At 38.2% G+C, this 72,089-nt stretch overlaps 3 protein-coding genes across 3 annotated transcripts; all 3 read left to right on the top strand.

Annotated features, from left to right (window-relative positions):
* The first annotated feature begins 11,215 nt into the window (after positions 1-11,215).
* On the top strand, positions 11,216-38,928 carry CRISP1 (cysteine rich secretory protein 1). Its single transcript, XM_052649567.1, is given in 9 exon segments — positions 11,216-11,248; positions 11,250-11,385; positions 22,527-22,594; positions 27,837-27,965; positions 34,061-34,151; positions 35,439-35,587; positions 37,271-37,362; positions 37,549-37,637; positions 38,801-38,928. Coding segments are annotated over 9 exon segments (915 nt in total).
* Positions 38,929-55,346: 16,418 nt separating this feature from the next.
* On the top strand, positions 55,347-55,761 carry LOC128056116 (histone H3.3A-like). Its single transcript, XM_052648800.1, has one exon. It carries the CDS (start codon positions 55,350-55,352, stop codon positions 55,758-55,760), a length of 411 nt encoding a protein of 136 aa, XP_052504760.1. The 5' UTR covers positions 55,347-55,349; the 3' UTR covers position 55,761.
* Positions 55,762-66,232: 10,471 nt separating this feature from the next.
* Positions 66,233-67,486, top strand: PGK2 (phosphoglycerate kinase 2). Its single transcript, XM_052649594.1, has one exon. It carries the CDS (start codon positions 66,233-66,235, stop codon positions 67,484-67,486), a length of 1,254 nt encoding a protein of 417 aa, XP_052505554.1.
* The last annotated feature ends 4,603 nt before the right edge of the window (positions 67,487-72,089 follow it).

Genomic DNA, 72,089 nt, shown 5'->3' on the forward strand with positions numbered 1-72,089 from the left:
CTAGGGGTATCTACTCTGTATGGAGGGCTTCCAAGTGGCTCAGTGGTAAAGAATCTGCTTGCCACTGCAAGAGACACAGAAAATGCTGGTTTGATCCTCAGTTGGGAAGATCCCCTAGAGGCGGAAATGGAAACCCCTCCAGTATTCTTGTCTCAAAAATCCCATGGACAGAGGAGCCTTGCTGCCTATAGTCCATGGGATCACAAAGAGTCGGACACTACTGAGTGACTGAGAATGCACACGTTCTGTATGGAGCACAGCTAAGTTTTGTGGGAACTCAAAATAAGTCACATTTGTTGCCAGTCATCTGCTATTTTTATCTACACAGCATCCTATCTTTGGGGAATTTTCTATCCCTTAGGGCACCTGAACCTGGTATATCAACTTTCAACATGTAGGAGCTCTATCAGTATTTGGGCTTCCAAGGTGGCACTACTGGTGAAGAACCCTCCTGCCAACACAGGACACCCAAGAAATGCAGGTTCAATCCTTGGGTCGGGATATCCCATGGAGGAGAGCATGGCAACCCAATCCAGTATTCTTGCCTGGAGAATCCCATGGACAGAGGAGCCTGGTAGGCTACAATCCATAGGGTTACAAAGAGTCAGACATGACTAAGAGACTTAGCATGCTATCAATATTTATTAAATTAAATAATTGAAATACATTCTTATAATATTCAAATGCAATGACAAATATGAAAGAACAAAGAATTTAAGAAAAAGAATACAAATTTAAACAAATGAGAAACCCATGAAAATGATTACATTATAGGTGATAGTTTTAAAACTAATTTTCTCATTTACAGAGAAAACAAGAAACTCCACATGTGTAAAGCAATGTCTTTCCAAGAGTGACTTTAACAGATTGTGCCATGGCGATTTTCTGTGTCAATATTTCTCCTGGTTGTTCCTAATTTTATCCTTTCCATTGTTTGCCTATTTTCTAATGAAACATGATTTTATAAAGGAGATTTGTGTTGAGACTTTCAACCATGATCTTTCTTAGAGGTCTGTTCTTTTCTTTAAAATATCAGGGCTTGCATATCCAAAATCAGTTAACTTCCTTGCTTTCATTATCTCAAATTTTCACATATCAGAAAGCTAGTTCTCATTCTAAGTTGAAGGAGGACGTTGGGATGGTAAGAAATAAGAGATCATTGAGGTGACAATAGTTTCTTGTTGACCACTATGTTGAGATGTTTCAAAGGAGAAAGAGGAGAATTTGAGAGTCACACTGAATTTATTTTCAGTACATTATAAGATTGCATCTTTTAATCATTATTTATCTTGTTTAAAGAACACTCTATCATGCATTGGAAAAGGAAATGGCAACCCACTCCAGTGTTCTTGCCTGGAGAATCCCAGGGACGGGGGAGCCTGGTGGGCTGTCGTCTATGGGGTTGCACAGAGTCAGACATGACCTAAGTGACTTAGCAGCAGCAGTAGCAGCATAATAAATATTAATGCTTTCTATTTCCTATCTCTTCTCTTTCATTATCTTACCATTTCTTCCCCTTCTAGTTGCCATGCTGAGGGGAAAGTTCAAATTACATGCAAATGTGTCACTTGTAGTAACCCAATTTCAAACATTCTACTAGAAAATAATGTTACTTGAGAAATACACTGATTTTGAAAAAAACCCAAATCAAAGAATAACAAGAGGCTTTTGTAAAATAAGATCCATGAAATATGAAAAGTTGATGCTTACATACTCAACCAACATCACTACTTGAAGATTAAATATTTAAGTATTAAAGTAGGACTTCTCTGGTGGCTCAGATGGTAAAGAATCCACCTGCAGTGTAGGTGATCTGGGTTTCATTCCTAGGTCAGGAAGATCCCCTGGGCAAGGGAATGGCTACCCTCTCCAGTATTCTTGCCTGAAGAATTCCGTGGACAGAGAGCCTGGCAGGCTACATTCCATGGGGTCACAAAGAGTTGGACACAACTGAGTGATTAACACATACACATACACACAAATATTAAGGTACTGCTTTACAGTAAAAGAATAAATCTCATTTGGTGGAAGAAATTCACCATGATTGAAATGAATAGAATTAACCATGTGTGCTTAGTAGCTCAGTCATGTCTGACTTTTTGTCACCCCATGGACTGTAGCCCTCCAGTCTTTTCTGTCCGTGGAATTTTCCAGGCAAGAATAACGGAGCAAGTTGCCGTTCCCTCCTCCTAGGAATCCTCCCAATCCAGGGATGGAACTCGAGTCTCTTACGTCTCCTGCATTGGCAGGCCGATTCTTTACCACTGCACCCCTGAGAAATCTCCAATATTATATATTTTGATTTATATGTCAATCTCTAATTTATTAATTGAAAGCATAGCCCTTTGACTTCCACCAAAGAGCTGGTGTCTAGACTGAAGATCCCCTGGTGAAGAAAATGGCAACCCAATGCAATATTCTTGCCTGTGAGATCCCATGGAAAGAGGGGCCTGGTGGTCTACAGTCCAGAGTCACAAAGTGTTGGATATGACCTAGAGACTAAACAACGACAAAAACAATCATAAAAATTACTCTAAAAGCGTATGCCTTTTCTCTACCCCTTCAATCAAAATTCAAGAACTGAGATAGTTGCTCACAAAATATTTTGCAAAGCTGTTACATATTCAAAAGAGAAGAGTAAAAAATTTTTATTGCAGGTATACCCACAAAAACAGGTGCCTGCGTGCATGCTCAGTTGTTTCAAGAGCACCTGAGTGAGTTGCCTTGCCCTTCCTCATATAGAATTTTCCTGACCCAGATATCAGACCTGCATCTCCTGCATGGCAGGCGGATTCTTCACCAACTGAGCCACCCTTTAATACTAAAGGTAAAATAATGAGTCTCCATCTTGCCATCTGGGCTTCCTTGGTGGCTCAGACAGTAAAGAATCTGCCTGCAATGTGGGAAACCTGGGTTCAATCCCTGGGTCAGGAAGATCCCCTGGAGGAGGGCATGGCAACCCATTATAGTATTCTTGCCTAGGGAACTCCATGGACAGAGGAGCCTGGTGGGCTATATACAGGCAGTCACAAAGAGCCAGGCACAACTGAGCGAGTAAGCGCAGCACAGCACATCTTGCCATCTAGGTCCATGTTTGGTAAATATATTCTTTGAGTGACCTGTAATAAAGAGTGAAAAGCAGGCTACCAAGTTGGTAACTAAGAAAATCCCTCTGGACAGATTTAAGCTTAATTGATTACAACAACAAAAGTAGTATTTTCTTATAGCTTTCTTAAAAATATATTGGCATTGTCAAATTGAAACTGTCTACTCATTAAATATAAACTTTTTAGTTTCAATCCTTTTACTTCATTAAAATCAATAAATCAATATCTACAGTGTGAAGAGAAAATTAATGAGTATTTTTAAATGATGAATTCATTTTGCAAACCTAGAAAAATATCATATTTTAGTAAAGGTGTTTTGGAATTAGTTCCCCTAATATAAGTGAACTTCTTAGAACCATGCTAGTATATCTATAAGCGTAAAATACGTAGAAACAAGTTCAAGGTTAACTGGCCATGATAATAGCACAAATCCTCCAGTACAATGGGATTTGATAAAATGACAAGTTTCATATCCTTCTGTCTAGAAAAAACTTCACTCATCAAGTCAGCTGGCTCCTCTTTGTTAAGTAAATCCTCCGAAGATGCAGTTTATACATAACACAGGTGTTAATTATAGTTCATTCCTTTGGTTATTTACCTTTAAGATTAGATATATTTGTTGGCTTAAGAAGAGAACAGAAGCCTTGACTGCTTATGTGTTAGTAAGAGGAAATTTTAGGGGCATATTCTATCCTAAGTCAAAGTTAACATGTCTTGGCTTTCATTACTCAAAGGAATGCCAAGTCTAGTTGGGAATATGACCTTGCCACTGTGTCATCACCTCACATCTGCTAAATGCTGACAATAACCCATTTTGGAGCTAATATCTTGACAAACAACAATCTCCCGTGAGTTAGTTTTGGCATATTTGCAAGTATTCATGAACACTGACAGAAAAAAAGCTTTTCCTAAAGGAATTCTTAGAATAAAAAAAAACTCATTTCCTTAGTTATGGTTTTTATGTACTGAGAAAAAGTAACGAAGTAGGTAGATTCTTGGCAAAATGAGCTCTTAATCATGTTGAGTACATATTTGCAAAACATTAACCATGGTTTCATAATATGCTCTTGAAATCATAAGCAAAGAAAAGCTCAGAATCACAACATAAGAGGCAAAGGAAAAAATCCCCATGCGTGACGATGTGTTACATAGAATGGTTAAAATTAAAATCCAAAGTGACAATTTTGCTATTCTTTACTTAGACCCTCTATTTTAAAAAATGGGGTCCGGTGGCTTTTTGCTAATTATGAGACATGAGACGCCTATAAAACCTAGTTCTTAAAGTGAAAAAGAGGCAGAAATTTCCGGCCTCTAATTTGGCCAGTTCAACTGTTCAGATTTTAAAACCAGAAATATAAAATCTCACTATGTTGTGTGAAAAGCCAAGTAGTTTATAGTTCACTGTAAAAATAAAAACACACGTATATATCAGAATTGCTTCTTCTGAAAAAATAATGACCTATAATTTGAGGACCATTTAGAAAGTAAGAATTCTTATAAAAAATGAAGATATTATAAAGGATGGAATTATATAACAAAGCATCTGGAAATTAGATTGACCTTTCCTCCTCAACTTAAATACCCCTATAATTATATTTAGATTTGAGGTAAAATTAAGATTTATATCATAACAATCCTTTCTTGAAATCAAAACATAATTTCGTTGACTTTCTTTGAATGACAATGGTGTTCATCAAATAATCCATCACTACTCAGCCCCCCGGAAGTTAGTGAGACCAGTTAGTATCTCCAGTGAGCAAACGTGGTAACAGTTACTTCTTGGTCAAAGAATATAAACAAACTAGTAAGTATAAACAAACTAGTAATTGATATTTACTAGCTTGTTCATATTTCTCCCAAAACCACAGCAGTGCAGGAGTTTACATGTTGTGTGTGCATATTTAATCGTTCAGTCTTGCCTGATGCTTATGATCCCATGGACCTTAGCCCACCAGCCTCCTCTGTCCATGGGATTCTCCAGGCAAGAATACTGAAGTGGGTTTCCATGCCCTTCTGCAGGGGATCTTCCCCTCCCAGGGACTGAACCCAAGTATCCTGCTGTCTCCTGCGCTGCAAGTGGATTCTTTACCACTGAGCCACAGGAAAGCCCAGTTTACATGTTACGGAGCCTACATTATTGCCTTGTCACTTTGTGTTTATTTCATTTAATACTCACAGATATCCTATGGGTGGTGGTGGTTTAGTCTCAAAGTCGTGTCCGACTCTTGGCAACCCCATGGGCTATATAGCCTGCCAGGCTCCTCTGTCCATGGAATTCTCCAGGCAAGAATACTGGAGTGGGTTGCCATTTCCTTCTCCAGGGGATCTTCCCAACCCAGAAATCGAATTCAGATCTCCGGCATTGCAGGTAGAGATTCATTACCGACTGAGCTAGTAGTGTTATATCCATTGGATAAATCAGGAAATGGAGGATAAAGTTGGTCATTACTGACATAATGGTCATAATAAGTAAAAAGGTTGAGAATTTAGTGACATTTGCTAAGGTGTTAATATGTTGTAGACCCTCAACAGTGGAGACCTATTTTCTTATATTTTCACAAATTCAAAGACTTTTGACATATTTTAATCTTTAACTTTTTCCTAAGAGTTAGAATAAGACATAGTGAAAAATCAATTTTAAGATGGGACATTTTCATATTACAGAGACTTGGGTCAATAAAGTGTGCTAGCATGGCACAAACTTATAAATTCCTTATATGAAAAACATTTTTTCTTTGATCCCTTCTTTTATAATGTGACAATACACTTTACTACACTTGTTCAAAAAGTAATATTGCAGAATTATAAATTCTGAGTCCCATAGTAAATTCTTTAGAAAATGTTTTTTAACCCTTTGTCAATTTTAAGGACACATTTTGAGGTAGTAAGATGGGGCTGTAAGAGAAATTCCATTCTCAAGAGTTGTTAAAATTCCAGGGAATCTTTGAATAATATTTATACCTAAGGATACAAGGGTGATAAAGATGATATTTCTAAAATGATTACCTGAAGCTGTCAATTGCCCGATTAACTCTCTTCATTTTTTTCCTCTCAAGAATAAAGTTCAGATTTTGTAGCATTCTAGAAGATTGATCTGCTTTCTGTTGATTTTTCACCACCATCTTTTTCTGGTAAGCATTAAGTCAAGCTATATTCAATATCTCAAGTGATTCCTATTCATTTATCCCACCAGTCACTCACTTGCAAACCTATGATAACATTTCCCTGCAGACCTGGGGCTTATTGCTCTCTAGGATGGAAACATTAGCTAGTTCAGAACAGAGTCATTTTTAAGAGTGAGTAAAGAAATTCTTTGGAAGGTAAACCTTCCTGAAGAGACAAGCAGACCTGAGAAACTGAGAAATTCAAGGAGAAAGAACATTTGAGCAACTGGATCTGGCCGTACTTAAAGTCAAAACTATACCATCTGACTTCTCACATACAAATGACAAATAATTTCTTTCACTTGTACCTATACTTTTATATACTTACTTATATATTCATTTTTCTAATTATCCCCTATATTTTAAGATAGGGATTCTAAATTTAGTGTGCGTAAGAATCCCTGGATAAGTTAGTGACAGATTTATGGCTTTTCTTTTAGAATTCCTGTTTTAGCCATTTGGGGAAAGAACCCAGGAATTTGCATTTCTTAGCCAATATTTCATGTGTTTCTTATATATTTGAGATTTTCATACTTTAAGGAAAATTGGTTTTAAGGATTAAGAAATTATGTGTTTTGATAGTACTTGAAAACTCAGCCACAAATATCAATAACGTTGTCTGGTACAAATATTAAGTGTTCTTCTTATCTCTCCAAGTATATATGCAATGAATAGCACTTGCTTTACTCAATCAGATAACTGAAAATAAGAATCAATGACTGTATCCTTAGAGAGGCATCCTTCTGATCAATAGCCATTGGCTGTTTTTACCTAACACTCAACACCAGGCACACTAACAAATAACCATTGGAATTAATGACTTTATATTGTGCTAGGTTCAGGACAGCTGTTCCAGAATCTTCTAATATGAACTGATACTTTTCACTGCTGATGGCAACCATGGCCCATGCTATCATGCCATCTGCTCAGCTCTCACTCACCAGCAGCTGCTGCTCTTGCTTTGGCACCGTCTGCCTGGCTATCTCTGCCTCCCATCTGTACTACTCCTTGGCAATGCTAAAATTACAACACATTTCACCCCCACTCCTAAAGAGAGGAATTCCTTAGTCATTTCTCCTTTTAGATATAGGAAAGCCCTTTGTGAAACCTCTACAGGGCTCACTCTTCTTTCCTCTCAGACATAACAATTTCATAGTATCAATGATTTCTTAAATTGTGGGAGAAACAGTCTTGTTTGTTACAGCAGAAATGCAGATACAAGTATAATAACATTTTGTGTTTAGATGATGTTTGTGCTTAAAAAATACTAAAAAGTACTAAAATAATTTTTAAGAACTAAAATATTTTACTAGTTATAAAGAAGCAAATGAACTCTTAGAGATTTTTGCAATGTATATATATTTTTGCAACACAAATGTGTTGACCATAAGCTTATCATATATTTGATTAACAAACAAATATGAGAACAGTAGTGTACTACTATCAGTGAGAAATATGAAATTTTAGAAACATTAACCCTGCTTGGTAAATATATAGAAATGATTGTAAATAAGATATAGAAAGATCAATTAAGTCTTTGGAAGAGGAATTTATCTGGTAGTCCAGTGGATACAGCTTCACCTTCCAATGCAGAGGATGTGGGTTCAATCCCTGGTCGAGGAGCAGAGATCCCACATATCTCACAACCAAAAACCCAAACCATAAAACAGAAGCAATACCATAATATATTCAATAAAGACTTAGAGAGGAAAAAAGTATTTAGAAGAGTTAATCTCTGAAACACTTCTCCAGTACCCTCCTTTATCTCTAAAGGCAGATGACTCCTTTCCAACAGAAAATAGAAGATTTTATCAATTAAAGAAATTAAATAAGAAGAGCTTTGGATTCAGGGGTATGAAATGAAGCACAAGGCAAAGATGAAATATATGGAAAAATTAAAAGAAGATATCTCATAATGATATCTATATACAGAATCAGAATTCTAAGTTCTAATCTTCCTACAAACAGATAATTCAATAGCCTTCCATAAACTTTAAATTAAAAGGTTATTTTCTCCTTTGGTGGTGGCAAAGGAAAACCTCCATATTTTTGTATTTGAGGTGTTTAAAGAAATCTTTAAGAGAGAAAATCATGATAGCCTTATTATGTCAAACAGAAAACAAATCCAGAATTAGTAAGGACAGACTTTTGACTGAAAAACTATTGCAAGGGAGAGGGAAAGGCTATTGCCTGGAGAAGAGACCAGAACTAAGTATAAGGGCTGTAGGATTTCTCAGGGCTGGGTGAGCTAGACAAAAAGTGTTGGAGAAGATTGGGAGGCAGCCAAATGCTACCTGTGTTTGTGAACTGGTTTTATCCAAAGGAGAAATAAACTTCTCCTATCTTTGGAACAGGACGTAGTTTTATAGCTCAGAGCAAGGCATCCCATCACAATCAGAGTCCCACCTTCTGTAGAAACAGAGAGAGAGTAATGCCATTTTTTTAAGAATTATTAATAATTAAAAATAATGCTGATAACACTAGGAATTTTATCTAGGCACATTCTGTAGAAGGTAAAGAGTAATCTTTTCTACTATAGAGGAAGATGTTCATCCTTTAAACAAAGATGCAAGCTGGGACTCAGCAAAGTTGAAAAACAGTGATTTCACTGTCTAGAATAAACTGATACCTGAAGATAAAATTATTCTATTTCTCCTTGGGAAAAAATAACATACAGATGTATTTCTCTGTCACTGTTGTTCCTTGTATAGACTTTACTAGCAATAATAGTTGAAAATTTTTCTTTCATTTTTTCAGATTTATTAATTTTTATATATTTAACAAAATACAGATGTTACTATGTTCTGGGACATTGATCTAAATGCTTAACAGATATTAATTCATTCAATCATAACAACCTCCCAAAATAGGTTTTATTAGTACCTCCATTTATAAACAAGGGAATGAAGACACAGAAAGGTTTAGTTGTTCAGGATACATTGATGATTGGCAGGGCACAGACTATGCTATTTTGATGAACCAACTAAAAACTATTTAAGTCACACAACATGGAGCAACAGAACTGAAAACGGAACCCAGATTTCTATGTTTTGTTTCCTATTTGAATAAGTTTTGCCTTTAAAACTTCCTTTTGTTGGATGAAAATCTGACCAACAAACTCAGAAAAAAAAATGCCTACCTTTTAGAAATCATAGCACCAGATTAAGACAGAAAGTTAATTATGAAAGGAAGAATAAATGTGGAAAAACCAGAGTAGCTTTCTTCAAGTAGATTCATTCTTGTCTCTTCTTAGGTGCAGCCCATCCCCCTCCAGCAAAAAGAAAACAAACAAAAAGCAACCTTTAAAGGGATTGTGTCTATGGCTTGATTCACTTAGAAATTTTATTTTCTTATAGCTTAAGTGCAATAAAATGTGTTTTTTAGAAACAAAACAAAACAGAAAGTTGAGCGATACAGACAAAAGATAAAACCATAAAATCTAAAGGTTTCTCAGGTGGTTCAGTGGTAAAGAATCCACCTGCCAGTGCAGAAGATATGGGTTCGATTCCTGATCCAGGAAGATCCCACATGCCACGGAGCAACTAAGGCCATGTGCTACAACTATTGAGCCTGTGCTCTAGAGCCTGGGAATCACAACTACTGAGATTTGGGTACTGCAACTGCTGGACCCGTGTGCCCCGAGCTCATGCTCTGCAACAAGAGAAGGCACCCCAGTGAGAAGCCCAGACACTGCAACTAGAGAGTAGCTCCTGCTCATGTCAACTAGAGAAAAATCCTAGCACAGCCAAAATTAATAAATACATAAATTTTTAAATAAAAATTAAAAAGTAGGATTTCTTCAATCCATAAGGAAGATCTACATCTGTAACTAACTAATAAGAAACACTGTTTATAAATTGTTTATTTTTTGTGTGTAGAACATTTGTTTATTTTTGTTCGTTTTTATTGGAGAATAGTAAAAATGTTACTTTACAATTTTGTGTTAGTTTCTGCTGTCCAGCAAAGACAGAATCAACTATACATATACATATATCCCATATTTTCGTTGGATTTCCTCCCCAATTAGATCACTACAGAGCATTGAGTAGAGTTCTCTGTGCTGTAATTGTAACTCTTAATCAAAATTACCTAAATCCTTTGTAAAGAGAAAAACATGAAAGGTGGAAAAATAAAAATTGACAGTCAAACACAAACGTTTGAAGAAATTAACTGAAAGGCAATGTGGAACTGTATCTGAATTCTATGTTCCTGGACAGTAGCAACTATCAAGAAATCCCCAAGCATGTGTTGATTCCAAGAAAAGACTAGCCACAAAGGACTATCCTACTCTTACATATTCAGAAATACGGCACTTTCCCTCCTTCCTCCTGACTCTCATAGACTTGTGTATGACTCCTTTATAAAACTCCTTTTATAAAACTCCTCTATAAAACTCCAGACTCCTTTTCTTTCAGGCAATCTCCACCTGTTTCCCTATCACAAGAGGCTGAATACAGTTATCTCCTTAATTGTCCTATGCGTTTGTCTTCCACATAGTGCAACTTTCTACAGCTGTGTACATCCCTTTTACAATAATTAACTAGTAATTTTTGGATGTAGGAAAACATTTCATACTGACACAAGGAAAGTCAGATTTTTCTTAACTGTAGACACACTAGCTCCCAGGCAGACAAACGCATGAGAGCTTGTAGCTTCAGTTCTACAACCTCAGCCACAAATCACAAGTAAACAGATACAAAAGACTTGCACATTCCTTCCCAGCAGGCATAAACTTATTTACTTCTTGGAGCTGGCAACCAGAAATATCATTGAAAATGACTAATAAACTGGATTCTCCATCATCTCTCATCTAGTGGAGAACAGATTAATACCATTGATCAACCAAGAACACCAAATGGTCAGATGATAAAACTGAATTATCAATTATTGCTTTCACCCACCAATGGGGAATCACTTAGTGGCTGTGATGAATGAGAAAGAAAAATGAAAACACAGAATCAGAAGAGAGGAGGGGAAAAAGAGTAAACGAGGGTCATATGCTTTAAAACTTCATTGTCTTTTGGAATTCACTTTAGAAGCAAAGAAAACCATGCCTGTGGTTAAAAATCCCAGTAAGGACTCTTCCGCATCAGTGCACTTTACCAAACTAACAGGTAAATCCATGAGTATCTTGGGGTCGTCTCTAAAAGGGAAGCTACATTGATGTTTGATTCCTCTATGGTCAAGTTTACCAGTTGCTAATTCTACCCTCACAGATTGAGCTTCCTAGTGAGCGTCTGTAGTGTTGTTTCACTCTTAAATATAAGCTGACAGTCATAGATCAGCAAATATTTTGAGCATAAGAATAAAAGATATCAAAGCCAACAAACAAGGAAAGTCATTATAAAGTAAAAAGAGCCAATTCAGTTTACAGGTTTTTAAAAAGGGAGAAAAAAAATGATTTTGCATATTATACAAATATGTTCATTGTGCTATCTTATCCACCCCTACCAGAAGCAGCTATCAAATGATTTACTCAACAAACAAATGCAGAGATTTCCAAATGAAGACTAAATGTTTAAGAAAGCAAGTGAGAACAAAGAAGTAGGTAGGATCACCTTTTGAGGGAAGTGATTTCTTAACTAATAATATGAAATATATCCCCAAAGCTATATAAAATTGTTGAGGAATTCTGGATTTGCTAGTGTATTCAGTACTTTCACAAATATTCGACATTATTGAAATATAGCACATTAGAGATTTACTTCAGGCTTTTCTACTGTTCATCCTAACAGAGAATCTAAATACTTAAAATAAGTCACAAATTATTTGCTTCTAGACGTTAGAGGCCATATTTTCATTCATATTCTAAATTTAAGATCTAGAAGTACTGAATACTAATGCTATATAACCCATGTAGGATAGTTCTCCATTTCCCAGGGTTAAAGGAGACTGATGAAAGAGAGGCAACTGGGGAAGTAAATAGGAGTTATGTGTTATGCTACCTCCAGTCTGGTGAGTTATTTTCTCTGGCTACACATCCAGAGAGAAAGATTAATCTTCCTACCAACTATTGAGAAGCTGGGGAGCCCACCTCTGCATTCAAATATTTTGTGCACCAATAATATACAAAACTTAGGGATTTACTTACTGGAGGCTTAAGGAGTTTGTTTCTTTTTTGCATTTTTGAATTTAACATTTTATAATTTCTCTACCTCTCTCTTTCTTTTTTCCTGATTCTCTAAGTGACTTGTATCTTTCTTCTGCTGTCTTAAGTATTTCCTACCCAATATTCCTTGAAAATAATTGTATCCTCTTGTTCTTTTTCCTGTTTACTCTGCCAGTGCAAGCCTCCTCTTAATGCTGAATATAAAAGAAATCTTTCTCTCCCTAGACTGTTGTCAGGTCTGAAGTTGGGAGGGATAAATTCTGCTCCTGTAGGAAAGTGAAAGTGTTAGGTGCTCAGTCGTGTTCAACTTTTTTTTAATATAAAATTTATTTATTTTAATTGGAGGTTAATTACTTTACAATATTGTATTGGTTTTGCCATACATCAATATGAATCCGCCATGGGTATACACGTGTTCCCCATCCTGAACCCCCCTCCCACCTCAACTCTTAACTCTTTGGGATTGCATGGGCTGTAGCTTGCCAAGCTCCTCTGCCCATGGAATTCTCCAGGTAAGAATACTGGAGTGGGTAGCCATTCCCTTCTCCAGGGGATCTTCCTGACTCAGGGATTGAATCCAGGTCTCCTACATTGAAGGCAGATTCTTTATTGTCTGAATCACCAGGAAAGCTCCAGGGAAGCACCAGGAAAGCTGTCATAGGAAGATAATGACATTTTCAATGTTAATCTAACCTCATGCATTTTTGACTTCACCTTAACTCAATTCTCTGATGTCTCCTTAAAATGAAGACTTCACAAACTCTCACCTGGAGTATAAAACAATGAAGAAGAACTGATGTAGAATAATAAGAGATGTAGTGGAAAAGAAAAATTTCACCTAACATTTGCTAAAATATATCAAGGAAAACTGTATTCAAGACTATTGCAGTAAGGGTCGAAACTATATTGCAAGAGAAAAGAAGGACTGAACTCGATTCTGTTAAAACAAAAGACAGAGGATTTTAAATGCTGACATGAACTAATGGAAAAGTACTGGAGGACATGAGGGGGTAGGTCAGTCAATGTGATTACTAATTTACAACAATGTGTTTACTAATTGTTGCTTATTGAAATTGGGCATCTATCCTCCCACAGGGACCCACAGGCAGTGGCTCTATTTTCCTTGATGGTTACATTTCAAAGGATGGTTCCAAGGTATTTGAGAAAGAGATTCCTGTGTTCTAAAGGTTTCACAGTCAAGAGGAGAAAAAGAATTTACAATTGCAAGTTTTATAAAGTAAATGCTCTAATAAAAGGGAACATGTCTTGCTTTGTGTGAGAGCAGATATAAGCACAGTTATAAGAATATAAAAAAGGAATGGCAGCCCATTCCAGTACTCTTGCCTGGAGAATTCCACAGACAGAGGAGCTGAATAGGCTACAGTCCACGGGATCACAAAGAGTTGGACACGACTGTGCAACTAACTTCCCAAAAGGAATGATCAAAGAAAAGGAAATGTTATCTACTCAAGAACTGGAACAGAAAGGGAGGCTTCTTGAGCAGAGAACATCAATCATTAACCTAATCCAAACATGGGACACCAAGTCTAATTTTTTTGTTATGTTCTTCTAATCATGAAATATATAGTTTTGTAGTTCATTTATTATATATTTCATGAATGTGGGCACATCTAACAAACTGAGCAGTACTAAACTGAGTTACCAACACTCTAGATTTTTCAGTCCAGTGTTTCATCACAGATTTATTCCTCTGTGCAAAAGGCCTTTCTAGTCTGTTCAAGTTATTATTGAATCCATTGTATGGTATTGATGACCCGTTTATGAATTAGCTAGAACTATCACTCTCACTAAAAATATGTCAGGAAGAAATGGCATTTTTATTTTTGTTTCATTATATTTATGTTTTAAAATTATTGTGTTTTCTGAAATTTTGGTAGCCAATCATTACGTAAATAATTGATGTTTAAAAATTTTTTAAGATGCATATGTTTTAATAAACATGATGCACTTGCTTATAAACATATTAGTCTTCATCTATCTCCCAAAGATTTTCTGTGATAAATCCAATTCTATTCTGTTCTATCATTTTTTTATATCATATGTTAGACCAATGTGTCTCGATTTTCTGTTTTAGGAAAAAAAAGTCATGGCAGATTATTTCATACTATGTTAAGAAGCTTAAACAGAAAAAGGACAATGTATGAAAATAAGAAAGATGTGAATGAAGCAGCCAACTGGCATCCATACATGGGACTCATATGCAAATCAAGTTATTCTGTGCTTTCCAACACGTCCCAAATTCTTTTAAAACCATATTTTAAGCTGGATAGCAACTCTTTATGAAGACATCAGTGACAAAAATACAGACAGCATTGTGTTGGGTAGAGCAATGCCAGGAGTTGACAGGACCAACAGATAAAACCAAAGCAATTAAGTTTCCATAAACACTTGACTTGGTGTTGAATCAACACTCTTCCTTCTAAACAGCAGTGTAGCAAGACATAAATGACAAATCATACATTTCCAATCTATAAACCGTGCTGGTTTGATGAAGTAACAGAATTCTTTTTCCAGCTTTTCTTTTTACCATGTGAAAGAAAAAAAAATTGCTCAATAATTTGTGAGTTTTACTTCAGACGTGTGATTTCTCTGTCTACAAAATATTAGAAGAATTATAGATAAGCTTTGGCATATTTCCAGCTTACTACCATCCATCTCCAGAAACAACAACAAATTCTTATGGCTAGAGGTGAGCAAGTTTTGAGTGACATTTAGTCATCCTTTCTCACAAACTGTTTTCCAGGCATTCATTATCAACTCTTTGGCAAAGTCAGAGAATGCTGTCTCAAGAGCCTTCCATATCCCTGCTCTTGTTTATTTCATTTCCCTACCTCAACACATAACACAAAATAATTCAAGACTAAACACTATCTACCTTATCTCCCTTACTTTGTTCCCTTGTAGATATTCACCTGAACTTGTTCAGGAAAGAGCTAAAGAATCTATTTTTATTAAACAATAATGTTTTTTTTCTTCCAAAGAAGAAAGTGATAATAAACTTCCAATATAAATGGAAGGGTATAATATATAGACAGACTTCCATTTATATTATACTACATAGAGACTTCAATATAAATGGCAAGATGCTCAAGCAAACGAACATTTTCCAAGTTTTCAGAACAATAAAACAAAAGCATCTGATTATACCTGGTTTCAGAGTGATTTTCTACACTCACATATAATTTCTGTCTGTGTAGCAATGTCCTTCTTTGCTTTAAAAGTCTTATGTATTTGTCCTTATTTAGCTCATATGGAGTATTTAGTACTTTAGTATTTAATATTTCCAGACATTTCAAGGCAGTTAATCCATGCCATGTCTGACAAATGGCATGGACATTTTTTATTAGACAAAATTTTATTAGAACGCTCTCATATTGTAGGTAGCTTTCCTGTTGTACAGGATGTTCCTTAGGAAAATTGATTGCTTCTCTTTTCATTCCCAGAACTTCAAATTGTCTGGCATTTATAGTGCAGTTACCATGAATGCATTGTATGTACTTTATACCAGGTGATAGATTGCAAACTTCAGGAGATTGAGAGCAGTTTATGTATTTGATTATTCTAGGTTTCTTTATGTCTAGAGGAAGGCATGGCACATATTAACATCTTAGTAAATACTTAAATATTTATTTACTAAGATGCAAGCATGCAAGCAAGCCGATAAGTTGCTTCTCTTTTCTGGGCCATGGGATCATTTTGCGTGTCCTGCTATCTATAGTGGCCCCACTAAATCATGCAGCTAATCTCTGCAGTTTGTTCCAAATGTGGCAGTTTAAGACTGGTGAGGTTCATAGGTGACGTTATCTGGATTATAAACAAGAAACACGTCCACAATTGTGACTTGTAGTATTCACAGGCTCTAGATTAGTTCTGAGTATTATCTGTTCATGCTGCTTGTCTACTGTAAATTTCTGACTGTCTTGTAAACATTTTCACTGAGCTGACTTTCTCATAGAGCAAATCTCTCATGTGGAGTACTGTGTAAAGGCAAGAATATACTGTACAGCTAAATATCTGGTTCTCATCATAACACTGACAAATTGTGTGAACTGGGGTAAGTTCTGTATGTCTTTAAGTGTCGGTTTAATTATCTGACATGTGAGATTAATGATACATGACTACTTAATAGCATCCTCATAATGTTAAATAAGAGATTATGTGCAGCCTTAACACCATTCATCGTAATATAAATGTTAGTTGGAGAACAGACTTGTGATTGGTAAAGAGGAAGGGGAGTGGGGGAGCTATAGAGACGAAGTTTGGTGTTAAAAGATGCAAACTAGTACCTGTAGAATGAATAAACAACAAGAGCCTATTGTTAGCACAGGGAACTATATTCAATATCCTGTGATAAACTATAATGGAAAAGAATATAAAAAGAATGTACATATATATAAAACTGAATCACTTTGCTGTATAAACAGAAATCAACACATTATAAATTAGCTATACTTCAATTAAAAAGTTTTAAAAAATATAGTATAACCACTTTGGGGAAAAGAAAATTAAATATTAGTTATTTCCATGCTTTTAATAAACTTAGACATACTATACAAGTGTAATATTACTTATTTAGATCATTCTCCAGAACTTCTTGTAGCAAGACTAAGAAGAAATTAATTTTCATGTAGGGCCAAATACCATGTGGTTATACACATCTTAAAGTGCCAAGGCAGGCATCTTTTCTTTCAGGAACTGTGTGACACTGCTTCCAAAGCAACCAGCCCATCATAAGGCAGTGGCCCTCTGGCTCTTTTATAACTGAAGGCAAGCTAGTTTCAGATTTTACATTAGGAGTAAACAGGCATGGATTTAAAACAGTTAAACCATAAAACACATTAACAGTTTATGCAATCCTGTTTATATATCCTATTGTATTACACTGGTCCACTTATCTAGAGTGGCGCCACTAGTGGGATTCCCAGTTGTCTCAGTGGTAAAGAATCCACCTGCCGATGCAGAAGACAAAAGAGATGCAGGTTCAATCCCTGGGTTGGGAAGATCCACTGGAGAAGGAAATGGCAACTCATTTCCCAGACTAAGAGAAAAGATTTACAGTACACATATTTGACAAATATTTTATATCAAGAATATGTAGAGAATTCTTACAAAGCAATAAGAAAAATGCAGTCAACCTAATTATAACAGAGTGAAAAATTTGACAGACACTTCACAAAAGATAATATGGAAGTGGCTGACAATTGTATAAAAATGTGTTCCATATCATTAGTAAGTAGACAAATACAAATTAAAAACCATGATGAAACATACACATAATGAGTATTTTTTTTAAAAAAGAATACCAAGTATGGGTGAGGATATGAAGCTGGTAGAAGCATAAAAGTACATATTTCTACAACTCCTTTGGAAAAATATTTTATAGTACTTGATGAAGGAAAACATATGTATATTGTATAACCCAATAATTCCACTTCTATGTCCCAAAAAAGTAAATAATATGTACCAAAAGGCATACAGAGAAGTGTCCATAGAAATTTTATTTGTAATAACTCTAAACTGAAAACAAATCAAGTGTTCATTAATAATAAATAAATTCTAATTCCTGCATACTACCCAGCTATTAGCAAAAATAAACTTCTTTACATGCAACATGGATGAATGTCATAGGCATAATATTAAGTGAAAATGTTTATATGCTAACAATATATATTCTGTCTATGTAGTTATAAAGTTAATTAAATTATGGAAATTGGAATGATTCTTACTCTTGGGAATTACTCAAAAGAATTAGGCACTTTCTTGAGTGCTGAAACTATTATACGTATATTACTTTTGGTGGTGGTTATTATTTTTAAATTCAAAAATTCACTGAGGTAAAGAAGATAAAAAGGGCTGGTGACCTAATTTGGTAGAGTTCATTCTTATGAACTCTTTGATTAAAGGAAGGAAGAGACTGTTCTTGTAAGTACTTTCTGAGCAGGACATGGTCTAACAATTTAATCCATATATGAGAATGAATTCCCAAGGGCATGCCAGAGGGCAGGACTCAGTTATCCTTAGTGTTTTTCTTCATTTTTGATCTTTCCTCCTACCAAATTAAGTTACAAATAGCCAAGTTCTGTTTATTTGTTAATAAGACCTACAATCTGAAACAGAAATGTACGGAAAATTAACTTTTTAAAGTGTATCAAGTTTCTAATATTATCAGAAGAGAGTTTAAGAGTTTGGGCTTAAAATTGTCTATTGCTTATGAAATAACTGTGTTAAGTAGGGACTGAAGCTAAAGTTAGTGAGGTGATATGTCAGCTGCTTCTGTAATACTTCTGTTCAGAAAAGCTGCCTTAACCTAAGTACAGGAAATGGAATTTCATAGTTAAAATGGCCTAGTTTATATGAAGATTTTCAGACCTCCAGTCAATAGAGAATCATTTAGATCATCCTGGAGGTTTGGCCCTGGTCCTGAAACTTTTCCTGCATTAATTCTCCAGTGGATAAGTCTCAGTGGGTCCCCAGAGTCTCTTACTCTGGGTCCACTTATTTTTTCCACCCTACAGCCTCTACTCAACCTCTGAGTCATGCTCTCCAGTTCTATTTATTTCTGCACATTTATCATTTTGCCAGAATCACTGCTTGCCAAAATCCCCACCTGATGCCTGTTGCTTTCTAGTCCCTTAACCCAAGCATCTGACTCTTATCTCTAAGGGCTACTCCAGAGCCCCAAATCAGTACATTCATAAAAAATTTCAGGCCAACAAGGCTACATGTATAATTACCTGAATCCAATCTTCATTCTAAAATGCTTACTATACCACTGATTCCCAAGTGTTAACCTTTATCTTTCTGTTTTGACTGTTTCTCCAAATTTGAACCTTAAGTAAAGGTAGCCTCCTATTTTCCTGGTACCCTTGATCTCTGAAGAGCTTTAAGTTGAATGCACACATTCTACTTATTCATAGACCCAAGCCAAAACTTAGGCTCAAAAATTTGCATGTCCCTTTAGCTTAGTTGCCCTTAACATCAACCAAAGTTCTTTAGAGGAGCCCAACATGTTAAGGTAACAATAATCCCAGATGACACTGACTATCCCCTAAACAGTCTCAATAGGTCATGATAAGCTTCTTTATAAGTTGTTTTCAGTTCTTGTACAGGATATAATAGCTAGCATTAAATCATCAATTGTATCAAATTTCTTATGTCATTATAAAACAATGATTTTTCACTTATTTATGACAGAAGATAATATATCTGTATATAAAATATCCAGGTTCTATTTATCTATTTTCAATAATATGGAGGATACTGTATGTCTTCAAAAGCTATCTGTCAGAATTATAACCCTGTTGTATAATATGGCATGGCTTTCAAGTTTGGATTATAAAGCCCACTGAGCAAATTGCAGCTCAAGAGTTGGTTGTCTCTTGTTCTTCTATGAATTTGAAAGCCATCTCCAACATGCTGGATTTCATTCTAAGCAAAAACAAACTGATTTTCAGAGAATTTGTGGATTTATTGGTGTCAGAGCTAATAAGAAAACTAAGGGCAAATCATTAGTATTTTAACACCAGGATCAGTATGAATTTTATTATATCACATTTAATTAACAGATTTGGGGGGGGCTCTGAAATAGGCAATTATTTCAACTACACAAAATGTAATTTATTTAATAAATATTTATTGAGCACTTATTATGTATCAGGTTTGTTTAGATTAATATTAGTTTTATATCATTTCAAAAGAAAAAAGTGCAAGATTTCAATCAATTTCAAATTCTGAAGCTCAAATCCTATGATAATTTATGAAAAATATCCTAAAAATGGCAGGGTATTTTAAAATATTTATAATAACATAACAGTACTTGTAGAGAAAAATATTAAAGCTTAAAATCAGACTTAGTCAAAATCTAAAGCTAATTACAGCTATTTCACATTATCATTTCACATGATCATAAGGAATATATAATAATAGAAATTCTGGGGGAAACAGGATACAATTTTTGTATGTATTATGGATATTATGGATGAATCTGAATATTGAATTTATGCATAAGAAAAAAGACTTTAAAGACAAAAATCTGAATTATCAATTCCAGTTGTTTGATTGGTGTGAAATAATTTTTTTGGTATTTCTTAAACTTTTTATGACAGTTTTTTGAGGTACACGCTAGTGTATATCTGCAAAATTATCATAACAATTAAGATAATGAGCATTCGCATCACCCCCCCAAAATTTTCCCTTAGAAAAAGATGTAGAGATATAGTATAAGGGGTATAAATGCTAACTTGTGTGTATATATCAACCTACTATAGTTGAGAAGATTTTTATTCTATTTTTTTCTTGGAAAAAAAATTGCTGTATTGGATTGTTGAGAATTAAGTAACAGAATAAGTTGTATATTTCATCTGTGTTATTGTGTATTTTAGGGTTTGAGGGTTTGTAGCATTTTGGAGGTAGAAATGGAGGAAGGGGGAAAAAAAAGATACAAAAAAATGCAGTAAAGGACAGATTGCTTATGTGTGTATGTTCCCTGAAAGAATTGATTTACAAATTCCTCTCATACAAATATGGTTGTAGGGGAAGTTTAGCAGCAATGGCAAACTGTATTGTTTGTATTATTCTACGCAAATGGTCTAACCTGCTCTTGGAAAATCTTCTTTAAAATGAGAACCAAACAGTTAGCCCCTTCTGCTTCCCACTCAGCAGGATTGATTCAGAACTAAACTTGGCAGACTGTAAAAAGAAGGCATCAACCAAATTTAATAACCTATATTTATTAATATGCTAGCATCAGCAACCTGTATCAGACAGAAATAAAATTCACTCGATTTGCTCCACTCACAATGACAACCACTCTTGACAGAGTGAACAGACTTTACAGAATATCTCTAAATCATGTATGTAAATCATTTGCACCAACATCACACCCCCTTGCTATCAGTTCATTTCAGTTCAGTCGCTTAGTCGTATCTGACTCTTTGCGACCCCATGAACCACAGCACGCCAGGCCTCCCTGTCCCATCACCAACTCCCCCAGTCCACCCAAACCCATGTCCATTGAGTCGGTGATGCCATCCAACCATCTCATTCTCTGTTGTCCCCTTCTCCTCCTGCTTTCAATCTTCCCCAGCACCAGGGTCTGTTCCAATGAGTCAGCTCTTCGCATCAGGTGGCCAAAGTATGCTATGCTGCTGCTGCTGCTGCTACTAAGTCACTTCAGTTGTGTCCAACTCTGTGCAACCCCATAGACGGCAGCTCACCAGGCTCCCCTGTCCCTGGGATTCTCCAGCAATAGAAAATTCAAATCTAATCTTGCTGTATTTGTATTAGTTTCCATGTGGCTACTGAAACAAATTCCTATAAGCTCAGAATCTTAAAACAGTACACATTTACTATTTATACAGTCTGGAGCTCAGGAGTCCAAATGGGTCTCATTGAGCTAAAATCCAGGGGAGAATTCATCTCCTTGCCTTTGCCTACTTTCAACAGCTTGCCCATATTCTTTGGCTCATAGTCCTTCCTTCTGTCTTCAAAGTCAGTCGTGGCTAACTCAGCCTTCCTCATCATCCATCACTGATGCTGCCTCTGTCTTTCACATATGCTTCCCAGGTGGCACTAGTGGTAAAGAACCCACCTGCGAATGCAGGAGGACATAAGAGACATGGGTTCAATCCCTGAGTCGGGAAGACCCCTGGAGGAGAGCATGGCAACTCACTCCCATATTGTTGTCTAGAGAATCCCATGGACAGAGGAGCCTGCTGCCAGTGGTCCATAGGGTCACAGAGTTGGGCACAACTGAAGCGAATTAGCATTATCATGATTACATTGAATTCACATGGATAAGCCAGGACACTATCCCAACTCTAAAGTCAACTGATAAGCAATTTGAACTTTATCTGCTACCTTAATTCTCTTTTGTCACACAGTGTAACATATTCAGAGACTCCAGGGATTAACACTAACTTCTGTTATTCTCCCAATAATCGTTCTCTCTTCCTCTCTTGGTACCAATGACTAGCATATTAAAACCTTGTTCTGATCTTGCACGTCTCTTTTTGCAAAAAAATAAAAAATGCAGATGCATGTAAAAGTGTTTCCCAAAAAGACTTATGACAGAACATTATCCCCACAAGTCGGCAATAGTCTAAAGTTATGTTACTTTTCTTACAGGGATGACAATGAAATGCTTCTTGTTTCTGGCCGTTGCTGCTGGCTGCCTGCCTGTTTTGATTATAAAAGTATGTGAGGATTGTATATTTTGTGATTACTTTTGAGAGAAGGATAAGAGCTAACTCTGTGCTACAACTTATTTTGTTGCAGGCACTATTGTGAGGATGCTATGCCCAGTAGGCCAGCTAAAGTCCACAGGGTCACAAAGAGTTGGACACGACTAAAGCAGCTGAGCACACACAGGCACATGCCCAGTACTCACCTAGTTCTCACCATAGCTCTATTAGGCAAGTACTATTCTTAATCTCATAATGCAGAGAAAGAAACCAAACATAAGAGGTTAAGTCGTGTGTCCAGGGTCAAATAACGTGGAAGTGGCAGAGTCTGAAGGTAAATCAAAGCAGTTTGACTTCACAAGCCCATGCCTACATCATTAAACTTCTCTGAATAATTCAAAAAGCTAAAAATGTAGGGTAGGAATTACTTCTTTACAACTGATCCATGCCTTTTCCATGAAAATATGGGGGAAATATTGTTTTTTAGTTTTTCTCCAGATAAGGTAAGTATTTCATCAATATCCCAACTGAGCTTTCTGATTTATGACTATGACAAGAATTTAACACATCCAAATTAAATATAAAATGAAAAGTGCCAGGACTTCCCTCAAAGTCCAGTGGTTTGGAGTCCACATTTCCACTGCACGGGGCTTTGATTCTGCTCCTGGTCTGGAATTAAGATCCCACAAGCCTCACTTCACAACCAAAAATAAAAAATGAAATATGCCAACAGCAGGGAGAGAAATGTGAGGAGCTGTTAGCAATGGAGTCAAGATATGATGCTTGAATCTCACTACTTATTAAAAACAAGAGTTTCAACATTCACAGAACAGAAATGGAACATTTAATGGTATATAAGAAGAAATAAATCCTGAGTATTTTACAAGTCATCCAATAATATGTACCTGTAAAAAAATCTCAGTGATATAAGGAAAATATTACATTGCAATGTACTGAAAATATTTTTTATGATGAACTGGTTAATAGTTTTGGTATAGAACATGAGTGGCTTTTATATTTTCACATGCTAGATAGAAGTCAAAAGTGGAAAAAAGTGAAAGCCGCTAAATTCAATAAATGAAAGAAAATCTACATACATTAGATTACTGGGGTGCTTGTTTGGATCTTATCCCTCATACTTCTTTCCCCATGAGAAACTAGATGGAGCTCTTGCCTGATACACAACAATCCTCTGGTAAGTTAAAAGTATTGCATTTTGAAGTGATCATCAGATATTGGCTGCAACCTTTATGGTAGAAAACTGAAAAGCCTCAGAAGAGAAGTTTAAGAGATTAAAGTTCAAGGGCCCAGGATATGAGATGGTTGAGTCATCCATGTGAATGCTGATGTCACTCCTGTTGACTGCAGAATTTGGGGTAGACAAGATGAATTATTTCAGGAGACCCAATTTCTATCAATGAGAGGAATTCACAGGAAAATCACTACACGAAAGTAAATGTTTGGAGGTGGATAGCTTGAGCTAAATGACATGAAATTCACTGAAGCAGCATATTTTAAGAGGAGCAGGGAGAGTTATCATATGGAACTTAAGGAAATTCTTGTGGGTTCCCAGTTCAGTTCAGTTCAGTCACTCAGTCGTGTCCAACTCTTTGTGACCCCATGCACTGCAGCCTGCCCAGCTTCTCTGTCCATCACCAACTCCAGGAACTTACTCAAACACAAGTCAATGATGCCATCCGAGCATCTCATCCTCTGTCATCCCCTTCTCCTTCTGCCGTCAATCTTTCCCAGCATCAGGGTCTTTTTGAATGAGTCAGTTCTTCTCATCAGGTGCCCAAAATATTGGAGCTTCAGCTTCAGTCCTTCCAATTGAAAGGTTGTTGCTGAGCCGTGAAAGACACAGGGAGTCTTGGCCTCCGGAGGAGAGCAATTCAATCCAGAGCCAGTGACGAGGCTTGATCACTCAGAGCTTTTGTGTAACCAAGTTTAATTAAAGTAAAAAAGAGACAGAGAAAGTTTCTAACATAGACATCAGAAGGGGGCAGAAAGAGTGCCCCCCTACTAGTCTTTAGCAGGATGTTATATAGCTACTAGCAGGCTGCTAATTAGAGAAAGGAAATGTCTCAAAACTCAGAGTGGCACCAGGCTCCTCACCCACAACTTGCATTTTGAGATAATATTGGCACGAGGTGAGTCACCCCAGGGCTATAAGACGATGGACATGATTCTTGAAGAAAGGCAAGTTTCCAAGCAAATATTTGATTTCATTAACATAGATTAGGAGAACAATTGTATGAGTAAAACATACTGGTTTGTCAAGTCGGTTCTGAGTCTTAGGTGGAACCAATTTGAAGACAGAGTCTAGGTAAATACGTAGTTCATTAACATAGCTTAAGAAAAACATTTCCATAAGAAAAATGCATTGGTTAGCTCAAGGTTTGAGAAAAGTTACCTTTATGTGGAACCAGGTGTCGTCATGGGATCAGAGAATTTTAAGAGAAACCTCCTTTTACTTTTGTATAGAGAAGGGGAAAAAAAATCTGACACTTGTAGTTTGTTTCCTCCTGCCCTTAAAGAGAGGTAGAAAAAACATCTGACACTTGCAGCCTATTTCCTCCGCTTGGAGACCCCTAGCCTTGGAGATCCAACCAGTCTATCCTAAATGAAATCAGTCCTGTGACATCCAGTCCCATCACTTTATGGCAAATAGATGAGGAAGCAATGGAAACAGTGACAGACTTTATTTTGGGGGGCTCCAAAATCACTTCAGATGGTGACTGCAGCCATGAAATAAAAAGATGTTTGCTCCTTGGAAGAAAAGCTATGACCAACTTAAACAGCATATTAAAAAGCAGAGACATTACTTTGCCAACAAAGGTCCATCTAGTCAAAGCTATCCTTTTCCCAATAGTCATGTATGGATGTGAGAGTTGGACCATAAAGAAAGCTGAGGGCCAAAGAATTGATGCTTTTGAACTGTGCTGTTGAAGAAGACTCTTGAGAATCCCTTGGACAGCAAAGAGATCTAACCAGTCCATCCTAAAGGAGATCAATCCTGAGTATTCATTGGAAGGATTGATACTGAAGCTGAAACTCCAACATGTTGGCCAACTGATGCGAAGAACTGACTCACTAGAAAAGACCCTGATGCTGGGAAAGATTGAAGGCAAGAGGAGAAGGAGACGACAGAGGATGAGATGTTTGGATGGCATCACCAACTCAATGGACGTGAGTTTTAGTAAGCTCCAGGAGTTGGTAATGGACAGGGAAGCCTGGTGGGCTACAGTCCATGGGGTCACAAAGAGTCAGACACGACTGAGCAACTGAACTGAACTGAACTGAACCTTCCTGCCTGTTACTCTCTCACAATGAATATTCAAGATTGATTTCCTTTAGGACTGACTAGTTTGATCTCCTTGCTGTCCAACAGACTCTCAAGAGTTTTCTCCAACAGCACAGTTCAAAACATCAGTTTTTCAGCCCTCAGCTTTCTTTATGGTCCAACTCTCACATTCATACATAACTATTGGAAAAACCATAGCTTTGACTAGGTGGACCTTTGTTGGCAAAGTAATGTCTCTGCTTTTTAATACGCTGTCTATCTTGGTCATGATTTTTCCTTCAAGGAGCCAACGTCTTTTAATTTCATAGCTGCAGTCATCATCTGCAGTGATTTTGGAGTCCAAGAAATAAAGCCTGTCACTGTTTCTATTGTTTCTTAATCTGTTTGCCATGAAGTGATGGGGTCAGATCCCATGATCTTAGTTTTTTGAATGTTGAGTTTTAAGGCAGCTTTTTCACTTTCCTCTTTCACCTTCATCACAAGACTCTTTAGTTCCTCCTTGCTTTCTGCCATAAGAGTGGTGTCATCTACATATCTGAGGTTACTGATATTTTCCCCAGCAATCTTGATTCCAGCTTGTGCTTTATCCAGCCTGACATTTTGCATGATGTACTCTGCATATAAGTTAAATAAGCAGGGTGACAATATACAGCCTTGACGTCCTCCTTTCCCAATTTGGAACTAGTTTTTTGTTCCATGTCTGGTTCTAATATTGTTTCTTGACCTGCATACAGGTTTCTCAGAAGGCAGGTAAGGTGGCCTGGTATTTCCATATCTTTAAGAATTTTCCAGTTTGTTGTAATCCACATAGTCAAAGGCTTTAGGGTAGTCAATGAAGCAGAAGTAAATGCTTTTCTGGAATTCTCTTGCATATTCTATCATCCAACGGATATTGGCAGTTTGATCCCTCTAATCTAGTCCAGGATACTTGCAGTATGACAGAAAAATAGCACCTTATGAGTGTGTTTTTGAAGAAATGACATCCACAGGGGACAGTTTCTAAAGAAGCGTAATGATTTTATAGTTTTGTCTTCTCCCAATATCCTTAAATTTTTAAATAAAATATAAGACAAGAACTACTATATTTGAGCAAAGTATGGCTGAATTCTATCCATTCAGAAACTGTTGATAGTCCTGTGGTAGTTGATAAATACACAGATACCACTCAAATTATACCACAAAAGTTTTTCACTTTAAAAAAAAAATAGCATAAAATACATGTGAATCACACACACACATAAAAGAAGATGTTCTTTTAACAAATTAATGCTAACCTAAAATATTAAAGCCATTAATTGTTTTTCTTAGTAAGCTACAGGATAAAAGGTAAAAAAATGAAACATTTTAGTTTGTAGTTGACTTGAATTCTATATTGTATGTACATATGCTGATACAAATATCAATGTTTTCTCGTATGAATCAGACAAAGATGCACAATCTGAGTTGAAGATCCTGAAGGTTTTGTACTCAGTGATGAATATTTAGATTCTCCCAGACACATACCTTTAAACAATATTCAAGTGTGAGTGGTTTATTTGGGATGCAAAGAGAACACTTGCAGGAGGTAGGGTGGAGAATGCACCAAGGAAGGGAAGTCAGGCAGTAAAAGGTATAATAGTATCAAAACATTTTCCACTATGGTTCGTATTGCCCAATAAAAATGCCTCAATATGGTCCAAAATACCAATTATAAATCTGAAAAACAACCCTTTCATAGTGCACTGTTCTGTAGACTTGTGTAATGTCAGATTGATATTCAGAAGTCCTCAAAACTAATAATGGAGCAATGAAAACTAGCTTACTGAGATGTCTTAGAGTGAAAAGAGCTGTAAAGTATTGTTTATTCAATATAAACTGTAAATTTATTTCATGAAGTCTACAAGTAATATACTATGTGTTACAAATTCCACTTAGAAGAAGCAAGACTAATTAGTAATTTTCTGGTCACAGACAAAACCATCCAAAGTTCCATATGATACACTCTTTACGGAAATGGAGGCTGTCCAAGAAGAAATTGTTACTACACATAACATCCTCAGGAGAGGAGTATCTCCACCAGCCAGCAACATGCTGAAAATGGTAAGATTAATTAAACAGCAACCATGATGATGCCAATGATAGTAACGGTGTTTACTGAGATTTTATTAAGTTCTATTTGGTTTCCATATACTAAAAGTCTGGTCTTCACAAATAAACCTATCATGCAACAGAAGAAACAGAGGCTCAGAGGAAGTAAGTAGCTTTTCCAAACTCACAGAGTTAGTAAGCGACAGAGCCACATCCGGCGCAGGAAGTGTAATTTCATTCTTAATGGACCCTAGGACAGTGTTTCTCAAACTCTAGTACGCTTGAGTCAGCTGAAGAATTTGATGAAGCACCGGACCCTGGGCCCCACTCTCTGAGGTCTGATTCAGGAGGTCTGAGATGGATACCATTCCAAGCTCCCAGATAATGCTGATGCTGCCAGTTAGTATCATCAGTATAGCAGATGCTACAGGTGCTTTAACAATGCATTTGGGGAGGCATTTCATAGCTGTCTTCATTGGGCAGTAGCCCAGAGACTAAGATGCTCTGAGAATCAAGATGCCCATGTTCTAACCTGGTGGTGCAGCTAGATGAGCCAGTATTGGCAAATCTGTTTCCTTGTTTCAAACACTAGTGGTAAAGAATTCTCCTGCCAATGCAGGAGACTTAAGAGACCTGAGTTCGATCCCTGGGTTGAAAAGATCCCCTGGAGTAGGAAATGACAACCCACTCCAATATTCTTGCCTAGAAAATACGATGGACAGAGAAGCCTGGTGGGCTATAGGCCAAAGGGTCACAAGAGTCAGACAAGACTAAAGCAACTTAGCGTATAAGAAAAGAGAAATTGTCTTTTCTCTGTAAACCTGCGGTGTGAACAAAGTGTTATCAAACAAACAAATGTAGGGACTGTTCAGGTGTATTAGGTGACTAGCTTCACCTATATTATATCCCAGAAGTATCACTCAGGTTTGGGGGATCCTAAACTTGGTTGTTTAGCCCCAGACTAGCCTAGAATAACAAGGGTTAGAAATAACACAGGCACTGGGAACTGAGCCTAGGGGACAGTTTTCTCAGGCAAATGACAAAAAAAGGAGGAAAAGTAAATGGAAAAATGATCTTGAAATATATCTCTTGGTCATCTTAGAACCCAAAATAATAAAAGCCAACAGCTAGCATAGGCATTTTTGCATTCTGAGTACTGTAACTGACAGCATATTATACTTACTATAGTTTGAAAGGCATTCTTCTAGAATCTTATTGCATTCAGTTCAGTTCAGTCGCTCAGTCGAGTCCGACTCTTTGCGACCCCATGAACCACAGCACGCCAGGCCTCCCTGTCCATCACCAACTCCCAGAGTCCACCCAAACCCATGTCCATCGAGTCGGTGATGCCATCCAACCACCTCTTCCTCTGTTGTCCCCTTCTCCTCCTGCCCTCAATTTTTCCCAGCATCAGGGTCTTTTCAAATGAATCAGCTCTTCACATCAGGTGGCCAAAGTATTGGAGTTTCAGCTTCAGCATCAGTCCTTCCAATGAAGATCCAGGACTGGTCTCCTTTAGGATGGACTGGTTGGATCTCCTTGCAGTCCAAGGGACTCTCAAGAGTCTTCTCCAACACCACAGTTCAAAAGCATCAGTTCTTCAGTGCTGAGCTTTGTTTATAGTCCAACTCTCACATCCATACATGACCACTGGAAAAACCATAGCCTTGACTAGATGGACCTTTGTTGGCAAAGAAATGTCTCTGCTTTTTAATATGCTGTTTAGATTGGTCATAACATTCCTTCCAAGGAGTAAGCGGTTTTTAGTTTCACGGCTGCAATCAACATCTGCAGTGATTTTGGAGCCCAGAAAAAATAGTCTGCCACTGTTTCCACTGTTTCCCCATCTATTTGCCATGAAGTTATGGGACCGGATGCCATGATCTTCGTTTTCTGAATGTTGAGCTTTAATCCAACTTTTTCACTCTCCTCTTTCACTTTCATCAAGAAGCTCTTTAGTTCTTCTTCACTTTTGGCCTTAAGGGTGGTGTCATCTGCATATCTGAGGTTATTGATATTTCTCCCGGCAATCTTAATTCCAGCTCGTGCTTCCTCCAGCCCAGTGTTTCTCATGATGTACTCTGCATAGAAGTTAAATAAGCTGGGTGACAATATACAGCCTTGACGTACTCCTTTTCCTGTTTGAAACCAGTCTGTTGTTTCATGTCCAGTTCTAACTGTTGCTTCCTGCCCTGCATATAGGTTTCTCAAGAGGCAAATCAGGTGGCCTGGTATTCATATCTCTTTCAGAATTTTCCACAGTTTATTGTGATCCACACAGTCAAAGGCTTTGGCATAGTCAATAAAGCAGAAATAGATATTTTCCTGGAACTCTCTTGCTTTTTCAATGATCCAGTGGATGTTGGCAATTTGATCTCTGGTTCCTCTGCCAGCTTGAACATCTGGAAGTTCACAGTTCATGTATTGCTGAAGCATTATTGCATTATTTCATTTCATCTTCTCAATCATCTTGTGATGTAAATGATACTATCATCCCTGTTTTATAGATGGTAAATCTGAACATCAGAGAAATTAGGTATCTCATCCAAAGTCTTAAGTACTGGATAAAAACAGATTCAAATACGAATGGCCAACTCCAGGGACCAGCTCTTAACACTTTACCTTCCTTAGAACAAACAGGGTTCTAAATCCTCAGTTTCCAAATGAGCAAATAAATGTAGCTAGGAGGTAGTGAAGAAGTTATAGAGTGAACAGAAAATATTCCGTCTCTGATTTCAGAGACTTTATTATTGTGTATTCAAGGTAAATACAGAGGAAATATTATAACATAGTATTAAATATATGTGCTTCCCTTGTAGCTCAGCTGGTAAAAAATCTGCCTGCAATGCAGGAGATCCCAGTTCAACTCCTGGGTCAAGAAGATCCCCTGGAGAAGGGATAGGCTACCCATTCCAATATTTTTGGGCTTCCCTGGTGGCTCAGACAGTAAAGAATCTGCTTGTAATGAGGGAGACCTGGGTTCAATCCATGGGTTGGGAAGATCCCCTGGTGGAGGGCATGGCAACCCACTCCAGTATTCTTGCCTGGGGAATCCTCATGGACAGAGGTACCTGGCAGGCTACAGTCCATGGGGTTTCAAGGAGTCTGACACAACTGAGTGACTAAGTACAGCACAGCATTGAATATATCAGTTCAGTTCAGTTCAGTTCAGTCGCTCAGTCGTGTCCGACTCTTTGTGACCCCAAGAATCGCAGCACAGCAGGCCTCCCTGTCCATCACCAACTCCGAAGTCCACTCAGACTCACGTCTATCGAGTCAGTGATGCCATCCAGCCATCTCATCCTCTATAAAATTAATATATTTGTGTTAAGATGTAAAGGTATGAGAGATCAATAATATGATAAATTAAGTGTACCAGTAAAACTGAGTAACATTTTAGAAGACAATATGGGAGCTGAGTTTTTCTGTCAATAATGCATAGGGTAGGGAGAGAAAGGAACTGATAGAATTATAGTAGAGCTGAAAAGCCAATCACAAATGCCAGGCAAAGATTTTCAAGAAAAGAAAAACAAAAGTTTCTGCACATAAAGTTGGAATTTTATTTAAACAGAACCATTTACTAAAGCCAGAACTTGTAATTTTGCTGCAATAACCATACATACTTACTTTTGATTTAACTTATGATGTATAATAAAAACATGTGTATCTTACCAATATTACTCAGAGGCAATATCCCAAACAGCTTCCTCAAAGAAGTCTGAACCACATACTGTTTGTAATTACGGTTTCAGGTACTTTACACAAGAAGATAAACAGACTCTGAGATGGAGATTAGCATGTATGATGTTTACTGGGGAGCAAGTTCCAGATTTACAGAGATCTATGGATGTGGATAAAGAAGCAGCATAGAGTGTACAAAGAAGTTGGGTTGTGAGTATAGGCACAACAGAAGCCTCCATTAATCCCATGGGAAACTGGACAACTAGGACGGCTCAGTAGACCTTGTCCTGAGTTGGAGAGAGGTTGTGTGGCATTTATAGTTACTATAGCTCTGTGCTTGTGCTGCTAGATATGTGCTGCCCTAGGGAAGTAAGTATGCTCATGAATAAGGACAACATGTGTTCAAAAGGACAGCAGAGCTTTCTGTGGGCAAGACTCTCAGGTCAAGATTCAAGTGCTTCAGTTCTGAAAGCGATCTGGGTATGGGTGGTACATCTTAGCATGCACAACGAACAGTCAGAAATGAATTAGCCAGATAAGTTCCAGTTCAAAACACTTGGTAACCTGGTCAGAATAGGCAAGATTTTATATTTGTGAGTTCAATGATGTTATTCCCACTGCCAGGAGATATTATGCCCTGATGAGATGTTTTATGTCATCTCTACTTTTTTAATTAGATGTATCCATCATTGAAATATATCTTACATCTTGTTTTTTTCCTTTTCTTTCCTAAAGGGCTAGTTTTTTTCTTTCTTTCTTTCTTTTTTTAACTGGAGTATAGTTAGAATGCTGTGTTAGTTTCTGCTGTACCACAAAGTGAATCATTGATACATATATATCCTCTTTTTTGGGTTTCCTTCCCATTTAGGTCACCACAGAGTATTGGGTAGAATTCCTTGTTTTACAGTCAGTTCTCATTAGTTATCTATTTTATTTATACATAGTAGTATGTGTATCTATCTATATACGGATATAGACATATCCATGTCTTTCCCAATCTCCCAACTCATTCCACTCCCCTTTCCCCCCTTGGTATCCATATGTTTGTTTTCTATGTCTGGGTCTCTATTTCTGCTCTGCAAATAAGTTCATGTTACCATTTTTCTGGATTCCAGGTATATTCATTAGTATATGATATTGGTTTTTCTCTTTTGACTTACTTCACTCTGGAAATACATCTTTTCTTGCATGAAACAAGCAAAGCCCACAAAACCACATTTTTACTTTGACCCTAAGCTAATAAGTTACTTAGTTAACCTCACAGTTTAATCAATTCATCAACCTGGGGGGTAATTCTATAAAACTAACACAGATGGCAGCCTATGCGTATGAGATAAACTTCTTCAACGGCAGGGAAAATATTGAAAAACTAAGTGAGGGCATCACTGAAAAATTATTTTCAAGAGTAGCTGGATGATTTATATAAAAGCCCATAGTAAATAAGAAATGCTGCAACTTTCGTTCAGTAATAATGTCTTTTGTGCAGATCTGGGGACAATCTTTTAAGTGGACGTACATAACATGAGAATGAAAGAGTGTCCGGGAGAACATTTGTCACACTCCCATAACAAGGGATGTAGACTTCCTACTTTTCATCTTGTTTGGAGAAAAACCCAACAAAATGCTGCAACTTAGCACAATCGACACACATCAAGAGTTAGGAGCACACGCTCCAGAGCCAGAAGAACTTGGATTCCAATTTTCTTTCTGCCACTTATAGATGGTGTTATCCTGAAAAGTTAAGCAGCATCTCTATGTCTCAGTTTCCCGATTTGCAGATGGGGATAGTAAGACTGATTCCCTTGTAGAACTGCTATGAGTAAAGATGAGAGAATACACATAAAGAATTGGTGACAGATCCTTGCATGTATGTTAGTTATGATTTGCTATTATTATTCATAATTTAGATGGAGTTATGTGACACTATATTTGTTTCTAATCACAGCAATATTTATTGAGCATGTAGCATAAGATTTATTATATCATAGTTGTATTACATGAATTATCCATATTAAAAACTTAAAATTTTTGAACAAACTATCGTGTATGAATTATGGGGCATATTTTACAGATGAAGAAACTGTGATTCAAAGAGATTTAATAATGTGTCAAAGGTAAAACTATTAATAAATAATGAGATGGATTTCTAACTTGTCTATTTTAATGGAAGCATTTACTTAAATGCTAATATTTCAGAAAAAGAAGCTACATCTGAATGATATCATCAAGTTTTGATCTTGTAAGTTCAAGGGTTAAAACAATGGACTGAAAGATTTGTCTTCCTCTTCGAACCAAAATATTTAAGAGAATTCAATTGTTAGCCTACACAATTGAGAATATTGGTAGCTTTGGATTTTTAGAAAGAATGAACTAGAATCTTATCACAGAAATGTTATTAAGGCCATGTGTTTGTGTTTCACTTGTAGAATTGGAGTGAAGAAGCTGCACAAAATGCCAGAATGTTGTCAAAGGACTGTGAATTGGTACAAAGCAATGCGCTCAAGAGGCGAATTACAAGTAGGTATACAACACACCTTTTTGCTCAAAAGTCCTCAGGAATTGTTCAGTAACTTGGTAAGGGTAAGTTAAGTCATCTAGCATGTATTTACACTTACCCCATAAACGGCAGTGAATTGTGACTCATCGCACTGTTTCATTACTGCTAATTTTTAAATTTGGATATTCAAATTTTCAAATTCCTGATTCTAATCACCAAAAGAAAAGAGTCAAAGCTCTCAATATCATGGATAGTTGAATACAATAATAACAGATGAAAAGCTGTATAGCTAGGTTTCCACTCCATGTAGTTATTTTGTGCATGCATGCTAAAAGTCACTTCAGTCGTGTTCGACTCTGTGTAACCCTATGGACTATAGCCCACCGGGTCCTCTGTCTGTGGGATTCTCCAGACAAGAACACTGGAGTGGGTTCCTCTCCATGCCCTCCTCCAGGCGATTTTCCCAACCCAGGGATGTAACCCGCATCTCTAACATCTCCTACACTGACAGGCAGATTCTTTACCACCAGCGCCACCTGGGAAGCCCATAGTTATTTCAGCTACTCACAGTATTACCATGGGACTATACTTAACTTTGGAAAGAGCTATCTTTGAGAAGGGAGTCATATTCAACTCTATGGAGCTGCCCATAAGAACAAGTTTAGATGCTCAAAAATAAACCCATCTCATGGGATATATATTAGGTAGAACACTGATAGTTTCCTGAAAAGCCATTAGTGTCTCCTACATGAGCAGACATTAATAACACTTTGTATTTAAAGATTTTGGGGCATCTTTACTCAATGCTGTTAAGCTGTGAATTGGCAATATGAGTCTTTCCTGCCCCAGAGGAAGGCAGTTTATTACCAAACGTCATGTTTGATTGAGAGCCCACATCACAAGTGAATGGATGGCCAAATGAGCAAATGTTTATTCCAAGGTCCTTGCATGATGAAGACTTCGTGTGGTTGCTTTCAAGGCGTGGACTTGGTTGCGACTCATAGACTGTTCTGATTGGTTTCGTCTTTCACCATCAGCTTGGACACAGCAGAAACTGAAATGCTGGTTGATCTGATTTCCAAGCTTGCAGATCATTTCCTACTGTCAGTTTTCAGCAAGCCTGAGCACCACACGGTTATTCATCAGTGAGAAAGAAAACTGTTAGCCAAATACAGCTGAGTTGGCCTCCTCTTATCAAACATTGCTTGGATGACCAGTGAAACATTTCTAAAATAGTCAGGAGAATATCCTTATAAAATGTTTCCAAGCTTTGTAAAGTATAACCTAGTCCTTTTTCCTCCTCTTAGATACTTTTTGTGGAGAAAATATGCATCTGACATCTTATCCTATCTCATGGTCAAATGTGATCAGGATCTGGTACAGTGAGTCTAAATATTTCCAGTATGGGGAATGGACATTGAAAGATGATGACGTGACAACTGACCATTACACTCAGGTAAACTGTGTGCTGGCCAATATACCTATTGATTAAGTGACTTTAAGGGTGTGTGGAAAATAGGCAAATAAGAACCATGGGAAATCATTCACCCACTTTTTGCAAATTTACAGTCTTCAAAGATACTTCTTAACTTTTAGTGGGAAATAATACTTGGAAACCATTATCTGGGATCTGGGTATGTTCAAGGACTTCTTTAGTTTAGAAAAAACTGAAGGAGGGGTTGGAGAAGGAGGCTGAACCATGATAGCTTCAAGAGTCGAAGGAGATGAACACAGAGGGAAGGGCCTTATCATTGGAGCCATGTTAGCTATTATAATGTTACCTTGTATTTTGAATGTAGTAGAAGTCATTAAACAGAAGAATGATTTGATCTGATTCACATTTTTAAAATACCACTGGGCTTCAATGTAGATAATAAATTAATTCTACAAAAATGACTTTGAATATCTAAATCAGGTGATTTATTTTCCAGCAAGATGTAAATTAACAAAACTCATCCAGAATGGATAGATTGAAATACTTTATATGCAAGAAATACAAATGATAAAACAGCGTTATCCCCGAAGCAGAAGACTCAGCTGTGACACAAAATCTGTAATAAAATCTACTCACAATAAAACCTACTTCAGATTAATGTTAAAAGCTTACAGAGATATCACATTTAAGAAACATAGACTTAATCACTTATTCTAAAGCAAAGCAGACATTTCTAAAGAAAGACTAGCAAGTAGAATTCTTTTTCCTTATTATTATTATTATTATTTACCTGGCCACGTGGCATGTGGGATCTTAATTCCCCAACAAGGGATCAAACCCACACCCCGAGCAGTGGAAGTGCAGTCTTAACCACTGCACCACCAGGGACATCCCAATAGCATTCTTATTTTAAGATCGATATCATTGGACACAAGTGGTATGTGCCAGGAATCCTAGAATAGTATAGCATTAGACCATTTATTTATAATTTATGCTATCAGAGGACAAAAATAAAATTATTACCCAGACAGCTAAAAATATGACAATGTAAGACAAAAACTCCTATTTTCCTTTTCTTTTAGGTAAAAGTAGACTAGACCCACTATTTCCATCAAAAGAACATGAGCTCCATTACTCTGAGGCAGTAATTTAACATTTCTTCTTCCAAACACTTGAAAGTTTTTTTTTATTCAGTCCCCACCATATACCTATGATGTAGAAGCTAGTATTATTATATTTTATTTTACAAATAATAAAATGAGATTTTAAGACATAAAACAAGCTGGTAAATGCCATCCCACCAGGAAGTGGCAGAGATGGATTTTGAACCTGACTCATTTTTTTCTCAAGAGCCAACTCACTGTTCTCTACCATGCCACTTTTTTGATGATTAAGCTAGATTGCTGCCATGCTCTAATTTTTATTCAATCACCAAACAGTCTTCATCATGTTACTATATTTTCCATACAGATTTGATAAGAAGAAGCACATAAGTCAGGGTCAGTGATGGCACCCAAGTATGCATATATGTATGCATGATATCTAGACACATGGGAATCTCTCTGTTTCTATGACCTCCTAACAAGCCATGCTCAAAGCATCCTAAAAGCATGTGTGTTTATTTTCAATCATGGGTAACAATATTCATATTGGAATCATGTAGCAAAATAGCAAAGTATTAATGTAATAATCTTATCTTTACAGGTTGTTTGGGCCGCTTCTTATCTTATTGGCTGTGGCATGTCATCATGTCATAAAGGAATTCATTATCTCTACATCTGTCACTATTGTCATGAGTATGTATTATATAGCTTTAGTTTCACAGAACTTTTAGAAATTCATTTCCCTTACATCATCTAGTTTCTCAAAAATAATTTGTTTTAAATTATTTTAACAGATTTTCAAGAGTGAGTAAAATTTTATTTGCATTTTTCAAAAAGGAATTTTATTAGACCACTTTCTCCTTTGTTTTTTTTTTTAAGGGGAAATGATCCTGACAAGAAGAATGTACCTTATAATAAGGGAAGTCCATGTGGAGACTGTCCAAATAACTGTGAAGATAAACTATGTAGTAAGTTTTATGTCTCAGTGTGCTTAATATTGATCGTTGATCTAAGAGCTATGGGTCATTAAAATCAAGTGTTTAATAATATTACAAATTCTATAATATTACTTTTTCCTCAATCATCCCAAAGGAATAATTAGCATTATCTGATATCCCTTCTCCCACTCCCAAAGTGACCCAGAAGACCAATGATTAAATCTGTTGGATTGGAAATTAGAACATCCAGGTCTAAAGTCAACTTTCCATCCTAAAACTTAAAGTTCTCACCCTATAATAAGGGCATCTTGGATAAGATGTTAATATAATTTTTTTCCTGCTCTTTATATAAAGGGTTTCTTGGCTCTGTTATTGCAGCCCTGAAGTTAGACATCTTGCTTTCAGGTTACCAGGGTTCTCAGGTTGCTCTTTGGCCAGAACCCCTCTACCTGCCTGTCCACTTATCAGAGCAAGTGGTAATTTTTTACTGGGTGATCCTTATACTTTTAAGTTTCCACGGACACATTGGAAGACATGAGCTGATGATCATACCGTCTATTTACTGTACATCTTTTTATTTCTTAAGTAAATCTTATCTAAAATGTAGTATTAACTAAAAGGGTTCCAATTCCATGTTCATTTCCTTAGGTAACAAAAAGTGTCTTTTTCTGAAGTTTCCTTCAGGCATAATTTACTAGTCCATGGGAATATGTTTATAACTTAATTTTCAGTAAGTTTATGGAGAAATAATAAACCTCCGCCCCCCACCAAAAAATATCCTTTATCTGCAGATTTGGAAGACTAAAAGGTTTATTTTCCTTCACCTGACCACTTCATTCCATTTGCTTTTAAAGCAAGGAAAAATGCAATCTCTTTTCCTTTATCAATTTTTCTGTCATTCTTCTTCTTTTCCTTCTTCTTCTCCCTGTCACTTTCAGTAACTCATTTCTGAAAATAAATGTAGCTGGAGAAAGATAAAATATCTACTAATTATCTTTGAAGCAATGCCTAGAATGGATTGAAAAATGCCATAGAAGTAAAATGAGAGTAGAAAGAAAAAAAGTATTACTTAATACTATTGACTCTATAACAGAATATACTTCTCTTAAGCCTTTTACTCACCTACAAATGCATAAGAAGATGAGAGATGAGTTTTTGAGTCAATATAACGTAACCTTGCTTTTTCCTTTCAGCGAACCCCTGCATCTACTACGATGAATACAATAACTGTAATACACAAACTCAACGTCTTGGCTGCAACCACCTGTCAGTTCAACGACTCTGCAAAGCTAGTTGTATGTGTCAAACTGAGATAAAATAGCCTTTTTTATTTGCAACTGTAATGTGCTGTTGGATCATCTTTGACCTTCCTTTGCTCCAGCAGCTTCTGATGCATTTCAATTGGTTTTAATTACACCTGAGATACTAATTTTCACTAATCATATATCAGTGTTAGTCACTCAGTTGTGTCCGACTCTCTGCAAGCCCATGGATCATATATGGACATCAGTATATTTACAACAATGCCCTTCACTCCTGTTCTGATACATTGTGGAGCAACATTGTTTTAAACTTTCTTAAAACTGGAGTGAAATATGATTGATGAAATGTGATAAAACTATGAAATATGGAATGAAATACGATTTAAATATGAAAGAGTTCAACACCTGCCTCATATTTAAATCATGTGATGTCTAGTTCTCAGGTTGACATGATTCAATGGATTGGATAACTAATTCAGTAAACTGTGCTAAAGAAGGGTCTTTCCCTGTTTAACTTCTTCTCCTGCTTTCCCAGGTCTCCAGCTTCCCTGGTATTTGTCTTCCCTGCACAATTAACACACACTAATAACTCATCTATTCTTAACTTCACTTCTACCTTAAATCAACCATTAAAATAATCCACAAAGCAAACAAAGAGTCCAGTCTCATTACTTGAAAGGTAAATGTTAGTTAATGGGAAGTGGTTTGAAGGTCTCACTGTTTCGTTGCCGTATCTATACACATTTGTAAAGCAGGGCAAGAAAACTGTGTGAGTGCTTAATTTAACAAAATAAATATTCAACATGGATTACATGCAAGGGGTAATCCATACATAGAGGATATTCCCTCCCTTATTTCCAACTGGAATATTAAAGAAACCTGGTGAAGTGTATGGCTACACAGAGAACATAATATGTGGTATTTTGTTTCGTTTCAGGTATTTTTTTTGGTAAATGTGCTCTTTCTTTCTGAAAGCTTATATAAAAGAAAATTCTGTAGGTTTTTATCATTTGCCATACCAAGTAAAAGAAAGAAGCAGTAGAAATGGTTTTACTTCAAGGCTGAAAATTTTTTGTGTTACCCCAAACGAGCTTCATACTGAGAAATATCTCCAAGTAGGTGTGATGCAAACATATAGTGTGCTGAACTGAAACAAATACACTGCCAGATATTTCTCCAGCAATGATGAGTTTATTCAGAATCAGCAGAGAATTACAATTTGGAGTGGGCAGCTACGGGGAGCCACATGCAAGTCCCCACTTGGCAAGGAAGGAAGATGCCTTTACAGGGAGGAAAGAACTAGGAAGGACTATAGTAAACAGAGTTCATGGCTCTTTATTGGAGAGTCTTTGAAGGAAGGAAGAGGGAGCTTTCTTTTTCTTGATGGGCTCTGCTACCGCTGCAGAGCATGAAAACTCCCCTCGTCAGGTCTCCTGACTCTACTTCGTTGAGGTTTCTGTTTATGAATCTTTCACAAGCGCAACTTTTTGACTACTTCCCAACATCACTCCAATGATCCCAGCTTATCAGGAGTGTTGGTTGACACAGCAGCACTTTTTCCTGTAGACTTGAAATTTCATGGTATACCCAAGGTCTATGTCAGGAGGAGTGTCAAGACTGGACTCAGGAACTCAAATACATTGTTCTATTTAAAACAAATGTATGTGAAGATAGCCCACACTCTGTTTATGGAATGTGTATCACTTTAAATATACTTGCTTTCACTTAAAACAGAAAACAAGCAGATGTGTGTGTGTATGCGCACACATATGCTCATGGATGTCCAGAAACCCTGAAAAGCAAAGGTAATAAAGAGCATCCTTGATGGCAAAAACCTAGTTAGGTTGTTGGGTTTGTAGTGCAGAGCAAATGGGCACAAAAATGGATTCAGGTCACAAGGAAACTGAGAGTCTTGGCTTAATGCAACAGGCAAATGTAACACATCCTGATTCTCAATTAAAAGACCTTTATAATAAAAACTCATTTCTATGCAGATGTATATAGAGGCATGTGTTTAAAATGCTCCAAGATATGCAGATAGACAAGTGCTTATTTTGGAGATCATTGTTCTAAGCATTTGGAAGCCTGGTCATAAAAGCAAGATTTCTTCATGGCATTAGTATTCTCTTTGCCAGAAAATTTTATACCCTGTTTGGATATTTTCTGTGAATTCTACTCCTTCAGGCACATATAGTTTGATAGAAATATGTATTTTCTAAAGTACACATACTAGGAAAAAAAGAAATATATCTTGTGGTGTGTAATAATTAAAAAGCTGTAGAACCATGTTTTTTCTCTGCACCAGGCTGTATTTATCCCAGTTTAGAAAGTTCATTCACATAAAGACTAATTCCAGGAAATGACCACAAGATGGCAGCATATACATAGGATCACTAAACATTTGAAGCCAAGGAAAAACAACTGTTATGCCATTTTTAAATTATTCTTTAAAAAGTAGCTCAATGGTTTTCATGAAAAGACTATGATGAAAACAAAATAAAACAGCCTCCACACTTTGTGGGCAATAGGTCACTCTTTTAAGTGGATGTACCAAAAAAAGATAACTCTAATAGTGTTAAATTATTCATCCCGCACCTATTGATAAAGAGATATTTCCTTTCATCTTACTTGTAGATTAGCTGTTGCTGACATAGACCTGATAACATATCTGCATCTCAGTTTCCTCATTTGCAAATGGGGATAATAATAGCACCTCCCTTGTAGAGCTGCTGTGAGGATAAAGTATGGGAAAATACATACAGAATTCCTAACAGATCCTGACATGTTGTGTTAGCTATTAACTTTTATTATTTTTATCATTCACAATTTTTGTCCAAGCTGGATTTAGAAAAGGCAGAGGAGCCAGAGATCAAACTGCCAACATCCGTTGGATCATCGAAAAAGCAAGAGTTCCAGAAAAACATCTAATTTACTTTATTGACTACACCAAAGCCTTTGACTGTGTGGATCACAGCAAACTGTGGAAAATCCTTCAGGAGGTGGGAATACCAGACCACCCAACCTGCTTCCTGAGAAATCTGTATGCAGGTCAAGAAGCAACAGTTAGAACTGGACACGGAACAACAGACTAGTTCCAAATCCAGAAAGGAGTACATCAAAGCTGTATATTGTCATCCTGCTTATTTAACTTATATGCAGAGTACATCATACAAAATGCCGGACTGCATGAAGCACAAGCTGGAATCAAGATTGCCAGGAAAAATATCAATAACCTCAGATACACAGATGACACCACCCTTAGGGCAGAAAGTGAAGAAGAACTAAAGAGCCTCTTGACAGAAGTGAAAGAGGAGAGTGAAAAAGTTGGCTTAAAATTCAACATTCAGAAAACAAAGATCAAGGCATCCGGTCCCATCACTTCATGGCAAATAGATGGGGAAACAGTGGAAAGAGTGGCTGACTTTGATTTTGGGCTCCAAGATCACTGCAGATGGTGACTGCAGCCATGAAATTAAAAGATGCTTACTCCTTGGAAGAAAAGCTATGACCAACCTAGACAGCATATTAAAAAGCAAAGACATTTCTTTGCCAACAAAAGTTCGTCTTGTCAAAGCTATGGTTTTTCCAGTAGTCATGTATGGATGTGAGAGTTGTACCATAAAGAGAGCTGAGAGCCAAAGAATTGATGCTTTTGAGCTGTGGTGTTGGATAAGACTCTTGAGAGTCCCTTGGACTGCAAGATCAAACCAGTCAATCCTAAAGGAAATCAGTCCTGAATATTCATTGGAAGGACTGATGCTAAAGCTGAAGCTCCAATATTTCGGCCACCTGATGCAAAGAACTGACTCATTGGAAAAGACCCTGACACTGGGAAACATTAAAGACAGGAGGAGAAGTGGACAACAGAGGATGAGATGGTTGGATGGCATCACCGACTTGATGGACATGAGTTTGAGCGAACTCCGGGAGTTGGTGATGGACAGGGAGGCCTGGCGTGCTGCAGTCCATGGGGTCGCAAAGAGTCGGATACAGCTGAGCGACTGAACTGAACTGAACTGGGGTCTCTCATGGAAATGAAGAGAATACGTGGCCATTACTAAGATGAAGTGGTTTCTTTCTGTTCTATTTGCTGAGTATTTATATCACAAATGCATATTGAAAATGTGGTTGCCAGCACTTCTACAACTAGTTCTATAAAAAGAAAAACCACACTGAGACAGGTAAGAGGGGCAGAGACAGAATCTACTTAGGACCCCCACTCCCATGAGGAGGAGAGGACATCACAAGGGTAGAGGTACTCCCTGAGGAGGAAGGGTATGCACCCCACATTAGGCACCCCTGCAGTGGGAAGGTGAGCCCCCATAACATAGTCTTTGAAAGCCAACAGGGCTAATGTCCAGAAGGGCCTGAAGGCTATACACAACTGAGCCTCTGCTCAAACTTACTCTTTGCAAGTCCCTGCACAGAGGCAGCAGTTTGAAAAGCACCTCCACCAGACATGAGGGAAATTCATTGACTCATTTTACAGAAAATGCCAAGGAGTGTGGGTCTGTTGGAGCTATCTCCAGGGATCCAAGAGCTGGCAGGCACCATTTATCTTTCATTCTCCCTCAGCCTAACTGGTCAGGCTCTGGGAGTACACTTCTGACATTTGCCATCTGCCAGGCTAGGGTCACCTGCCTTGCCCAGTGTTCCCCTGCACATGTGCCCCCCTCAACTCCCCCTCCCTGGCCAGCCCTCTTCCACAGCAGCTCTCGCCCTGCCACACCCAGTGGGCAACCTTGGCTGGGACTGGTTTTCCACACTCAGCAGATGGCCTCAGACTGAACCAGAATGCTCCTCAAAGCAGCTCCTGCCCCAGCGGGGTCTAGCCCAGCCCACCAAGGTACCACCCCCAGCAGTTTGTGGCTGGACCTGGCCACCAGACCTGCAGAGCTCAGGCCTGGCCTCAGAATCAACCTTGCTGGGGGCTCACCCTGCCTACCAACACATCTGCAGCAGACACAGCCAGGCCTAGGAGATGCTACACGCCGGGACAGTCTGAGACCTGGGACGCTTTGCTGGGGTGACTGCACCTAGTCACACGTCTCCTTGAGCAACAAAATACAAAGAAATTGTGAGGGACTCAAAATAACTCTGCATGGACTGCTGGGGAAAATTATGGATGACATGATACAAAAAGCAAAATAACCAGCTGCCACTTCTGAAGAGCCCGGAGCAAAAACAGGGTGTCAGGAACCAAAGCAGGGTACTGCACATGCCCTCTGCACAGAATACACCAAAGGGTTGGGCAAGCAGCCTAAGCCGCTCCTCCAGCCTGACCCCTGGACACACCTCTACCCTCACCCGCTATAAGGAATGAAGTTGCCCCATCTCATGGAGCGAGCATGGGGACCTGTTGTCTGCTCTCACTCCTCTGCTGCAACAGGGGTCCCAGTAAAGCCATGCCTGAATTTCTTGGACTTCCCTGCTGGTTCAGAAGGTAAAGAATCTGCCTGCAATGCAAGGGACCTGAGTTCGATCCCTGGGTTGGGAAGATCCCCCGGAGGAGGGCATGGCAACCCACTCCAGTATTCTTGCCTGGGGAATTCCATGGACAGAGGAGCCTGGTGGGCAACAACAGTTCATGGGATCACAAACAGACACAACTGAGCAACTAACACTTTCACTTTCTTGAATTTCTTATCTGGCCACGTATCAATTTCTACTGGTTGGGGAAAGGCCAAGGACTCCGATCTGTATCATTATTACGATGACTCACTGAAGGCTCAGATGATGGTCACATTTTTTAGCAATAAAATGTTTTTTTATTAAGGTATGTACATTTTTAATGTAGCTCGGTGGTAAAAAAAAAAAAAAAATTGCCTACTAGTACAGGAGATATAGGAGACACAGGAGATGCCAGTTTGATCCTTGGGTCAGGAAGATCCCCTGGTGTAGTAAATGGTCACTCCAGTATTCTTGCTGGGGAAATCCCATGGACAGAGGAATATGGTGGGCTACAGTCACCAAGAGTCAGACATGATTGAGCACGCATGCACAAGTACATTGTTTAGACATAAAGCTAATACTACACACTTAATAAACTACAGCACTGAGTAACCATAACTATTATATGCACTGAGAAAACAAAAAAAATTCCTATGACTCACTATATTGCTATATTTGCTTTATTGCAGTGGTCTGGAATCAAACCTGCAGTACCTCCAAGGTATGCCTGCACTAAAGTCTGCTCCTCACAGACCAGGCTATGCTCTTTCAGGAGAAACAGAGATCCAGAGGACATAAGTAACTTTTCCCCACATCATACAGTTAGCAAATAACAGAGCAATAATTCCAACAGTCTAATTTCGTTAGACAGTGCTTCTCAAATTTGAATGTATTAAGAATCAGTGGAAGAACTTGGTAAAGCACACATTCCCGACCTCCATTCTCTGGGATCCTCTTTTGGGAGACCTAGAGTGGACCCAGCGCCACACCCCCAGCTAATATGCGGCTAGTCAATATCCTCCGTATATCAAACTTTGTTTGACAAGTTCTTTTTGGTTAACAAGACTCATTTCGTGCCTTATCTTCATTGGGCAGTAGCCCAGAGACTAAGATGCCGTGAGAATTAAGACATCCAGATTCTAAGACAGTTGGTGCAACCAGATAAGTAAATGTTGGCAAGTCTATTTCCCAGTTCCCCTGCATCCCATAAAGAGAGAACTTGTGTTTCCACTATAAACCTCCTAGTGAGCCAACTAGGTGCTATAAAACCAAGTGTCAAGGAGCAAAGGTATGTTGTTCAGTTGCTAAGTCATGTCTGATTCTTTGTGATCCCATGAATTGCAGCACACCAGGCTTCCTTGCCCTTCATCATCTCTCAGAGTTTGCTCAATTTCATTGAGTTGGTGAGACCTTGTCTTCTGTCGTGCCCTTCTCCTCCTGTCTTCAATCTTTCCCAGCGTCAGGGTCTTTTCCAATGAGTTAGCTCTTTGCATTAGGTCTGAGAGATCAACAAAATGATAAAATTAAAACATTCTTAAAACTACGTAACATGTCAAAAGGAATATAGGAGATCAGCTGTCCCGTAAAAATGCATAGGGCATATATGGGAAGGAATTGATAAAATTAGCAGCAACACATTAAAGGAACAGGAATGGGGGTGAAGAGAAAAACACAAACACCTCCTCCTAAAAAGAGAAGAAAGAAAAATCAGGTTCTAATCCTGAACCTGATTGAACAGAATCATTTGTTCAAGCCAGAATTCACATCTTTGGAGCAAATACAATGAACATTCTCTTGTGATTTTAATCAGAGATGTACCACACAAAACAGGAATATCTTTCCAATATTAATCAGAGGTAATGTGCTGGAGAGCTCCCTCAAAGAGGTCTGAACTGCAAACTGTGTATATCAAGTTGCAGGTAGGTAGGCAGAGTGTGGAACGGAGATTCCTTGGCAGGACACTTACTGGGGGAAAATCTCCAGATTTACACATCCCTGTGGACATAGGGAGAGAAACAGGATTATACACCTGGAGAAGCTGGCTTGGAAGGCAGTCACAAGAGGGTCTTCGGCTAATCCCGAGGTAAATATAAAACTGGGATGGCCCTTCAGAGCTGTCCCAACGTGAAGAGAGGTGCCTGGTGGTTACAATTCCCACAGCTATCAGTTCTTATGTGTGGGCTGCTCTGAGAGAAAACTCTGTTCATGGGCAAAGCTAATTCTTAGAGGGGCACACAGTAGGGTTGTCTGTAACTCCCAGCTACTGGGGAAGTACATCCTGTGTTGTAGAAAGGAACCTGGGTAGCACATCACAGTATCCACTCAAGCAATCATCTGTGAGTTAGGCAGTTAAGTTCCAGTCCTATTCATTTGGTAACCTGCTCACAATAGGCAAGATTTCTCTCCTAATGATTACAATGATATTCCCATAGCTGAGTGATCCTACAACCTAAATGCAGCGTGTTCTGTGATATCTATTCATTCAGTCAGATGAAGCCAAGACAAAATCAGGTATTGTCATGTATGATTAGATTAAAACCTGCAAACCACATTCTTACTCTGGGGCCAGGCTAATGAGTTACTTCATTATATAGCTCAGTAAATTCTGTAACATGACGGTAATTCTAGGAAATAACCAATAGATGGCAGTGTATACACAAAATTTCTTTGGGTGCCAGGGAAAACTGAAAATCTAAGCCAGTTTGTCTCCCAAACGTTGTTCTAAAGATGAGCTAAATAATTTACACACAATTCTAAAAAAAAAAATCCATTTTTTGTTGGTGATGTAATTGCACACAGATATAGAGCCAAAGCAAAAACAATACCCAGCTGTGGATGTGACTGGTGATAGAAGCAAGGTCTGATGCTGTAAAGAGCAATATTGCATAGGAACCTGGAATGTCAGGTCCATGAATCAAGGCAAATTGGAAGTGGTCAAACAAGAGATAGCAAGAGTGAACGTTGACATTCTAGGAGTCAGCGAACTAAAATGGACTGGAATGGGTGAATTTAACTCAGATGACCATTATATCTACTACTGCGGGCAGGAATCCCTCAGAAGAAATGGAGTAGCCATCACGGTCAACAAAAGAGTCCGAAATGCAGTACTTGAATGCAATCTCAAAAATGACAGAATGATATCTGTTTGTCTCCAAGGTAAATCATTCAATATCACTGTAATCCAAGTCTATGCCCCAACCAGTAATGCTGAAGAAGCTGAAGTTGAACGGTTCTATGAAGACCTACAAGACCTTGTAGAACTAACACCCCAAAAATATGTCCTTTTCATTCTAGGGGACTGGAATGCAAAAGTAGGAAGTCAAGAAACACCTGGAGTAACAGGCAAATTTGGCTTTGGAATGTGGAATGAAGCAGGGCAAAGACTAATAGAATTTTGCCAAGAAAATGCACTGGTCATAGCAAACACCCTCTTCCAACAACACAAGAGAAAACTCTACACATGGACATCACCAGATGGTCAACACCGAAATCAGATTGATTATATTCTTTGCAGCCAAAGATGGAGAAGCTCTATACAGTCAACAAAAACAAGACCAGGAGCTGACTGTGGCTCAGATCATGAACTCCTTATTACCAAATTCAGACTCAAATTTAAGAAAGTAGGGGAAACCGCTAGACCATTCAGGTATGACCTAAATCAAAGCCCTTATGATTATACAGTGGAAGTGAGAAATAGATTTAAGGGCCTAGATCTGATAGAGTACCTGATGAACTATGGAATGAGGTTCGTGGCATTGTACAGGAGACAGGGATCAAGACCATCCCCATGGAAAAGAAATGCAAAAAAGCAAAATGGCTGTCTGGGGAGGGCTTACAAATAGCTGTGAAAAGAAGAGAGGCGAAAAGCAAAGGAGAAAAGCAAAGATATAAGCATCTGAATGCAGAGTTTCCAAGAATAGCAAGAAGAGATAAGAAAGCCTTCTTCAGCGATCAATGCAAAGAAATAGAGGAAAACAACAGAATGGGAAAGACTAGAGATCTCTTCAAGAAAATTAGAGACACCAAGGAAACATTTCATGCAAAGAAGGGCTCGATAAAGGACAGAAATGGTCTGGACCTAACAGAACCAGAAGATATTAAGAAGAGGTGGCAAGAATACACAGAACTATACAAAAAAGATCTTCATGACCTGGATAATCACGATGGTGTTATCACTCATCTAGAGCCAGACATCCTGGAATGTGAAGTCAAGTGGGCCTTAAAAAGCATCACTATGAACAAAGCTAGTGGAGGTGATGGAATTCCAGTTGAGTTATTTCAAATCCTGAAAGATGATGCTGTGAAAGTGCTGCACTCAATATGCCAGCAAATTTGGAAAACTCAGCAGTGGCCACAGGACTGGAAAAGGTCACTTTTTATTCCAATTCCAAAGAAAGGCAATGCCAAAGAATGCTCAAACAACTGCACAATTGCACTCATCTCACATGCTAGTAAAGTAATGCTCAAAATTCTCCAAGCCAGGCTTCAGCAATATGTGAACCGTGAAATTCCTGATGTTCAAGCTGGTTTTAGAAAAGGCAGAGGAACCAGAGATCAAATTGCCAACATCCGCTGGATCATCAAAAAAGCAAGAGAGTTCTAGAAAAACATCTATTTCTGCTTTATTGACTATGCCAAAGATTTGACTGTGTGGATCACAATAAACTGTGGAAAATTCTGAAAGAGATGGAAATACCAGACCACCTGACCTGCCTCTTGAGAAATCTGTATGCAGGTCAGGAAGCAACAGTTAGAAGTGGACATGGAACAACAGACTGGTTCAAAATAGGAAAAGGAGTATGTCAAGGCTGTATATTATCACCCTGCTTATTTAACTTATATGCAGAGTACATCATGAGAAACACTGGGCTGGAAGAAACACAAGCTGGAATCAAGATTGCCAGGAGAAATGTCAATAACCTCAGATATGCAGATGACACCACCCTTATGGCAGAAAATGGAGAGGAACTAAAAAGCCTCTTGATGAAAGTGAAAGAGGAGAGTGAAAAAGTTGGTTTAAAGCTCACCATTCAGAAAATGAAGATCATGGCATCCGGTCCCATCACTTCATGGCAAATAGATGGGGAAACAGTGGAAATAGTGACAGACTTTATTTTGGGGGGCTCCAAAATCACTGCAGATTGTGATTGCAGCCATGAAATTAAAAGATGCTTACTCCTTGGAAGAAAAGTTATGACCAACCTAGATAGCATATTCAAAAGCAGAGACATTACTTTGCCGACTAAGGTCCATCTAGTCAAGGCTATGGTTTTTCCAGTAGTCATGTATGGATGTGAGAGTTGGACTGTGAAGAAGGCTGAGCACCGAAGAATTGATGCTTTTGAACTGTGGTGTTGGAGAAGACTCTTGAGAGTCCCTTGGACTACAAGGAGATCCAACCAGTCCATTATGAAGGAGATCAACCCTGGGATTTCTTTGGAGGGAATGATGCTAAAGCTGAAACTCCAGTACTTTGGCCACCTCATGCGAAGAGTTGACTCATTGGAAAAGACTCTGATGCTGGGAGGGATTGGGGGCAGGAGGAGAAGGGGATGACAGAGGATCAGATGGCTGGATGGCATCACTGACTCGATGGATGTGAATCTGAGTGAACTCCGGGAGTTGGTGATGGACAGGGAGGCCTGGAGTGCTGCGATTCATGGCGTCGCAAAGGGTCGGATATGACTGAGCGACTGAACTGAACTGATAGTGACAGTTCTTTAAGTGGGTGTACACAATGAGAAAACAAGTGTTAGGGAGATAAACTGCCCCACACCTGCTGATAAAGAGGTTCTCCTTCATCTTGTAAAATAGCTGTTGCTGACATCTGAGTGATAACATATCTGAGTGATAACATATCTGAGCCTCAGTTTCCTCTTTTGAAATGGAGATAAGAGCACCTCCCTTGTAGAGTTGCTGCAAAGAAATAATCAGGGAAATGTTTATATACAGGATGCATAACAGATCCTGGTGTATTGTATTCGCTATTAATGTTTACTTTTCACATGTCAATCAACATACTAACACTATACTTGCTTCTCATCCAAATTGTCGTTTATTAATTGTGTGTGTAGTATCACATTTACCGTTTCACAATTGTATTGCATGGGGTATCTCATTAAATCTTTGGAGCAAACTTTGAGTATGAACAAATGGGTCACATTTACAGATGCAGAAACTGAAATACAAAGAGATCAAAAATCACGCCCAAGGTAAAACTGCTTATAAATGATTGGAATGAATTCCTAATCCTGGTTGCATTTATGAGAAGGCATATTGCCAGGGACAGGGAAGGAACAATTAAAGCAGGAAACAATACCTCTGACTCTTAATACTGATGCTCTTTCTCATCTTCTCTCCACAATCCCTCGTGACACACTGTGTTCACCTCAGGCTTCTGAATTACTCAAATTCATATTCTCCTGATGTGAGGCAGAAATCTACATGGCCTGGATTGCTGAAGACTTGCTTTGCTTGACGTAGAGAAGCAGCTCTGTGACATTAGTTGGCCACTGCAGATGTTTAAACGTATTAAAGCCAAGGGATGTATATATGTTTCTGTGTTCTAAGTTATATTCATTTTCTTGGTGTGGAGAGTTCAAATAAGAGTTCGAGTATTTTTGAGAGAAGAGACAGACGTAGTGATGAAGGCGGGGACAATTGTTGGGTGGAGTCCCCAGATTTGACTGCTACATACCATGAACTGCTCTGAACTGGCAGTTATGGCCACTCTCCATTGAGAGCTTGAGATGCAGGAGGGGACTGAAACTGCACAGTTGTAGACCAGGGAGACAGTGTGGGACTCAGATCTATGAATTACCAATGCGGGTCTTCTCATCCCAGGGAAAGGCAGACCACCCTGGAATATCATGCTCACTCAGGAGCCCACACCATGAGTGGATGGCTAAGTGAACAAACGTTTCTCTCAAAGGCGTGCATGATGAAAACCTCTAAGTGGCTGGTTTCAAGGCACCAGCTTTGTTACAACTCATCAGTTCAGTTCAGTTCAGTCACTCAGTCACGTCCAACTCTTCACGACCCTGTGGACTGCAGCACACCAGGCCTCCCTGTCCATCAGCAACTCCCGGAGTTTAGCCACACTCACGTCCATTGAGTCATCCAACCATCTCATCCTCTGTCATCCCCTTCTCCTCCTGCCTTCAATCTTTCCCAGCATCAGGGTCTTTTCAAATGAGTCAGTTCTTCCCATCAGGTGGCCAAAGTATTGGAGTTTCAGCTTCAACATCAGTCCTTCCAATGAACACTCAGGACTGATCTCCTTTAGGATGGACTGGTTGGATCTCCTTGCAGTCCAAAGGAATCTCAAGAGTCTTCTCCAACACCACAGTTCAAAAGCATCAATTCTTCAGCGCTCAGCTTTCTTTATAGTCCAACTCTCACATCCATACATGACTACTGGAAAAACCATAGCCTTGACTAGATGGACCTTTGTTGGCAAAGTAATGTCTCTGCTTTTTAATATGCTGTTTAGGTTGGTCATAACTTTCCTTCCAAGGAGTAAGCGGCTTTTAATTTCTTGGCTGCAGTCATCATCTGCAGTGATTTTGGAGCCCAGAATATAAAGTCTGCCACTGTTTCCACTGTTCCCACTGTTTCCCCATCTACTTGCCATGAAGTGATGGGACTGAATGCCATGATGTTTGTTTTCTGAATGTTGAGCTTTAAGCCAACTTTTTCACTCTCCTCTTTCATTTTCATCAAGAGGCTCTTATGTTCTTCACTTTTTACAACTCATAGGCTTCTCTGGTTTGCTTTCAACTTTTTCCATCCAGCTCAGCCTGCAATTGGCACAGACTAAAATACTGATCTGATTGCAAAGTTTGCGTGCCAACTCCTCTCCAAACAAGAGTTCCACAAATTCATTCATGACAGGAGATAATATTGCCAGGACAGATACAACTGAGTTTGCTTTCTCTTATAGGATGTCATTTACAAGATCAGTGATGTATTTTTTAAATAAGAACAAGAAAATATCCTTGAATAATATGCCCAATTTTTGTAGAATTAGCCCGATTTCCTCTTTTCAGCATATTTTTGGAAGTCATTCGAAATGGACAGATCGAATTTCATGGTTAAATGCAGCTGAAGGCTGTTTCTATGAATCTATTTTTTGAAGGTGGAATGGACATCGTCAGATGAGAACATAGTCACTATTATAAACAGGCAAACTGTGCACTGGAAAATATACACATTGTTTCAGTGGCTATAAGCACATGTGACAAAAGGTGGGAACAACTGAAATCATTCTACCATCTTATTGCAAATTACACTTGCTGAATTACTTATAACTAAAGAAAAGTTATGACCAACCTAGATAGCATATTGAAAAGCAGAGACATTACTTTGCCAACAAAGGTCCATCTGGTCAAGGCATGGTTTTTCCAGTAGTCATGTATGGATGTGAGAGTTGGACTGTGAAGAAAGCTGAGGGCCGAAGGATTGATGCTTTTGAACTGTAGTGTTGGAGAAGACTCTTGAGAGTCCCTTGGACTGCAAGGAGATCCAACCAGTCCATTCTGAAGGAGATCAACCCTGGGATTTCTTTGGAAGGAATGATGCTAAAGCTGAAGCTCCAGGACTTTAGCCACCTCATGTGAAGAGTTGACTCTATGAAAAAGACTCTGATGCTGGTAGGGATTGGGGGCAGGAGGAGAACGGGACGACAGAGGATGAGATGGCTGGATGGCATCACTGACTCGATGGACATGAGTCTGAGTGACCTCTGGGAGTTGGTGATGGACAGGGAGGCCTGGCGTGCTGTGATTCATGGGGTTGCAAAGAGTCGGACACGACTGAGCGACTGAACTGAACTGAACTGAACTGAAAATTACTTATAATTTGGAATCCAATGAAATATGGTTCCCTCAGTATATGACTTGGGGCTTCCCTGGGGCTTCAGTGGTAAAGAATCCACCTGCCAATGCAGAAGATGCAGGCTTGATCCCTGAGTAGGGAATATTCTCTGGAGAAGGAAATGGTAACCCGCTCTAGTATTCTTGGCTGGGAAATCCCCTGGACAGAGGAGCCTGGTGGGCTACAGTTCATGGGGTCAAAGAGTTGGACACGACTTAGCAACTAAGCAAAAACAACAACCCCTTTATTGTACAGAGATTCCCATAAAACAAACCATTTTTACCATTATATGGCATTAATGTTCAGTGGCATAAAGCCAGTTCCCATCATTGTACAACCATCATGATCATTCATCTACAGAGCATTTTAATCTTCCTAAATGTAACATCTGTCCCCAGGAAACAATGACTATTCATTTTCCCCTTTTCCCAGTTCTTAGAATATATACTCTACTTTCTGTATTTATCAGTCTGATTATCCTAAGTTCCCCATATAAGTGGAAACATACAGTATTTGTCTTTTTGTGATTAGCTTATTTCATAAAGCAAATTCATTCAAATATGTGCTCATTCATTTTGTAGCGTATGTCAGAGTATCAATCCTTTATAATGAAGAATTCCATATTATGTAATATGCCACCTTTTGTTTATACACTTGTTGTCAATGACCATTTGGGTTGTTTATACCTTTTGGCCTTTGAGATTATGCCGCTACGAACATGTGTGAGCAAATGTCTCTGAGTTCCTGCTTTTTGCTGGATCCTTGGTAATTTTTTTAAAAAATTTTTTGGAAACAACTGTACTCTTTTCCACAGGAACTGCATGATTTACATTACCACCCACAAAAGTGAAAAAAGTGAACATGAAGTCGCTCAAAATTTCAGTTTCAACATATCCTCCCCAACATCCGTTATACTCTGTAGTTGTGTGTGTGTGGTTTTTTTTTTTTTTAGTAGCTGTTCTTATGGATATTGAAGAAGGAATTCATAGGACTCCATCTTAGGCCTGTTCATGCTGATCATGCTCGGCCACCTTTCCAACAGACTCTGAACTCTGTTTAGTGCCTATGAAAACAACAGAAGGATAAGAACCCCTCCAGACAGGGGAACCTTGAAGATCATATCTAGGTTACCCATCACCTAAGAGAAAACATACACTAATCACCCCTTCCTCCAGACAGGCCATAAATTTTTCTGTATCTATCGGAGTGTAACCTCGGGTTTATTGATTATTGGCTCATTGTTTGACTGTCTGAGCACATGAGTACATAGCACGTGAAAGATGGGGTTACTGGGACTGTATTTTCCTTGGTTTATGTAAGTCTCAAGGAATTTGGAGTGGTGGGTTCAGACACGTACACATGGGGTATAAAAGATTTTCACAAATGCTGGTCGGGGTCCTTGGCTAAGAGGAGACTCTGCCTTGGGCCCGCCCATGTAATAAACTGCACTCCACTGTCTGCATTGTCCTTCTGAGTGAGTTTGTTTCCCGGAACGCATGGCCTCAACAGTATGAGCTGGCAAAATATTAAGGTTTTGATTCACATCTTTCTAATGTTTGATAGTGAGCATCTTTTCATGGGCCTATTGACCAGTTTTATAAATTCCATGGAATAATGTGTATTCAAATCCTTGGCCCATTTTTTAATCAAGTTGTTTGATTTTTGTTGTTGTGTTGTAGTAGTTCTTTATATGCTCTTATCAGATATATGCCTTGCAAATAATGTTTTCCATTCCATGAGTAGCCTTTTCACTCTGTTTATTATGTCCATTTTACACAGAAATTTTTGGTTTGATGGGGCTTCCCTGATGGTGCACAGGGTAAAGAGTCTGCCTGCAGTGCGGGAGACCTTGGTTCGATCCTTGGGGTCAGGAAGATCCCCTGGAGAAGGAAATGGCAACTCATTCTAGTATTCTTGCCTGGAGAATCTCCATGGACAGAAGAGCTTGGAGGACTGAAGTCCATGGGGTCACAAAGAGTTGGACACGGCTGAGTGACTTCATGTTCATTTTTATCACTTTTCAGTTTATCTGTTTTTCCTGTCTTGCCTGTGCTTCAGGTCTCATAGAGGAATTCACTGTTAAATCCACTGCCATCTCTAGCTCGACGAGCTCCAGCAGAAGGAGAAGGGGGGTAAGTAAGGAGGTCTCTATACCATGGCTCCTACAAAGCAGACTGCCCGCAAATCGACTGGTGGTAAAGACCCGAGGAAGCAACTTGCTACAAAAGCTGCTCGCGAGAGTGCACCCTCTACTGGAGGGGTGAAGAAACCTCATCATTACAGGCCTGGTACTGTGGCACTCCGTGAAATTAGACGTTATCAGAAGTCCACTGAACTTCTGATTCGCAAACTTCCCTTCCAGCATCTGGTGCGGGAAATTGCTCAGGACTTCAAAACAGATCTGTGCTTCCAGAGTGCAGCTATTGGTGCTTTGCAGGAGGCAAGTGAGGCCTATCTGGTTGGCCTTTTTGAAGACACCAACCTGTGTGCTATCCATGCCAAACGTGTAACAATTATGCCAAAAGACATCCAGCTAGCACGCCGCATACGTGGAGAACGTGCTTAAGAATCCATGATGGGAAACATTCCATTCTTTAAAAAAAAAAATTCTCTTCTTCCTGTTATTGGTAGTTCTGAACGTTAGATATTTTTTTTCCATGGGGTCAAAAGGTACCTGGTATATGATTGCAAGTGGAAAATAGGGGACAGAAATCAGGTATTGGCAGTTTTTCCATTTTCATTTGTGTGTGAATTTTTAATATAAATGCGGGGACATAAAGCATTAATGAAAGTCAAAATGTTTCAGTGAACAAGTTTCAGCAGTTCAACTTTATAACAATTATAAATAAACCTGTTAACTTTTTCTGGACAATGCCAGCATTTGGATTTTTTTAAAACAAGTTAATTTCTTATTGACTGCAACTAAATGGTGTTTGTAGCGTTTTTATCATGCAGTAGTTTCCATCCATTCACTATACTTTTCTAACTGAGTGGGCCTACATGCAAGCACATGTTTTTAATGTTGTCTGTCTTCTGTGCTGTTCCTGTAAGTTTGCTATTGAAATACATTAAACTATAAAAAAAAATTATAATAAATCCACTGCCATGAAGCTTTTTCCCTTAAGAGTTTTACAGTTCAGCTCTTATGTTTAGGTCTTCAATCCATTTAGAGTTAATTTTTAATACAGTATAAAATGAGGGTACAGTTTCACTCTTTACCATATGAATATTCAGTTTATCCAGCACTACTTGTTGAAAAGACTGTCTTTCTCCATAGCATTGAATGATGTAGGATCCTTCTTGAAAATCATTTTGTCATATGTTTTAAGGGTTTATTTCTGGGTTTTCTGTCTTTTCCATCATACTATATATCTGTCTTTATGCTAAAACTACATGCTTTTATTTTTTAATTTTTTGTTTTTTGACAAACTGGTTCCTTTATTTTTAATTTTTATTAACTTTTTATTGAAATGCAGTTGATTTGCAATATCATAATAGTTTCAAGTGTACAACATAGTGAATCACAATTTTAAAAGTTTACATTTCATTTATAGTTATTACAAAATATCAGTAATATTACCTGTGCTGTATAATATATCCTTGTAGCTTATTTTACACATAGTAGTTTGTACCTCTTACACCCTACTCTATCTTCTCCCTCCCCGCATTCCTCTCCTGACTGGTAAACATTAGTTTATTCTCAATATCTGTGAGTCTGTTTCTTTTTTGTTTTCTTCACTAGTTTGTTGTATTTTTTAGACTCTATATGTAAGTGATATCATACAGTAGGTGTATTTCTCTGCCTTATTTCACTTAGCATAATACTCTCCAAGTCCATCCATGGTTCTGCAAATGGCAAACTTTTATTCTTTTTATGGTTGAGTATTCCATTGTACATATATACTACATCTTTTTATCCATTCAACTGTTGAACTCTGAGGTTGCTTTCATATCTTGGCTACTATAAATAATTCTGCTTTGAATATTTGGATACAGGTATCCTTTCCAATTATTGTTTTTGTGTTTTCTTCAGATATATACCCAGAATTACTGGATCATATTATACTTATATTTTTAGAGGAAATTCCACACTGTTTTCCATAATGGCTACACCAATTTATATTCTGACAACTAAAAAATGTCACTTGTCATCTGGTTTGGCAAGAATTGAGTCATTAGCTACTGTAGCTGCTGACCTTCAACACTGAAAGGAGTTCAGGGTGGAGATCAGGAATGAGGCACTCTGTGATCTGGGGAAACTGGCAGAACAGGCCTCTAGATAGTGAGATATTGTCAGGAGAAAATTTTATGGACCCAAATTCTTGCATTTTCTCATATTTAGAAAAGCTTTAAAATCATTATCAAAGACTTATATATGCTCCTTGAGACTCACAACAATCTTCTACTGAAACATGTGCCGAAATTACATATATATACTCATGTCCCCACACCATCTCTTTGGAGCAGTTTGTCAGAGCTACCTGAGAGGCTGTCTTCCAGGCTATAGCTCTCAATAAGCCCCAAATAAAACTGAACTCACAGCTCAGTGAGTGCATTCTTTTTTCAGTTGACAATTCCTACTAACAGGATACAAGGGTTCCCTTTTGTCCAGATCCTCAAATGTTATTAAGTTCTCTTTTGATGATAACCATTCTGACAGGTGTGAGGTGATATCTCCTTGTGGTTTTGACTTCTCTGATGATTGGCAATGTTGAGCATTTTTTTCCTGTGCCTGTTGGCCGTGTGTACATCTTCTTTGTCAAAATGTCTTTCTGGGTCTTCTTTCCATTTTTAATACGGTTGTTTGTGTTTTTGATATTGAGTTGTATGAGCTATTTGTATATTGTTATATATTTTTTATATTGAGCTATATTTTATATTGAGTTGTATGAGCTATGTATACTTTGTGTATTTATGCTATTTGTATATTAGCTATTAACCACTAACTGGTCATTTGCAAATATCTATAGATTATCTTTTAGTTTTGTTGGTGGTTTCCTTTGCTGTGCAAAAGCTTTTAAGGCTAATCAGGTCCTATTTGCTTATTTTTTATTTGATTTCCTTTGTCTTAGGTGGCAGATCCAAAAATATATTGCTATGATTTATGTCATGGAGTGTTCCATCTGTTTTCTTCTACGAGTTTTATAGTTTCCAGTCTTCCATTTAATTCTTTAATCAATTTGAATTTACTTTGTATATAGTGTGAGAAAATGTCCTCATTTCATTCTTTGACATGTAGCTGTCCAGTTATCCCAGAACCACTTACTATAGAGACCATCTTCTCTCCATTATATATTCTTTCCCCCTTTGTTGTAGATTAATTAAATATAATTATTTTCAACTCTCTGTCCAACTGATCTGTGTGTGTGTTTTGGTGCCAGTACTACATTCAATTAATATAACTTTGTACACACTGCATTTATACAATACACCATATGCATTTAAAATTACATTTTGTTTACAGTCAGCACTGGGCAAATATTTGTAAATTAACTGCATACAATGTTTTTTATTTCTGGTTTTCATGTGTGTATAGAAATTATAATGAATATATGGAATCACTTCCAACTCAGTAATATTTACCTTTCAATTGTAAGGAGATCAAACAAGTCCATCCTAAAGGAAAGCAGTCCTGAATATTCATTGGAATGATTGATGCTGAAACTGAAGCTCCAATACTTTAGGCACCTGATGTGAAGGACTGACCCACTGGAAAAGACCCTGATACTGGGAAAGATTGAAGGCAGAAGTGGACAACAGGGGATGAGATGGTTGGATGGCATCACCAACTCGATGAACATGAATTTGAGCAAGCTCCAGGAGTTGGTGATGGACAGGGAAGCCCGGCGTGCTGCAGTCCATGGGGTTGCAAACAGTCAGACACGACTGAGCAACTGGACTGGCTGACCTTGCAATTAATGAGGCTGAACTCTGTGTTTGCTTTGCTATGATATATGAAATCACATGTGATGTTACAGTGCAAAATTTCTTAAGACATTGAATATACTTATTTAACTATAAAATATTAATTATAAAATGTTATATAAACATTCTAAAAGTTATATATGATTTTTATTATGAGACTGTTTTTTACTATATCACAACTGTGATTAAACATCAGCCCTGGGATGATGAAAAAGTTTATTTTAGGAATGCTCAGTAGTTGGTTGTCCTAGTCACATTCTTGGATTTCCTACTTAAAGTTGTGAACTCTGCAAAAAATAAAAAGCCACACACCGTCAGATGCCAGCATCAGTTGCTCATGTATGCTCACCTTACAGGTTCCCAGGAGACAAACTCACGGCCCAGTTTTCATCTGGCACTTGCCCAATGGACTCACCTATTGACCAGGGATTTAGGATGCTATTATGAAGCCAGTCAGTTGCACGTGCCTACACTGTGGGCAGGAAGCAGGGTGTTTCCCTGATAAAGCCAGGAAGTGTGTTGACTAACTCAAGTGGAAGCCACTTGTATTGTCCTCTTAGCCACCAGCACAGTCTACACTCTCTTCTTCCTGTTGATGCCATGTATAACCTAAGGCATCTTCCCTGCAAACAACTGTCACTTCCTGACAAATGGAAGAAAAATCTGAAGTCCCACACAGCTGTCTGCCTTGCCATTGATGTTATAGCGTAATAGCTCTGAGAGTCTGGGATCCCTGGCCCATGGCGTGTAATTGTAAGACACTTACACAGGTTTGTAAAGCTGTTTTCAACTTTTAGTTAACAAATTCCTTAGTCTTACAATGAAAATACTCTTAGAGTAAAATTTCTTAAATGTTGTAAATGCATCTTTTGAAAAATAAATCTGTTAATGAGCTTGACCCTCTGGCTTCTACACAGTATTTGGTTACAATTTTAACTGCAAGAATCACTTCAGAAATATTATTGTGAAACAAACGGTTTTTATAACACATTTTTTTGTTTGTTTGTTTTAGAAGGTGACTGCCTACAATTTGGTTCCTTTGGAAAAAATAAAACACAACCTAACCTTAGCAAGACATCAATCCTCTCCTAGGATTTGTTTGACATAGAAATGGTTTATCTTGTTTATTTATAATGATTCTTTTAACTTAAAAAGTAGTCTATTTTTGGCTGTGCTGGGTCTTCATTGCTACATGGGTTTTTCTTTAGTTGCAACGAGTGGGGGCTACTCTCTAGTGGCAGTGTGTGGGCTTATTACGGTGGCTTCTTTTGTGGAGCATGAGCTCTAGGACATGCAGGTTTCAGTTGCTGTGGCACACGGGTTCAGTAGTTGCGGCTCCCAGGCTTTAGAGAACAGGTTCAATAGTCATGGCACATGGGTTTAGTTGCTTTGCAGCATGTGGGATCTTCCCAGCTCAGGGATCGAACTTGTGTCTCCTGCACTGGCAGGCAGATTCTTCACCACTGAACCACCAGGAAAGCCCCTTTAATGATTCTTATTTACTTCATTTTAGTAAAATTAAAGTCCCTATCTAAGATTTATATCATAGGTTAGTTTTATGCAGGGCTTCCCTTAATCAGTAACTGATAACAGAGGTTGGTAATTTGCATGCAAAAGTCCTACAAGAGTATCTGTTTGTGACGTGGGCAATTCAGCCATTTAACTTTGGCCACATGTTTATCTGTTGTAGAAAAGGACAAATAAATAAGGAAGTCAATAAAAATAATCAGCAGATAAAATACAAACTTTAAAAGGTATGTATTGCTCATATAACTGCAATGTATTGCACAACGTTTTAGCTTTTTGAAACTAGCTCTACAGTGACTAACGTATTATAAGCACATAACTTCCCCTTCTTTGTCTTTAAGAACAGTCCCTAGTGCTTACTAAAAATGTTTCAGATTAAAAAAAACATGGCTTTTAAACTTTGCAATTCACTAGAATTTTTGAAAGAGAGATTGATTGTTTCATAAAAAGTAAGCCTAATGTTTACTGAGAGATTAGTCTATATTGGTCATAAAACAAGTGATTCAGTTAGCTTATACTCATACAGATTTTTACCTCAGTACCCAGAACTCTCTACATTTCACAGTGAAATGTATACTTCACATATATTGTCAACAGAAAAGTTAAATGAAACTAAAATGAGCAAAATATGTTAAATGACTTATTAACAGAATAATAGGTTATATCCATATCTGATTACTTACTTCAAAGTCTTGTTTTCAACATCTACAAAATATAAGAACAGCCACTGACAAATAAAAACAGCTGAGGAGCCACTGAAAGACCAGCTGGATTTATGAGGAGGATGCCTGCGGCCGGGGGAGGAGGGTAACAGGGAGGTACTAACCAATGACTACAAAGTTTCAGTTATGCCAAATAAGTCCTAGAGACCAACTATACACCATTGTTCCTATGGTTAACAATACTGTGTTGTGTACTCAAAAATTTTCTAAGAGGATATACCTTATTAAGTGTTCTAATCACATAAAAAATAATAAATGAAAAGGGTAGAAGAAACCTTTGAAGATAATGGGCATGCTTATGGTGTTAAGTTGTGGTGATGGTAACATGAGTGTATCTCCCAACTCGTCGAGTTGTATACATCAAATATGTACAGCTTTCCATATGTCAATCATATCCCAATAAAGTGTTTTATTTTAAAAAAAGAGAGAAAGAGAGAGAGAAGAAACTGTGGGGGAAAAATAGATATGATGGAGAAGCAGTTATCGGATAACTCAACAAACAAAATCTGAAAACTTCTGGGCCAGAGCAACAGCAGGATATAGCATTGTCTACACACCTATGTAAACACAGGTAAATATTTGCTACAATAAAACACACATTTCAGGTTGACCTAGACATGAGATGACGGGAATAAAAGCAGTGAAAGTGACAGGAGGCCTCCTCCGTTTACACTTTTCTCTCGTATCAACAGCTACTAAACATCATGCGTGCATGCGTGCATGCTCAGTCACTTCAGTCATGTCCAACTCTTTGCGACTCCACAGACTGTAGCCCACCAGGCTCTTCTGTCTACCGGATTCTCCTGGCAAGAATACTGGAGGGGGCTACCCCTTCCTCCAGGGGATCTTCCTGATGCAGGGATTGAAATCTTGGCTGTTTGCATCTCTTGTGTTGCAGGCAGATTCTTTACCCACTGAGCCACCTGGGAAGCCCATTAAACATCATGCTAGCCCCTAAAAAGTATATACTTGTTGCCATGCACTGTCAACTTCTTCTGCTAATATTAAAATAAGAATTCAACTTTTTTCAGTATATTGACTAATGAAGCATGGCAACTAGGGGTAAATGTTGGTGTTTTAGTATTTTCATCTAGTAGGTGATGTTATCAATTGTATAATACATAATTATTGTATAAGGCAGTAAAGAGGAAAAAGAAAAAAATTACCATGAAATGTCTTCAATACCAGGATCATCCTAATTTCAAAGAAGATAAATTGTGAAAAAAGCAGAGTATCTGAAATATGCCTGATATTATAACAAGTGTTCAAAATATTACTGAAAGTTTCTATCAAAACAATTTGATTAAGACACGATTAAAAACAAAAAGGAAAGAGAAACTGGTTTAATTATTTAGAGATTAAATGATCACTTAAGTCATTTGTTTGTTGCTTCTTTTGAGTTTTCTCTTTAAACTAAGAAACTTCAGTAAAGAAGTCCAATATAAAATCAACCTATCAACATAAACAATGTTTTGCAATATTGGCAGTAACTATGGAATAATATAAAAATCAAGTTACCATTTGTAATAACATTAAAAACTCTAGAAATTGTATCATTACTTATTCAGATAAGTTTTACTAAGATTGAAATACTATTTAGTTCCCCAAATTTATTTAAATATTCTGGTAGAAGCTGTCCTGAGTTGCTTTACTTTTTTACAAAAGACAGCCTCAGTGAGATTAACATTCTGATTTTTTAGAACTTAAAATACCTTTATTTAACTTCATTTAAATGATATGTTGCCTAGATATAAAGGTTTTGGTAAAAAGTTGTCTTTGGCTTATTGTGATAAGTGGACTCTCAATCAAGCTTTTTCCTTGCATGTGACCTGCTTTTTCATTCTATAAACTTAAAAAAAAGTTTTTTTCTTTCCCTGTCTGACTTAATTCCCTTAGCATGAAAACCCCCAGGTATCATCCATGTTGTGGCAAATGATAGAATTTCCTTCTTTTCTTTGTCTGAATAATATTCCATTGTACATATATACCACATCTCCTTTACCCATTCTCTATTTGAAAGATGTTAAGAGAATAAATCACAAAAGTTTTCATCACAAGAAAACAGCATTTGTAACAGTGTGTGGTGATGGGTGTTAACTAGACATTGTGGCAATCACTTTGCAATATAACCATATATTGAATCATTATGTGGTACACCTGAAACAAATATAGCGTTAGATGTCAATTATATATAAATACAAATAAATAATAGAACTATAAAAAACTGTTTCTTGATATAGATATTCCTAAATGTTGTTTCCAGAGTGTGTGTTTATTTCAAGTCTGTTTGTACTATGTTATGGTCTCTTTTAAACTGAGACCTAACATGTTTATTCAATTACAGGATATCACTTTTTACAACTGTTCTATCACCTTCATGCTCTCTCTATCCCTTTATGACATCTCTGTGATGTATAAACAATTGTTAGTTCCCACACACCTTGACTTTGTCCTTACTCTCTTCCTCTTGGTCCTTTTTAAATGTATTATGTAACAATTCCTCCACAAATTATCTGATCACTAATTCATTCTTTAGTTACTTTTTTATCTATTTTACCATGCAACTTATCACTTTTGAGTTGTTTCAGCATCTTTTATGTCCAATGCGTTCCAGTGTTTATGCTTTGTAGCTGCTTCATCAGCCTTCCTACTTACATTATCTTTTTTGCTTTAAGATTATGTTCCCATTTATTTTAATCTTGTGTCTAATTCTCATGAATTTGACTTCTGAGTATATTGTGCTGTTTATTGCCTTTCTCTTTTAGTGTGGGAGCACTCAGATATATTGAATTTTTCCCCTATAAATACTTTTATTCCCTTGATTACTAACATCAGCAGGGTGAACCAAACTCAGGTGCAAATTTCATTTGTGTGTGTATGTGTGTGTTGAAACTGGAAGAAAATATTAAAAAAAACAGCTCTTACATTGCAGTGATTCCCTTTTCCTCATTCCTATTTCCACTATGGGTATTATCTGTTCTCTAGGAAATATTACAATTCATCCACTTTAATAACTTCTATCCTCATATCATCAGTTGAAAGGAGAGCCTGCCAAACTGAAGTATAACTGTTCTTGACTCCTCACTTTAGTCTAACCCCAGCACCATCCTCACATTCTTCTACAATAAGAGAGAATTAGAACCAATTCCAAGGCGCTGGTTTAATGCTTCTTGTGTGGGGCTTCTTTCTCCCTTTTTTTCTGTTTCTTTCTCACTTGATGTTTTTTTTTTTCTTTTTTTTTTTTTGCTGAGTTGGGAACCCAGAACTTACTCACCAAAGCTCAGGAGTTGTACACTCTTGCTGCTGTTTCTATTCATTCTCTCCTGGTCACACCTGCTGCAACAGGACACAAGGGAGAGAAACAGTGCAACAAAAATCCTCAACAGTAGTCCAATAGCTCTTCTTGGGCTTTGGACTTCTCCCTTTCCTTCTCCCTTTCTGGCCCCCCTTTCCACACCCCTTGCCTTAAGAAACACAAGAGCTCAAAAATCTTAGGTTCCCATAGGCCTCCTGTAGGTTTGGTAGCTGCTAAAGGAAATCTGCTTAATCACACTGGCATCTCCAGGACTAGATAAGAGACAGATAACCAGTATCTATGGCAAATGTCTCCATCTTGTACAGAAGTTATAGATGTCTGGCCATATGTTGATACGTACCCTTCCACAACATTTTCTTATGCTGAGTTCTCAAAATCAACCAATTATTACAATGTATACATTTAACAATTGTATTCATTGGCTAATCTATAGATAATGTCACTGCATGAGTTATAGCTTATGGGATCTCAGGGACTGAACCCAGGCCGTGGCAGTGAAATTCCAGAATACTAACCACTAAACTACCAGGGAACTTCTCAATGAGTTATTTTCAAACTCACTCTGAACTGAGCAGAAAGTTACACAATTTTTATACCTAAACCAATAAGCCACATATACTTTCCCCCAAAATAAAAACTCTCACTCATTTTCAATTCAAATAGATGTTTTCATCCTCATGAAACCATGCTCTTTTCAGATGAATTTTAAAGTTATGCTGATCGTGAAACAGAGAGAGAGGAGAGAAAAAGGTAAAGAGCTTCATCATAATTTTGTAGCCTGAAGGAAATGTCACCACTACCTTAAGTGCTTTACTGGCACTCTCTCTGCTATGATCTTAGGAGCTTCTCTTGAACAAGTCACCATCGTTCCCTCACAATAGTCTGAGAATGGAAAAAGCAAGTAGTCTGAGACTGGAAGAACATGCTATTCCCACCCCACACCCGAGAATATATCTAAAGCCAAAGTCTAACACAAAACCATGCTCTTAACAGAGTTATTTGTCAAGATAAGGAATAAAACAGAAGCATATTATATTGCCATGAATAAACAAGGTGTCAGAGACCCATTATTTCAAATCCTTTAATGGGGTGCTGCACAAGTTTTTACCCTCAATATTATCAGGATTTGACCGAATGAGGGCTTGTTTTTTTCTTTTAAAAGAATTTTAAAAATTGTTAAAAGGGATGTGGGAAAGAACCAGCAGGAGGCGTATACCTCAGAACCGTTCTAATTCCAATTTCTTCACCTCTTCAACAGTCACCCCCAAGCCGCCAGTTCCGGGTTCACCTTCAGCGTTGGCAGTTAGAATCTGCACGACGCAGCACACTCTGAATTCAGACTGACAGGACCATTGACAAATCGCGAAGCCGGTTTCCTTTCCCTGGTCCAATCATGGCTGCCCTCGTGGGAGAGCTAGTTCTGGGAAGAAAGGGGCAGGGCAAGGGGAAAGGCGTTAGAAAACACCACCCACCCAACATCTCACCAGCAGTAAAGTGGTTCTCTTCAACACCGGAATCTATGTATTAACCTGTCTTTGTATCGTCAAGATGTCTCTTTCTAAGAAGTTAACTTTGGACAAAGTGGATGTGAAAGGGAAGCGAGTCGTCATGAGAGTTGACTTCAATGTCCCCATGAAGAAGAACCAGATTACAAACAACCAAAGAATCAAGGCCTCTCTCCCAAGCATCAGGTACTGTCTGGACAATGGAGCCAAGTCAGTAGTTCTTATGAGTCATTTAGGTAGACCTGATGGTGTTCCAATGCCTGATAAATACTCCTTAGAGCTTGTTGCTGCTGAACTCAAATCCTTGTTGGGCAAGGACGTTCTGTTCCTAAAGGACTGTGTGGGTCCGGAAGTGGAGAAGGCGTGTGCCAACCCAGCCACCGGTACAGTCATCTTGCTGGAGAACCTGCGCTTTCATGTGGAAGAAGAAGGGAAGGGCCAAGATCCTTCTGGAAATAAGCTTAAAGCTGAGCCAGATAAAATAGAAGCCTTCCGAGCATCCCTCTCCAAGCTAGGGGATGTGTATGTCAATGATGCTTTTGGGACAGCTCACCGGGCCCACAGTTCCATGGTGGGAGTGAATCTTCCCCAGAAGGCATCTGGATTCCTGATGAAGAAGGAGCTAGATTACTTCACCAAAGCCTTGGAAAACCCAGAGAGACCATTTTTGGCTATACTTGGTGGAGCCAAAGTGGCAGACAAGATCCAACTCATCAAAAACATGCTGGACAAAGTCAATGAGATGATTATTGGTGGGGGAATGGCTTACACCTTCCTTAAGGTATTGAACAACATGGAGATTGGTGCTTCCTTGTTCGATGAAGAGGGAGCCAAGATTGTCAAAGAAATTATGACCAAAGCTGGAAAGAATGGTGTGAACATTACCTTTCCTGTTGACTTTGTCACTGCTGACAAGTTTGAGGAGAATGCTAAGGTTGGCCAAGCCACTGTAGCATCAGGGATACCTGCCGGCTGGATGGGTTTGGACTGTGGTCCTGAGACCATTAAGAAGTACGCAGCTGTGGTGGGGCGAGCCAAGTTAATTGTGTGGAATGGACCTGTAGGGGTATTTGAATGGGATGCTTTTGCTAAAGGAACAAAAGCCCTCATGGATGAAGTTGTGAAAGCCACTTCCAAGGGCTGTATCACCATTATAGGAGGTGGAGACACTGCTACTTGCTGTGCCAAATGGAACACTGAAGATAAAGTCAGTCACGTGAGCACTGGAGGAGGTGCCAGTCTAGAGCTTCTGGAAGGTAAAGTCCTTCCTGGAGTGAATGCCCTCAGCAACCTGTAGTTGACAGTGTCCCTTCCTACTTACTCTTTTCTGTCCACAGCCTTTAAGTCAACTTAGTACTTTCACATCTCAACTCGACTTTTGTTAAAATGAACCTTTAAATAAAAACTCAGGCAATATGACCAAAGTATGGACCGACCATCAGAAACTCTTAACATCAGCGCAGCAATGCACTCATTTTAGTTATCCCATGCACTTGCTTACTCTCTTCAGGTTCTCATTTGGACTTTACCGTTGTGATTCATACAAAGTGAGTTACTTATTAAAATGAGTTGAATAAGCTGAAGCTCTCTCTCTTAATTTTTGACCAACTTTATTATTGTTTCACTACTTGACCCATGGAAACAAGACAAAAATGGTTGCTGAGGAAGGGTGGAATAGAAGCTGACAAATTATTAAACATATTAAACAATGAAAGAGCCCAAATAAACTGAGAAAAGTAATTATATTTAAGAATTTGTGGGTACCATTAAAGCTCTGCTAAGGGGAAATTTTTTACTAAATAAGAAAGAGAAATAAAAGATACATATTAAGCCTGAGAAATTAAAAGGGAAAAAATTAAACCCAAGGAAGGAAATATAGCTGTGTGTGCAGATATACAAGAGTGCACATACATGGGAGCTAAAAATTAAATCCAATTTCAAATAAAGAAGTAATTGCTTTATTTTTAAAGTGGGTATTATTTAATAAATAGATAACTGTTAAATCTTAAAATTGGGTTTTTGAGATAAATAAAAATATGTGCATCTATATAGTTTAGTTATGGGGAAAAGTAGTGCACATGTATAGTTTAGTTATGGGGAAATGTAGAGATGTGAAAGCACTTCCATATTAGAAAATAGAATAATAAAATACTAAGAAATGTACAAGAAATGAAAATACTTATTGGAAAATATTTTGCTTAATTCTGTGAACCAAGAGCTAGTCCAGGGCAATGCTGCTAACAAATTAAGAGTGAAAATGAACAGTAATTTATCCCAGCTGTCATGGCCTTTGTCCCATAGCCTCTGATCAATTCTATATATTCAACTTTCTGAATAATTAAGTTCAAAGTTAAATCTTAATATACCTGAAATTTTACCTTATTTCTAAGGATAATATTAACAGTGCCATGCTACCTCTAGGGAATATGAAGGAGTTAAGATATAGACTCACGTATAGAAGAAACTGACCATTGCAGTATTTGAAGCAAGATTATAGCATGTTATTCTCTTGCATAGAAGTCTGGGTTAAATAGGTGCTCTCTTCTTCATGAGGTCATCTTGTGAAAAAACTTGCTCCTCCGAATAAGGGAGTTCCACTTGCCTAAAGTGTCCGTCTGAGTTTTATTACCTGATAGGCAGCCCAAAGGGAAAGTTAGTACAAGACAGTGTATTTCTTTTAAACACCAAAAACTTGCAAGATATTTTTTTTCACTTATTCTCTTGGCTGTTAGTTGTGTGATAAGTCCTTTTCTGCAAGGGAAACTTGAGAATGTATTTTCTCCAGTCGAGCAACTTGTATTCTGAAAGGTCAGGGCAAGGTCGGGCGTGTTGAGACATGCCTGGGCATGCCCGGGCATGTCGGGACATGTCCCAGCAGAGAGCCGCAGACAAGCCCTGGAGGCGGGCCGACAACCAAGCCGTCCAATCAGGAGCCGACACAGAGCCCTTGGACACCAATCACCGCTGAGCCCGCGTTTTCTTCCTTATATGGGAGCCTGGCCCGGGCTATAAAACCCTTCCCCACCCCTCATACCTTGCAGACTCCCTTTGCTTCGCAGACCCCCTTCGCTTCCTTGCTCACCCGCCCCCGGGAGTTCTGCCCGAGAGCGACCGCCCAATAAAAGGCCCTGATCAACGGTCCATAGGGGTGGCTCTTTCTTCCCGTGGCGTTTCTTACATATTCTACTAAAAATCTGTTACTGAAAGGAAGTAGATTCTGTTAGTAAAAGGAAGTAGGGATAGGAATAAATACTGGGGTAAAAGTAATGGTTTCTGATGAACTGGTACTCTGGCCACCCAAGTATCTACGTATGAGTATCCATGTATCCCCCTTCCTACGTGTAGAAAACATATCTTCTTCAAGAAGCACAATCAAGTGTCTTATTCAGTTACTGCATTCCACTCAAAACTGGGTATCCCTCGGTGATACACAACCTTTTCTATGTGATCCATTGGGAAGTCCAATAGTCTGGTGAGTTAAAAAAGTATAGTCATTTCTTTTTCTTACCCGTCCAAAGCCCCTTTCCATACATACCCACCTGATAATTCAAAAGTGGAAAAGAAATGGAATAAGTGCAATAAAAATCTTCATTTAAAAAATTCATTGGTTTATTACATTTATGAAATAAACCTTGCTGGATAGAAATTTCAAGAACTCCTTGGCCTGACAGTAGGAGAATTTCCTTGATCACACTCTGATTTTCTTCTTTGGAAGGAAGTTACTTCATTATCTATTTTTGGCCCCAGGTTTCATTTTCCTGGAAACTCTCTTTTGTTTCCTAATCTTCCATGACATCTTTTGAAACAGATATTGGAAACTGGGCCACTTTAGGCCACTATACAGCTTTCCTAGTATCATCCTTGCTGGTGAAGTTTAAGAAACCAAGAAATTCTTTATATAATCACACAATTAAAAGCTTTTGAAGACCAGACCGAAGTGATTTTTCAACTTTCTCAAGAATCAAGGTTTCTGATCTATTTAATTCCCTGTGAAAGTGTTCTCGGAAGGACGAATAGTCTTGAAGCAGGATCTTATTTCACTTGCCAGGAACTGAACCTGGCCTCCAGTCCACCAGGTAGACCACCAGCCTAGAGGCTAGAAGCAAAATTCCCTGATTCTTACCCCTCTTTGAAAGCAAAAATGTTTCAAGGAGGCAAAAACTGCAAAACAGATACAAAGTTTATTAATGGAAACACAGCAGGACTGGGAGAGCACACAGAGTAACAGTTGAAGTCAGAAGCAGGGTAGAAATACACACCTGGAGAGGAATGTGGGCATCCTGAATGAGGAGGGCAGTAAGGAGATTTAAATCACTTGCATAGGACAGTCCTTCTGTTTTTTTGTTTACCTTTGACCAATTGTTTCTTTTTTCACAGCTGACTGGTCCTAAGACTCTCCCAAAAATGCATGAGGAAATTTTTGCTAAGACAGATCTCACTGCAGAGGTCTATGGCTGTATATCCATATTTATCATGGAATGGCACCCCCTTCCCTTTTTGACCCCTAGTGAGCCTTCCTGTGTTTGTGCAAACAAGGAAGTTTTCCTTAACCCCAGGTGTGGCATCTTATCTCTTTATTGCAGTAGAGCTCAGCTTCTGCCGCTAGCTTTGTCCTCAGAGTGTCTGGGTGAGAACAAAGCTTCAGTTTTATTCCATTTGATGAACTCCAGCTGTCCAGCCCAGAAGCCCATCTATCTCTCATGTCAAAAGAACCTCACCCCAAAATCTCTTCTAGCTATAGTTCTTAATCCTTTGACTTCTGCTTTTAATTCACTGGCTTCTTTGCTGGATCCATTTCCTTCTTCCTCATTTTAAGCGCAGTTAACTCGTGGCCCCCTAAAAAATGTAGGTAGTGATGGGGTGGGGGGGTGGAATACCTATAATCACGTATTTGCCTGTGACCTTCCCATATTTTTATCTGAAAAGTCCACATGGGAGATTTTGAGAAAAATTACGAGTGACATTCTTTCTCTTGCTATTTGTGATACTCAGACAGTTTGCTTTTTCAACTCTGCTCTCATATTCTTGGCCTTCCTCACCTTTCCTGGTCTATTGGCCAATTTAGGTTGCAGACACCAAGCAGATTGTCCAATATTTCCTGACTGTGCTCATTGTTTGCTTAAAACTGCATGTAACAGCCAAAACATGCGGACATTCTGCTTCTTACTAAACCCTTTCCCTACGCTTTTAGGCTTCGTAAGAACATGTTCAGTCTGCTCCATACCACGAGCAGTGGTTTTACCAACTGCCACAGGAGAAAAATGGTCACCACCTTCCAGCCCTCCATGTCGTTTTACTCACTTTCCTTTACCTGACCCCTAGATGAATGCTCTCATTCATGAGTTATATTAAGGCATCGTCCCTCGTACAGGCAGCAATTTCTAAACTAGCCAGTCTAACAATGAGCGATTTTCACCTGGGGACAATTTTCCCCACATTTGCAAAGAATGGAAACATTTTTGTTTGCCACAAATAGGAGAGGTGATGGTGCTGTAGGCATCTTGCAATTGCAGCTAAGGATGCTACAAAACATCCTACAAGACATAGGACAACCTTCACAACAAAGAACTATCCACGTCAAAATGTCAACATGGAAATTTCTTTCTTCTTCTTGTGACATTCCAGGGTGGTTATGGGTAAGTAGACACTTCTTGAGTTCATCCCAGTACGCAGGCTAGCAGCATCACTGCCATCAGCTGCACCTGGCCTCCATTTCTGGGAGCAGGAACCATACAGAAGCCCTCCTGAAGACTGTCTGAAGAATTAAAGCTCAAAAGCACAAGTAACCCTGCTCAATATTCTATAATCACCCATATGGGGAAAGAACCCCCAAAAGAAGTAATAAATATGTGTGCTGTTCTGTGCTTAGTCACTCAGTCATGTCAAATTCTTCATGACCC

The sequence above is a fragment of the Budorcas taxicolor genome, chromosome 11, assembly GCF_023091745.1.
Source record: "Budorcas taxicolor isolate Tak-1 chromosome 11, Takin1.1, whole genome shotgun sequence".
NCBI lineage: Eukaryota > Metazoa > Chordata > Mammalia > Artiodactyla > Bovidae > Budorcas > Budorcas taxicolor.

What these genes read in the sequence shown, in the direction of transcription:
- LOC128056116 (XM_052648800.1), top strand. Translation starts at nt 55,350, where the DNA reads ATGGCTCCTACAAAGCAGACTGCCCGCAAATCGACTGGTGGTAAAGAC.
- PGK2 (XM_052649594.1), top strand. Translation starts at nt 66,233, where the DNA reads ATGTCTCTTTCTAAGAAGTTAACTTTGGACAAAGTGGATGTGAAAGGG.